The 51,688-nt window shown below is 40.1% G+C and overlaps 2 protein-coding genes and 1 long non-coding RNA gene across 7 annotated transcripts; all 3 read right to left on the bottom strand.

The window, feature by feature from the left end:
• Window positions 1–14,741: 14,741 nt before the first annotated feature.
• On the bottom strand, window positions 14,742–29,714 carry LOC147797269 (uncharacterized). Of its 3 annotated transcripts, XR_015427198.1 has the most exons (5): window positions 23,350–29,714; window positions 20,275–22,890; window positions 18,427–19,047; window positions 15,939–18,210; window positions 14,742–15,349 (listed from the first exon to the last, which is right to left on the bottom strand). It is a non-coding gene; the product is annotated as an uncharacterized LOC147797269 (long non-coding RNA). The 3 variants fall into 3 exon arrangements; XR_015427197.1 differs by having other exon boundaries at window positions 18,409–22,890; XR_015427196.1 differs by having other exon boundaries at window positions 14,743–15,349; window positions 18,427–22,890.
• A 1,192-nt stretch (window positions 29,715–30,906) lies between these two features.
• Window positions 30,907–41,294, bottom strand: LOC110981583 (NLR family CARD domain-containing protein 4-like). 3 transcript variants are annotated; one of them, XM_087143429.1, is made up of 5 exons: window positions 41,166–41,294; window positions 40,542–40,784; window positions 38,888–39,004; window positions 37,464–38,221; window positions 36,540–36,721 (listed from the first exon to the last, which is right to left on the bottom strand). In XM_087143429.1, the coding sequence occupies exons 1-5, from the start codon at window positions 41,272–41,274 to the stop codon at window positions 36,671–36,673; spliced, it is 1,278 nt and encodes a 425-aa protein (XP_086999555.1). In that variant the 5' UTR covers window positions 41,275–41,294; the 3' UTR covers window positions 36,540–36,670. The 3 variants fall into 3 exon arrangements, with proteins under 3 accessions (XP_086999553.1, XP_086999554.1, XP_086999555.1); XM_087143427.1 differs by having other exon boundaries at window positions 30,907–38,221; XM_087143428.1 differs by having other exon boundaries at window positions 30,907–38,221; window positions 41,219–41,293.
• A 3,020-nt stretch (window positions 41,295–44,314) lies between these two features.
• Window positions 44,315–51,393, bottom strand: LOC110981586 (V-type proton ATPase subunit G 2-like). Its single transcript, XM_022239246.2, has 3 exons — window positions 51,236–51,393; window positions 49,731–49,831; window positions 44,315–47,954 (listed from the first exon to the last, which is right to left on the bottom strand). The coding sequence occupies exons 1-3, from the start codon at window positions 51,315–51,317 to the stop codon at window positions 47,787–47,789; spliced, it is 351 nt and encodes a 116-aa protein (XP_022094938.1). The 5' UTR covers window positions 51,318–51,393; the 3' UTR covers window positions 44,315–47,786.
• Between the last annotated feature and the right edge of the window lie 295 nt (window positions 51,394–51,688).

The raw sequence follows: 51,688 nt of genomic DNA, 5'->3' as shown, positions 1-51,688 counted from the left end.
ACACGTGCGTGAACATACTAAAAACTTACAATGGCCCGCATCATGAGATGGTTGTAAAAGGCATGTGGTGAGAATCACTCAGAAATCAACCAAGAACACGCAACGTACGGCATTGTCGCTGCATAACATTTCTAAATTCTCACTACATCCAATCGTGCTCATGTATATTCAGATGTATTATTTTATTTGCCAATCTACGATAGCCACGCCCTTACGTTCCATATTAAGGTAATGACGTTCCATATTAGGCCAATGGTCTCATAAATGGAGTGCAAAACGAATTTTGGTTGGATGCCGATCACAGTCGGACTCGCGTTCGATCCAAGGCATCCCCGGATGAAAATTTTGCCAAGCGGTTCGGTGCATGCTGTGCTTCAGCGCAGCGCGAGGAGATTTTTGTTCGCGCGGTGGCCTTGCCTTTCAGTTGACCATGAAGGGTTTGATCGTAGTGCACATGCGTTGTAATGGAATTTGCCAGATCTCAAATAACAAAATGCTGTTATTCCTTCAAAAGAGGCTGATGAAAAATCGCCCCTTTGGTCACGTGCACGCCGTCCTTGGAAAGGTTCCCCCTCAGATATGCAACGAAAGCCATTTTCGTAGTTTTCAAAAGCCATCTATTTCGCAAAAATAACCAAAACACAATTTGCTCGAAATTTGATTTTAATCTTGTATTCTGTACTGGAGGGAAGTCCTAATTGAGCATGCTGTTTTTTCTATTTGCACAAATCTTACGGTCGTTTTGTTGGTCCGAACACAACCGCTTCTGGTCGGCAAAACACGGTCGGGAACTGTCAAACCCTCAAAATAACTTTATACGGAATGTACTCGAAAACAAACTCTGGGAAAAAGTTTATAAAAAAAGTATTCAAATCAAAGTTGCTCGCGGATCGAGAGAGATGGCAGATTCATAATTTTACACGTAGAAATACTTTATAGGCCTTTGCAGCACGATCATAGTGAGCCTTTCATGTCTCAATGTGCATTGTACTTGTACATGTGTGTACATGTCCGAACCCAACCGATCCGAAGTTCGGCAAAAAATGTCCAAGCCCCGTCTGAACCGAACACATACTTCCAGCACTATTTGATGCGGAGTTTGACATATTTTTATTACCTTCAAAGAATATGGTACACGGGACAGAAGTCCCAAATAAATTCACATTGCGTCTACGTGAATATTTCCTTTCATAGACGATAGATTAGGCGGTAAAATGAGGCAACCGTGTTTGGCATTCCCCGTCACTCCCATATAAACGCATTTATTTTCCAGTCTAAAAAACGCTTAAACACGAACAATTATCTTGGGGCAATGCTTTTTTGTCATGAAATACCCACTCAAAACGTATCTGAAGCTAGATAAATGTCTGTAGCCTGGAATGCAGTTGATTTTGTGTCTTCCTATCACAAGGTGTTAACCACTAATCCTCACGGCCAGCCCAGGAAGGCTGACCAGGGCCAATGAAGTTCTCCCTGAATAGGATCTTTTGTTCACAACCATGGCTGTGCAAGCCACAAACTCCATTGTTTTCAGGGTTGCTCATGAAGCTATACAGTCCAGGGCAGACGGTTCTTTTCAAACCGTTGAACTGTCCAACACCAAAACACGAACGGAATGAAGGGGGATTAACACCAACCGTTCAACTGTTTCTAAACCGTCTGTATTTTGACCTCACGCCTAATGTACGACTTTTATTACAACGAACTAAAATCAACTTTTGGTGAAAAAGTACGCTTACTTTATACGGACACTGATTCTCTATTAGTTCAAATCGAGTGAAGCTCCGACGATTTAACTGGTTACTTAAACGAAAAGCGCCATTTATTTGACTTTAGTAATTACCCGCCAGATCATCCGCTTTACAGCGTCAAAAATAAGAAAGTCATCGGCAAAATGAAAGACGAGTTTGGCGGTAAAACAATTTTAGAAGCCGTTTGTATCAGGCCAAAAATGTATTCGATATTAACTACCGATCACAATTTAAAGAAGGCGACAGGGGTTTCCAAAGTAGTAACTGAGAAAAGCTTGACCAACGAGATGTATAAAAGCTGCCTATTTGACAAAACGCATTATTGCAATAAACAACAATTATTTAGATCGGATAAACATCGGGTGTTCACCATTTCACAAAATAAACTTAGTTTGTCGCCGTTGGATACAAAGCGCTACATATTACCGAGGGAATCGATACGTTGGCTTACGGGCATAAGCGAACGAAGTGAGCTGGCGGGAATTACCTAATTCGGTAATTCTGTATCCTCGGGTACTACCTGAAGTTCCTCTTTGACGAAACTCCTATTCGGGCCGTTTAAAAGGTAGTATAAAGTTGGGCCCGTTTTGACGCGTTTTCCTTTCACCCGTTTAAATTGACTGGTTCGCTTTTCAATTTGGTAGACGTCCACGGACCATATCGGATCTGTTGCCCTTCTGACGGTGCCGCCCTCTTGCTCGCCCGGGTAATAGAGGTACCTAACTAATACACTTGGAGGAAGTTCTCTTTGGGTAGTTCTTACAGGTGCACTCGGTTCTTGTTTCACTCGGTCTGATTTGACGACTTCTGCAGGAACGGCATCTATTAAACGCGTTTTTTCCTCGTTTAACGATTTCACGACCTGGGGCAAACGCACCACCCATTCCACGTTACGCACACCTACATTTAACATTTCTTGAGCGTATTGGTGGCCGAATAACCTTTCAGCTAAAGTGCGGTTAAACCTTTCTACGATTCCTTGAGATCTGTGTACCCCAGGTTCACCCACTTGAATTTGTACTTTATTTTTTGTCATTAATTTGGGCCAGGTTAAAGGTGATCGCTCGTTCTCGCTGCGCTTCGTACTCGCTCGCTCCACTCGCGAATAAATTTTCTTTATTGCCTCGCTCACTTGTTCAGCAGTTTTACTGGTCAACGGTTCTGCCTCTTTATACCGCGAACCCACGTCTACCACGGTCAAAGCGTACTTAAACGTTTTTCTTTTAACTCGGTCCCAGGGTAAATAAAGTATGTCCATTTGATGCGCGTAATTAGGTTCGACCGATTCTGATTGCAACATTGTAGGTCTGGGTACGTAATGTGGTGCGGGTAAATATATTTGCCAAACGGCCTGCTTTTTTAGCCACTTCCTAATAACCGATTTGTCCGCACCGGTCTTTTCGTGTAGACGATCGACAGCACTTTCTCCTCGCCAGTAACCCTGTGGACTGTAAAATAGTTTTTTAAAAGTTTGGTCCATTTTAAAAATACTAGTTTTTAAAGTTAAGCGTACCGATAAGCTAGCAACCCGACTATCGCAGTTCCACCTAAAATCCAAACAAACTCGCGAATTTTTTGATCTTCGGAAGGCTCGTAAAAATCGGATAACTTAGGCTCTGGCGGTAACGGGATAATATTCTTACCGGTCAATTCAGAATAAGCCCGCAACGCTTCGTCCACGTTTACAAATGTCTGCTGGCTTGCGCGTTCTTGTCGCATTCGTTCGTTCAAAAAGTCTAGCATGTGTACGCGTTTTTGTTCCCATTCTTGTTTTGCTTGCGCTAGTTGCTCTAACGCGAGGTCGTGTCGCTTTCGTTCTTCGTCGACTTTACTTTTTGATAAACTGCTAAATAAAAAATTTGAGCCCGTGAATGCCAAGGCGTTTACTATCGCTCCTCCAACCATCATTAAAGCACTAGCCATTTTTAAAATAAGGTTAAATTAAATATGGATAACGAAATTAAAGATAAATTAATCGATATTCAAACCGAACAGGTAGAAACTCAGCTAAAGATCGACGACATGCATGCTGAAATCGCCCATATGTTAGATAATTCCCAAAGTGAAAAATACGAAGATCTGTTTTTTGCAGCGGGTTTAACGTTAGTCGTGTTTTCTTTTCTTTTTAAAATGATAAAATAAGAATCGTAAATAAGAATAGTATTAATAAAACTACTATATATTTAAAGTAAGATGTACACCAAAAAGCTTAACCCGAGTCGCAGACTTAAAGTTCCTCGCGCGATCAAAGGCGAGCGGCGCGAAGTCACCATTACGCACAACCCGAGCACTATAGACGCACGCCACACGTTAAACGTAAAATTCCCCGCTTTAGGCACTGATGACGTCATTGTACCCGGCACGGCAAAGTTGGCTTTTAAACTGGATCTAGACGGCGGTTCGGACGATAACCGAACGGTTTATAACAACGTGGCGAGAAACCTGGTAACGGAAATAAATATATCCCTCCAGGGAAATAAAATCGTAAGTTACCGGGATGCGGACGTATTTCACAATTTCAAGGACAATTGGTTACCCCCGTCGCAGACCAAAAACATGGCGTATTTTGGACTAGAGAAAGAAAACGTAGCCAAGATACGTCTAGGGGCTGACAATGCTAATGACGCTGCAAACGACGGTAAAGACAAGGCAATTGCCGACGCTTTTAAAAACAGGTATGCGATTCCACTGGACACGCCGATGTTGACGGATCATACTCCGTTTTATCCTTCGTGGTTTAAAGAGCCTCTGACGTACCAACTGACTTTTAACGGACACGACAAAGTGGTTAATTCTTCAGATACCGCGGCTGAATATCAAATTTCGGATCTTACCTTGGAATACGAAGTCGTTACTAATCGAGACTTGGCGCAAACCTTGAGAAACAAGAAGACGATGTATTATCTATTCGACCGGATTCACTCGTGGAAGAAGCAAGCGGTAAACAAGTCAGACACGCTGTGGAACATTAGCATAGACCAGACGATCAGGAGCTTGAAAGGAATTTTGATCCTGTTTAAAGACCCGACGACCCGCAACCCGCAAAAATTTTACAACCCGCATATCACAAAAACGATTGTGACAGTTGAAGGTAGACCTAATCAATTGTACTCGCAGGGTCTGTTTGAATATCAACACTGGAACGAAGTTACTAAATATTTCGGAGACTCGGATAAAGAATTGGCTAGAGGAGTCGTCTCGGATTTATCCTTGTTGGGAGTAGACATGGCCGACTACCTAAAGGACAAGTACGGTCTATGGCTCGACTTCAGAAGTTCCGACGACAATTCTGCTCACGGTTCGGGCAGACCTCTAGGCGGAGGAGGAGACATATCTATACAGATGGAACGAACGGCCGAGACCGCAGGACCGCTGACGATGTACGTATTTTTGGTGATGGATTCTCAACTCACGGTAGAAGACGGGAATTTTAAAAGTTTGATTTATTAAAATTAAATGAACGACCGAAGGGCGAACCAGATGTTTAAAAATCCTCATTGTGCTTTGATCGTGGGCAAAACTGGCAGCGGGAAGACCAACTGGATCTTAAATCTTTTAGAGACAGAATATCGTTTTGCGTTTGAAGCTATTGTAATTATATGCCCGACGATCCTTAAGAATAAAACGTATCTGGACAGGTTGTGGGTGTACAGCGATGAAAATGTCTATCTTTGTGACCTAGATCGAGAGAAACTAGAACTAAATGAGGCGATCGAACTTTATCAGAGAGTATTCGATGGGATAAATACTTTGTTTATCGTCGACGACTGTGCCGCGGATCAATTTATTAAGTATCGTAAGAAGTCTAAGAGTGGTTCAGTTTGCGCGTTGTCTAAAATGGCTTTTAGCGGTAGACATTACCTCCACAGCTGCTGGCTTTTAACGCAAAAGTACAACTCGGTGTTAAAAGACTTCAGAGAGAATACCGCCTGGACGGCGATATTCCACTGTAAAGATCGCGGTTCCTTTGACCAATGCCTCGACGAAAACGATGTAGTACCAGACGAAAAGAGAGAAGAAATCAAAAGATATTTACGTAACGTTCGGTTTAGCAAATTGGTGTTAAATACGGAGCCTCCGGCTTGTTATTTCATTAAATAAAAATGAGATCATGTATGAACAAATGTAATCTAATTTAAATGGAAACTAAAATTTGTAAACGATGCCATAAGTTGAAAGCGCTGGAATTTTTTAAAGTTACGGATAGCGGTAAGCTTTGCTCGGGGTGTATTATTTGTAACGCCGCAGCTAAAGTTTCTAATAATAGAAATAAATGTCCTCACGGCAGACAAAAATCTTGTTGCATTGAATGTGGTGGAAACGGCATTTGCGAGCATGGCAGACGAAAAGATCAATGCGCTAAATGTGACGGAGCATCGATTTGCGAGCACGCGAGAATAAGATATTATTGTAAAGAATGTCGAGGAAAAGGCATATGCCCTCACGAGATACAAAGATATCATTGCAAAATATGTTCTGACCCAATTAAAGTAACGATTAAAAATTGGATTCACAACGCTCGGCAAAAGGACAAAAAATACAATCGATTTGACCCCAATAATTTTATTGACACGGATTTTTGCCGCGGGTTAATTGAAGATTATTCCCGCTGTTTCTATCCAGATTGTGAAGTCAAAATGCAATTTATAGATAATAGAGACGATTTATGTACTATTGGACGACTAGATAATAGAATTGGGCATATCAAATCGAATTGCGTACTAGCTTGCCGTAAGTGTAACCTCGCTAGAAAGAGCGATAATCTTGAGATTGAATACTCACACCATTACTATAAAACTAATTAAGTTTTGTTATAATCGGGCTATGTCAGCCCAGTTGTAACAAAGTAATAGCTATGTTACAATACGTTTTAGCTAGTTATTTATTTGTTTTACTTTGTTACAATCGGGTTACGTCAGCCCGGTTGTAACTAAATTTTATTTTTGTTATAATAAAATGGTAGTCCTGTTACAATACGTTCAACTAGTTATTCAATTTGTTATCGCAGTCAACTTGACTTATTATACGATCGAGTACATACGACTAAAGCATACCTACAACAAATTTAAAACGTATATAATAAAATGGACGATATTAAATCTATACTCACCGAATCAAAAAGCGATTCAATTGAATCGACCTCAAACGTCAAAGACCGCCTCTGCGCGATAACTGCCTCGGGTGAGAGCAAAAAATACCTCGGCAAAGAATACACGATAAAAGAAATTGAAGCCATGTCACCAAAAGATCAAGAAAAACTTTTTAACCTCTACGAAGTTAAGTTTGGAAAAGAAATCGTCAGAACCCTTGGTCACTCGATTTTAAGTTTGTACTCTCGCCTACTAGGAATAGCCACCCCGATCGATCTACTCGGATTCAACGTCAACTTAAAGTCTGAAGAAGCGCTTACTAAGGACTTAAACGACGATCCGATTATAAATCAAACTATGGGTAGATTACTTACCGAGGTTTGTTATAAATACGGAGTTTACCTGTCTCCAATTACAGCAGCGTTAATTACAACAAAACATTTAGAATTCAACAAAAGTTCTCTTATTATAAAAGAGGATGTCAACAGAAACGGAAGTGAATCAGCAACAGGAAAACAACGAAGCGAACTCGAGCAACCAAATTCAGAAAGCAGTTAAGTCAGTTACTAAAGCTAAAAATCCGAAGCGCGTAGAGCAAGGTAAAAAATTAGCGGAACATAACAAAAAGATGAAGCAACAACTCGTTAAGATGAAACTAGCGGACGAAGAAAGCAACGAAGAAAAAAATCTAGCTTTACCCAAAACAGCCATCGAGAACAGAAACTTGATACTCGGTGGACTGGGCATCGCTGGTGTTGTGATCTACTTAATTTGGAAAAATAAGTCGACCAGTGTCCAGCCCAGTTCACGACAAATTAGCGTTCAACCAAGCCGGAGGCTAGCAAACCAAGAACCAGATTTGGTTATGGATTAAGAGTTCCTTATTATTAAATATGAGTAACGCTAAATCAATCGACGTAAAAGGAATCGCCAATACGGTTTACCACGGCGCCGTCGTTTCAGGAATCTCACTCGGATACGCCATGCTATCGAGCAAGCTATTTAAAATCAAACCACCAGATCTAAATAGGTTGTCCGCCGAAGACGCATTAAAATTAACCGCGTTGTCCAGTGGTGCATTGGCTACCCAAGGTTGGTTGGTGGCGCAGGGTATTCTACCCGCTAGCCTACCCACCGCTTAAAAAAGTTTATTATAAAAGAAATGGCAGAAGGAGGATTCGATCCCGAGGAAATACCTCTCTTGGACGATCAAAATCAAGAAAACGACCAAGAAACGTCCTTTATGGATGAACAAGAAGATCCTGAGTTGGATTACAATGGCATTCCGACTTCATCACCCGGATTAAAAGTAGAAACGGTGTTTATCGATCCAAAATTAGACCTAAATACCCGACTCGGCTCTGGCCCAGAGGTAACTAAATTAAAAGTCGATGAATTTTATAATAATTACCGTAGCATGGGTAGAACAGACATACCGCATAAACTCAATTACGAATTATTTACATATCGAAGAAATAAAGGACTATTTTTCAAAGGTGGTGAAAAATGGGCAAGAAGGGAAGTAGCATTAACTAGCCAAAGGAAGGGGGAGGTTGGTCGACCCATAAACCTCGATACAATCGCCAGACACGCGAGACAGGTCGGATATTCCGGGACGGGTTTTATTCAAAATATTTTAGGATTTGAAAATTATGGCAAAAAGATATCTCGGGCTAGTCAGAGTCTAGAAGCGATTCAACCAGAACAAATCGAGTTAGAAAAATTACCCGCGACCGCAGATCAAGTAAGTGAAATCGTAGAAGAGCTCACCCTTGACGTAGACGTTCAAACCGAAGGACTAAACTACCGCGAGTTGGTCGCGTTAGATAAATCGTTACAAACGGTAAAAGGAGAATTAATTTTAAATCAAGGTAAATTAGATGAGTTAGACGTAAAAATTCAACAATTCGAAGCCGAGTTGGAAGAAGCGACAACCGAAGAAGAACGTACGGAACTTCAACGACAATTAGACAACTTACGAGTCGAAAGACGGGGTAGATTAGAAGTCATCAATAGAAATACCGATCGATTGAGGAGTCAAATTAATCGAATTAAAGAAACGATTACGGCAGTAATGGATTCGGATTTGACACTACGCGAACGAATTAATATTTTATTTTTTTAGAGAACAAGGCGTTACACTCGTGAGCATCTTAACGGCCTTTGGTTTAGCTGTGAGCACCATCGTTAGTAGTATCGTGGCCAGCGTCAGGGGTGCCGGAGCTGGCGGAGCGAGTGTAACGCCTGAACCCGCACCTAAACCAACGCCTGCTCCTCCCTCAAAAGGTGGAATTACCGATTGGATCAAACGACAATTACAAAATTTAGCCAACGTATTAAAGAAACTCGGGTTGAGTGCCTTAGGAGCTTTGCCTGGGATCATCGGTAGCATTTTGAGTTGGATTTTTAACGTGGCGAGTAAAGCTGTCGGATGGGTGGCAGAACACGTTTGGACCTTGTTCGTGGGCGCGGGTGTTTTGCTTTTGACGTACGTGCAAAAGAATGGGTAAATAGGACAAAAAAGAAAAAATAAATAAAAATTCATCCCGAATTTGGGGTGAATTTTTTTTTTTTGCTTTAATTCAAAACGTTTAAGTGAAAACCTTGTATAATATAAACCCGACAACACCCACTGCAACGGCTCCAACGGTTAATGATAGTTTTTCTTCGTTGTGGGCGTCTAAAGGCTTGCTCGCTTTGTGAGCTGGTTCTGGTTGCTTCTTCGGTAATGGTTCTGGTTTGATTGCTTCTTCATCAGTATTCGTTCCACTCATTCCGTTATTTAAACTTGGTACGTATCCAGTCTTCATATCTGCAGTCGCGACTTGTAAATTATTGTTGTAGCCCTCAAACGTACCGATGCGTAAGTCCATATCCGAGGGTACCAGGTACAAACCTGGGGCAACTACGAAGTTTAAAGGCGTTTTTGCGTACCGTAGCGAATCTTGATATTGGTCAATCGACTGTTCGAGATCGGGGCCCGAATTAATTAAAGATTCCACGATCGTAATAAATTGCCGTCGCGCGTCTAATCCGGTGCCGGTGGCCAAAACGCTGGTCTTGGTCTGCGCCTGTGCCCCTAGTAATGCGTAGACGTAAGCTCGAATTGATTCATTTACCTTGGTGATTCCCACGTCCGTCAACCAAGACTTTTTAGGAACGAAGTCCCACCAGGCCAACGTAACCGCGTCCGACTGTGAAATCCAGGTAACTGTGTAGGTGCTCGCGTGACCGGAGCCTTTAGGTGGCTTCGCCCAACCAAATCCCATGTAAGTAGATCCTGCGTATTTGTCGTTGGTCACGTGTAAGTCGTGTGCGTCGTAGTTTTTACCTGGAACGGGTATATATCCATAGTCGTAGTAGTAAGCTGTGCCTAAACCGTTCGACAAAGTGTCCCTCGTTTGTTTGTACGATTTATTCGGGTCTACTCCGTATAAAAGACACGTGTCCGTAAACTTCCGATGGTCGTTATTATTGTGTAACGCGTCAAATACGTTGTCGCTCGGAATGGGCATCACGCAGTCGTAAAATATTTTTCGTACGGTGTAATACACGTGAAAGTTAAATAAAGCCGAGACGTATGGATTGGGGTCGGACAGCAGATCAAAACCCACACCGCAGGCCGTCGTCGCGCAATAGACCGCGAAATTAAATTGATTTTGGTAAAACGATATCGCCTCAGCAGACCACCTATTAACCGCTTCATCCGTGGTTACTCTCGGTAATTTATACGCGTGCGTTAAATTTGGAAACTCGGCTGTAAATGAATTGTCTTCGTTTACTAAAATATTTAGACTACTAAAATTGCCTCCCATTTATTTTAAAAGAATTTTAAAAATAATCTTTACCAGTCTTTTACAGGTGCCGTTGGAATAGTCGCTTCTCGATAAGTGGGTGGATTCTCTTCGTACTCGCTCCGGTCGTACCCTCTACGCTTGTACTCAACCGACTTTGTAAAACTTATTCGCCAAGTTTTTTCATAAGATCTTTTTTTAAAACCGCTGCTCGTTCGTTGGCAAGCGCTTCTGCTCTTTCGTTGACTTGACGTTCAAATTCTTCTTTGGTGCTCGCTTTAGTTTCTTCCAATTTTGTAGACGTACGCGATCTAATCTTTTCTTTCATCTCGTTAAACTTTTTCAGCTCGGATAAAATAAGGACAAATTCTTCCTGGGATATGTCACCGTCTTCAATCACGTGAGATACGTATTCTTCGATGGTATTTAATTTAGCGTCTGCCAAAATTCGAATTTGATCGTGTTTTTTAGTTTTGTGGGTGAGTCTACGGGAGGCGTACTTTAGAATCGCGTAAGCGCCAAACGCACCGATAGCGATTCCTTCCATCACGAGTCCGACGGGACCGGTGATCACTCCCAAAATGGCAGGAATGCCTACGGCTGCCGATGTGGCACCCAGTGCTTCTACTCCATATTCCACATATCCGAGCGCGGTTAAAAGTCGTTTGATCTTTTTGTAGCTATTTTCCCTCGCATCGCGTTGTCTTTGGATTTGGGATTTCATTTCTTCGATCTTTCTTAGCCTGTAAACCTTTGTCTCCGCTTGTTCAGTCAAATCCGGGTGTTTACTTAAATCAGGGTATATGTTAGTCGTCATCTTATTACTTTTATAATTACGCGTTTTAAAAAATGTCTAACTCGATTAAAAGTTTGCCAATGTTATTCAAGAGCTCGCCTCTGTCGTTTTTAACAGAAAAAGTCAATTCACTGATGTTCCTGTCGATTAACTTTTTAGGCGTTTCACAGTGATTACGGGTGCGAGGCTCGGTAGCTATCACGTACAGCAAGTCTAAAGACTGCCCGTTATAAAAGTTGTCAAATGTATCTAATTGTTCGCAATGAATAAACGCGAGTTTCAAGGGGTTTAAATCGTACTTGCCTTCGTAAATAACGTTGGGTAAAAGTTTTATTTTGGGTAAGTTTAATAGCTTGGACACTTCTTTATTTAGTCGCAACTTGAGATTGGGGTCCGTAATGGCCAAAGTCACCCGTTTAGATTCCGAGTGAACCTTAAAAGAAACGCCCGGTATCGAGTTTAACAAAAAGTGAAACCAGTCTATGCCGTAATAACCGGGGGATACCACGATGCTTCCTCTTTGGCCCTGGGGTAATGGTTCGGATGAGCTTGGCGAATAAAGTCTGTCGTATATAGGCCCAGTTAGCCCCGTCAAAAACAGTCTTTTAGTTAATTCTCTTCTGGGTATTCTGGGGGAGTTGGTGGTGGTGGTAGGTCGAGTTGGTGGATTCCCTTCGTAGATTTCATCTAAAGTTTGTCCTTGCCCCTCGAGCAGTGAAGCTGATTTGATTTTTTTATCGTCGAGATCAAAATGTAAACGAGCTCGCGTTTCTGATGGTTGTCTTTGGTTTAACTGATCTTCTAAAGCTGCGATTTCTTGGTTTAGCTGCTCAATTTCATCAGCGATGATTCTGATTTCTTCCTCTAACTCGCCTCTTTTATTTGCTTCGATCAATCTGTTTTTAGCTGTTTGTACTAATTCTGGATTGGGAGATGAATCCGTTCTTTCCACTGAGGGCATACCGGGCGGTCGTTCGCCAAGTACCCCCGCTGGCCTACCGTCCAAGTTTGTATCCCACTCAATTTCAGTAGCGTTTGTTACGTTAAAATATCCAGCTTCAAACTGAATATTCTTTACTCGGACTACTTTGTCTCCTTTTGTGTTGTTGATCTCGTTTTTCAATCTAAACGTCTGCTCGCTCTCGGTCAAGTAAAACGTACGAGTCTCCATTTTATAATATACGTTTTATACGTCTTGTTTTGCGAGGTTAAACTTCTCCATAGCGTTTTTCCAGTGCTTATCCGAGACTTGAAAAAGTTCTTTAACTTCAGATTCGATTTCCCCAGTGACGTCTTGATAACAGACTGCAATTAAAGCCTCCAACGGTTTACCTCGAGAGATTTTACCGTTTAAAACTTGGTTCAACTTGTATTCTATTTCACCCGCTTCGCCGTTTTCAAAAGACAGATTATACTTCAGCAACGTTTTTCTCGATTTTGGCGGTTTAGGTTTTTTCCAAACGTGATGCTTGTAGTACCGATCTCCCATGTCTGCTGGGGTGTACGAAGAAACCCACCCAAAAATTTGACCGCAATGTTTACACGTGTATCTTTCACCCGTTTCAAGTATTTGGTGATCGCAAGGTGGCCTCGGTTGAACATTTCTCGTTGCCCCAATTATGTGTACTTCCTTTAGATTCAGCAAGTGGCAAAGTTCCGCATCAGTCATTTTATATAAGGGTTTATTTATTTAAAGTAAAAAAATTTAACCTCGGTTGTTACCAACTGAGGTTAAATTGATTTTTCAAATTTAATCGTCTTTTAATTCAAATCCGCTAAACGCTTGCAACAACGACTTACTCGAAATTAGACCGTCATTTCTAATTTTCAACATTGCCGCTGTCACTCTATACCTGACACTGGCTCCGCAAGACAGTGAACCGTGGGTACCGTAGTATACGTCTTTTGCACAAATAAATGATTGCGCGTCGCATCTCTTATTGATAAATTTATCGATATTTGATGAGTCGATAGATCTTTTTTGGTGATCAAATAGCGAAGCATAGGGATCTATTTTAACGTACATTTGGTTTTTAGCCGTATAAGGCGGTTTAACTACATATTCGATTTTGTTCAATTCATCGATATCGTGACTGGCTTTGTAGGCATTTACGGTGTTAGACGGGAGATTAGACCCTTGAGACTCGATAAATTTATAAACGGCCAAATTAATGTGATCGAGTACGCTTGCCGTGGGTAATTGTATCTGGTAACAAATTTGACGGCCCTGGGTGTTTTCGGGCGTTTTATCTCGAGTGCCATATTTGTAAAGTGGGTTTATACTGTAACAGGGTTCCGTCGTCATAATCAACAGGCGTTTGTTTTGGTCGTTGTGATGGTAAAAAATAGGTGAAGTGTAGATCCCTTCTTTAACCACGGGATTTGAAATGATTAATTTACTCGGGTCAAAGGGGCCATAGGTAACATTGGGATCACAGTTGTCGGCATTGAGACGCTCGTGGTCGTCTGAAACGATAAATACTTGAGTTGACATGTTCTATTTATAATTAGGTTTCTAAATTTTTTTCATTTTATTCGGACGGGATTTCGACGTCAGCGTCATATTTAATAATTAATCCAATTTTGTATAAGTCCGCGTCGAGTTTAGTAGCTGAATCGGGCAATGACTCGTTCTCTCGCGCGTGCCTCAGCTTTTTATGCTTGCCGTCTACGAGCACCACGTGATCCATTCCTTCCAACTCGACACAATTTACGCAGCAGGTGCAGTAGGTACAACCAAAACACTCGATACAATTGGCACACTCGTAACAGTCCTCGCAACTGTCCAAGGCATTTGAATTTCTGCAGTCGTATGAATTAAAACAAGCCACGCAATTTATACATCTACCACAATCGTCGCTGGTGGAGCAGTCCTTACATCTGACGCAGTCTTGACATTCGTGACAATTGTGACATTCTTTACAATCGATGCATTTGCGTAAACTTTTGGAATTTAAACAACTAAAGCAATCGTACGAATCTATCAAGTCGATCGAATTTGTCGTGTCTTTCCAAAATAACAATTCACGTTTGTAGTTTTATCTACCATTTATTTTTATGTATTGTTTATTTATTTATTTTTTCGTTTTTTATAACGGGCAAGTCGAGACTTGTTCGCAAGGGAAAATCCCTTTTTGTTTGTGAGTGAGTGCTGGTGCAGGCCGGTGCCAGTCACGAGTTGTTTAGCCAGCCGGGGTCAAAAGTTCAAGGCCAGTGAAGTGGAAATCCCCGGCGCTAGTCACGAGTTGTTTAGCCAGCGAGCGAGCGAGCGAGTGGAACGAGCGAACTACGAACGCAGTGAGAACGAGCGGCGCCGGGGTCAAAAGGTGAGCGAGCGTAGCGAGCGGTGAGTGTGATGTGTGAAAGGGGGTGAAAAGGGCGTGTGGTCCAGAACTCTCAGTTTCCTACTACTACAGCTGTATTGTTTTTTGTGCATATTGTAACAGTGTGTTTCAGTCTTCTCCAAAAAGATTTGAGAAACAATTAAATAACACAAGGAAATAAGCTTTTAATAAGATAAGATAAATAAGATTTATGAATTAACTGGTATAAAAGTTATAGACCACCGTCACCAAAAGACAAATGTTCACACAACAGTAAAAGAATAAAAGATAATGAATATATCTATTGCCCCGACTGTTTGTTAATATTAACTAATTATTCAGATTTTGAAGTAGAAAACGAAGGCGGCAAATATGATCAGCGTTTTGTTTATGAAAAGCCCAAATCAAAAACCGATAAAATATTTAAACAGTATGTGTAACAATGTGTGTCTATAGGAATGGAACAACACAGTACACATTTCTATTAAGCTCGCCACACCTCCATCAGCAATATCTTTTGTTAGGCTGAAATCCAACGCTGAGGACAAATCCATCAAAGTTTCAAAGGATCACTGGATGCTTCTGGATATGTCAGCTGAAAAAACAAACAAACAAAGAAACAAACACCCCAAGAAACAAACAAACAAACAAACAAACAAACAAACAAACAAACAAAGAAAGCAGAACCAGGTTAACAATAAATTGCATCATTTTCTAGTAAGGATGCATCAGAGGTTAATTCTAAGGTTGCTTGAAATCAGGCTTCAAGAGTTCATTCACATATTAATTGTTTCAGGGTTAGGGTAATCTTAATGTTCCTGGCATACTTAAAGACATCTGTGATAAAATACATTAATGTGAGTTTTCCAATTAATCATACAAGTTTAGAAAAACTTGACAAAAAACTGGGGGGTGGCCATAGGTTGGTACGTTACTGGAATATGCACTACCAAGTGCTTGTATTGTGAATAAGCACTCTGAAATCCAAGCTAAATTACCTGCACATAAAAGTGTTTTTATGCAATAAGCGTATACATGTACAGTATATGATTACTATATGAGCGCGAAGGCTGAATTCTGCCTTACGTGATCCAACTTGAATGTTAAACACGGGAATAAGAAAATATGCATGCAAGACCATGTACAAACATATGGAGGATGTACATGTGTGTGCACAAACACACCTGTATACAAAATGCATGCCACATGCTCCTCTGTCCATGGTTTCAAAGAAGCGTCGATCTTGTAGGTGAATGTAGATTCCAACTACGACTGCTGATGCAATCACACATTTCCACTGAAATTAAGATGCGTGAAGTCAGACTAGAGATTTTGTCGAGGAACAATGTAACCGCGGAACGGTTCTATGACTGCACCTATAGTTGCAGTGCACGTATAATGGTATGAGCAATTCGCACAATTACGGACGCAGTACGAATGGCGCGAAAAAAATTACTCAAAAGTAAACTCACCTGTCATGGAAACCTCCTGATGCATTCATATACGGCATTCAGAGCGATTGGAGAAAATCCTTAACTTGCAATACGTCAAGGAAGCTCGATGTGAACGAAATGATATTCATATAAAAATTTCAGGAAATTAACGATTACATCTTTTTGGAGAAACTTAACCAAATCCCCAAAATAGGGGCGTCTCAAATTCCATTTTAAAATCTTCTTCAGATGAAAGGAAAAATATGATACAATAAAGCTAGGTTCTGTTCATATACAGAGAAGATGTCTGTACGGTATTAGTGGATATTCTATCTTCAGATTTCATTAAATTTGCTTAGGAAAAGTTCGTTAACAATTTTTAAATAACTTCGTTGCTATGTGTTACTATCGAATTCAAGCGCATGCGCACTAACTAAATGGCCACCCCATGAATATACGTGCGGAATGAGAAATTCCGCCCGAATTTATTTTCCTTTTTCGTCTACGGGCAATCATGTTTGTATTTTGAGCCTTCAAATTGGAAGACTTCATGTTAACCCTCGGGGCAGCAAGGTCAAAAAACGACTTGGAGACGTCATGTATTCTACGGCTAACCGGCTAAAACCAACTTCATTCTCTATCCGCGCGATAGTTATCCGATGACAACTGATTACAACAAGCAGGGACTTTCCTCAGGAAGACGGGTCAAACTTGAATTTACTCATTTTCGAACGTAGGACACTCTGCATTGCAGAAACAGCCTCTCACCTACCCAATATTAGTTAACGACCATTTCAAAGCAGGTCAGTGCAGGACATGTCAGTCCGCCATTAATTTTATATTTATCTCCATTATTCAGTTTGGTCACACAATATCACTGTTATCGACAAAATATTAATTGCAAATTACATAAGCCTCACAAAGGGAAACAAGGGGCGCTTCCCCTCCCCCGACAAAAAAATGATTAAAAAAGAAGTAAAGAAATTAAAAATTGAAAGGAGTAAAAATCGCATAATTTACTTAAAATAAAAACCCCTTATAATATCAGTTTGATACCAATGAATGCTTCCCCCAGGACCCCCTCCCCGAAAAAATGGCAACGCCCATACATGGATATATTTAAATAATCATCAGTTTCAACAAGAATATTGGAACGGGAATGTAGGTCAGCTGAAGAATCCAGGAATACATCTCAATGCAAGCTGTGGTAAATTACTTGACATTTTATTCTTTAGTATAAAAATTCCCAGCTAAATTATACGATAATACAAAGTAAGCATACAGTGTTGTCCTAATGTAACATTACATTGAGGTGGCGGGAACACTAAAACTCAGACGACGTAGTTCGGCACTTAATGCTTTTACACATCTACTAAAGAATTTCTGCATAGGCCCTATGAATGTTTCATTTGTATTAGGCAATAATTTAGCACTGTGTCCTTGGTGGATGGTGGAGTAATAAGTAATGGCAGTCAGTGTTGGTGTTAGTATTAAGTGGTTGTGTTAGGGTGAATGAAATTTTGAGGATTTTTGCCTATGTCAAATGTAACATTCATCCTTCGATTTCCGACAGTAAGAAATAGCTATGCATGCTTCAGTTTCATCCGAGTTTCATTGTTCCCATCTAAAATCGCTTACACCTATTACTCCTAGAACATTTCTCTACACTTTTAATGTAACAAGTCAGTCGAAATATATCAGGAATACCAACTACCTGTCAATGGGCTCTATAATACAAAACACTAAATAACATTGCTAACTTGCGAAGTCCACCATTAGTGTGGTTGTTTTCCTATTGAGAATATACTCATTTATCAGAAGAATAAAGTGGATTCTGTCTTGTTGGCTGATGGAGACAAACAAATGAGCAGAGCCCTCCTTTCACAAAACACCACATCTCTTGAGTCGGACACCACAGCAAGCACGCACCAAGCTCACTGACCGAGCCTGATGACCATAGACTCCCGATGTACACGAAAATTCCTTTAGAAACAGCTGACGGTGATGGAAAGTCTTGAAAACTCTGTTCAAACAAAAAATGAAAGCAAAATATTTTCATGGTCCATAGTGCGTTTACATTTTAAAAGTGGGTTTCTTTACTTTTGCCACATCACAAAAGACTCTTATTGATAACATTATACCTCATAATGTGTGTAAATCTTACAGTGCATACTTTATGGGAAAAAAAGTTGCCAACCAAATAAAGTAATCTAACTATTACGTGATGAAATTCTCAAACCATAATGCTCCAATAACTCCAAAATGGAAAGTGTAGATCGGTGCTTTTTCTTCGACTGTCTTCATTCTTCGCAAACATATCCTGGACAAATAGAAGGAAAAACAGTACACACAATAAGCATCTTCTGAAACAAATTTAGATTCTTTTAAGGGATCAGAGTCAATAACTGAGATTCGTGAGCATAATGAGCTATTTGGGTATTCATAAAGCCAAGGTCTTTCGGGAACAAGGCGCGCGCGAGTCAGCTTATGGCTGCGCTGATAGGACAGACTATCGTGCGCGCACGTGGCCATATTAATAGCCTTGTGCTGGGCATACGCTGTAGGAATACCGAACTGGCTCATTTACAAAATTTCCGCCGATGTAGACCTATACTTTCCATCACTATATGGAAATTCAGTGAAACAACATCCTTTGCAGAGACATCAAAGACCCACTTCTCACAACAGAATCTAAGGAACCTAGACTACGTTTGTACATCAGTAAGAATCAAGGGACAAGTTGCAAGAATGTGGAAACACTAAAAATACAAAATACTAATTGGAATGGATAGTCGCATTATCTTCGGTGGTCATCCCAAGTTCATCCACTTGGTAAAACCTTGCTTCAAGGATTTAGTCCCTGGAGAGTTAACAGAGAAGAAATGGAAACAAAGTTAACTTCATGTCAACAGCAGAACAAATTTGACATAGAAACAATCTACTGTCCTTTTTAAGGAGTTACTAAATGATATCTACGAATAAGCTTTAGGTATACGTTCTTTGCAATTTAATCTTCAAGTAATCCTGTGGAAAATTGATATGGTTCAAGCTGATCGAGTCAAAAAAATTCTTCCATGTGAGTGTACAAAATGTATTTCCATCAGCGATGGCATCGACTGATGCATGATGTCTCCGAAGTTTGCTTCAGTTATTAAAATGCTTCCATTATCTAGTGCCTAGATATCAAAAGACAAAACTCAAAAGAGAAAAAAATCCACATCAAGTTAATTAACAAAAGTTTTGCTCAAACTGAAAAATTACTAATATTATGCACTTCAGTGAGGCACATCTAAATGCTAAGTGACCAGTCATCTTCAACTTCGCTCAACCATGACCTAAGAATCAAGAGACACCATTTTGAAGAAAAGAAAACAAAATAATAAAACTGAATCCCACAGGTCAAAGAAACAAGAAGACACCAAGAGCCAACGAAACGATGGAACGAACGCGACAAAAACGCATCCACGCGAGTGTACAAAATGTATTTCCATCAGCAATGGCATCGACTGATGCATGATGTATCCGAAGTTTGCTTCAGTTATTAAAATGCTTTCATTATCCAGTACCTAGATATCAAAAGACAAAACTCAAGAGAGAGAAAAATCCACATCAAGTTAATTCACTGTCAATTAAACGGCGATAATCAAAACAAACAAAAACCAAATGCAATGACAAATTGAAGCAAAAAGCCACTTACAACAATGCAAAACTCACTGGCTTGAAAACACAATTTAAAGGTTGTCAAATAAGAATGATTACTCTTCAAAAAGACGCTTTATTTTAATTTAAAAACAAATCAGTCAGAGTCCTATGTCCAGTCATTGTCAGCTTACTCACGGGTTCCAATTTCGGAGCTCAAAAGATAACCAGAAACGAGAAAAACATAAGCACACATCAAAAACTGCGCGAACGACACACGCAGCCACAAAAAATACCATCGAAAACGAACATGGAAAAGAAATAATCAGCTAAAAAAGCGGTATACACGAGCCACGGAATATAGCGTCAAGTATTACCGGAGAAAAAAGGAATGACCAACAAGGGTCAATGAGTTTGAAAAAAATGCTTAAAACAGAAATCTCTTCACCTTATTTGCAGTTTGTGTTAAGTCGTGTACAGTCCGCTTCCTCCATCGTCAGAATTGTACGTCTGCTCATTGGAGTTAATGATGAGAAATAAACTTGTTTCGTTGGTCGAAATAAAGAATACAAAAATACAAAAGACACATAAAAAGAAACAACCTGCGAAACAGAAATGAAGCACAAATAGTGGAAGCCAACAATACACTGTGGTAAAGAATGCATGAAAAGAAAACAGAAACCCAAAGCCTTACCTTTCGTTAATTAAACAGGCTAAAAGTTTTGCTCAAACTGAAAAATTACTAATATTATGCACTTCAGTGAGGCACATCTAAATGCTAAGTGAACAGTCATCTTCAGCTTCGCTCAACCATGACCTAAGAATCAAGAGACACCATTTGGAAGAAAAGAAAACAAAATAATAAAACTGAATCCCACAGGTTAAAGAAACAAGAAGACACCAAGAGCCAACGAAACGACGGAACGAACGCGACAAAAACGCATCCACGCGAGTGTACAAAATGTATTTCCATCAGCGATGGCATCGACTGATGCATATTGTCTCCGAAGTTTGCTTCAGTTATTAAAATGCTTCCATTATCCAGTGCCTAGATATCAAAAGACAAAACTCAAGAGAGAGAAAAATCCACATCAAGTTAATTCACTGTCAATTAAACGGCGATAATCAAAACAAACAAAAACCAAATGCAATGACAAATTGAAGCAAAAAGCCACTTACAACAATGCAAACCTCACTGGCTTGAAAACACAATTTAAAGGTTGTCAAATAAGAATGATTACTCTTCAAAAAGACGCTTTATTTTAATTTAAAAACAAATCAGTCAGAGTCCTATGTCCAGTCATTGTCAGCTTACTCACGGGTTCCAATTTCGGAGCTCAAAAGATAACCAGAAACGAGAAAAACATAAGCACACATCAAAAACTGCGCGAACGACACACGCAGCCACAAAAAATACCATCGAAAACAAACATGGAAAAGAAATAATCAGCTAAAAAAGCGGTATACACGAGCCACGGAATATAGCGTCAAGTATTACCGGAGAAAAAAGGAATGACTAACAAGGGTCAATGAGTTTGAAAAAAATGCTTAAAACAGAAATCTCTTCACCTTATTTGAAGTTTGTGTTAAGTCGTGTACAGTCCGCTTCCTCCATCGTCAGAATTGTACGTCTGCTCATTGGAGTTAATGATGAGAAATAAACTTGTTTCGTTGGTCGAAATAAAGAATACAAAAATACAAAAGACACATAAAAAGAAACAACCTGCGAAACAGAAATGAAGCACAAATAGTGGAAGCCAACAATACACTGTGGTAAAGAATGCATGAAAAGAAAAAAGAAACCCAAAGCCTTACCTTTCGTTAATTAAACAGGCCAAAAGTTTTGCTCAAACTGAAAAATTACTAATATTATGCACTTCAGTGAGGCACATCTAAATGCTAAGTGAACAGTCATCTTCAGCTTCGCTCAACCATGACCTAAGAATCAAGAGACACCATTTGGAAGAAAAGAAAACAAAATAATAAAACTGAATCCCACAGGTTAAAGAAACAAGAAGACACCAAGAGCCAACGAAACGACGGAACGAACGCGACAAAAACGCATCCACGCGAGTGTACAAAATGTATTTCCATCAGCGATGGCATCGACTGATGCATATTGTCTCCGAAGTTTGCTTCAGTTATTAAAATGCTTCCATTATCCAGTGCCTAGATATCAAAAGACAAAACTCAAGAGAGAGAAAAATTCCACATCAAGTTAATTCACTGTCAATTAAACGGCGATAATCAAAACAAACAAAAACCAAATGCAATGACAAATTGAAGCAAAAAGCCACTTACAACAATGCAAAACTCACTGGCTTGAAAACACAATTTAAAGGTTGTCAAATAAGAATGATTACTCTTCAAAAAGACGCTTTATTTTAATTCAAAAACAAATCGGTCAGAGTCCTATGTCCAGTCATTGTCAGCTTACTCACGGGTTCCAATTTCGGAGCTCAAAAGATAAAAAGAAACGAGAAAAACATAAGCACATATCAAAAACTGCGCGAACGACACACGCAGCCACAAAAAATACCATCGAAAACGAACATGGAAAAGAAATAATCAGCTAAAAAAGCGGTATACACGAGCCAGGGAATATAGCGTCGAGTATTACCGGAGAAAAAAGAATGACCAAGGGTCAATGAGTTTGAAAAAAAATGCTTAAAACAAAACTCCCTTCACCTTATTTGCAGTTTGTGTTAAGTCGTGTACAGTCCGCTCCCTCCATCGTCAGAATTGTACGTCTGCTCATTGGAGTTTATGATGAGAAATAAATTTGTTTCGCTGGTTGAAAGAAAGAATACAAAAATACAAAAGACACATAAAAAGAAACAACCTGCAAAACAATAATGAAGCACAAATAGCGGAAGCCAACAATACGCCGTGGTAAAGAAAGCATGAAAAGAAAAAAGAAACTCAAAGCCTTACCTTTCCTTAATCAGGCCAAACGTTTTGCTCAAACTGAAAAATTACTTATATTGTGCACTTCAGTGAGGCACATCTAAATGCTAAGTGACCAGTCATCTTCAGCTCGCTTCCTTCTTCGCACATCCATGACCTAAGAATCAATAGACACCATCTTGAAGAAAAGAGAACAAAATTATAAAACTGAATCCCACAGGTCAACGAAACAGGAAAAAACCGAGGGCTAACGAAACGACGGAACAAACGCGACGGCAAGTACGTATACGCCCGAGGAACAAAGATCTAGCACACGAACTGTTTTTCACGAAAACACCCTCAAGAGCTCGAAAACGACGGTAAAAGTTACAGCGGTTTTAAGTTAAAATCGATTACTTGAACAGTTGTCAAAGAAACCTCAGATAAAAAAGGGACAAGGACAAGAAACGATACAAAATGGAAACTACTAAAGCAGAAAATGTGCAAAAAAACAAAACAAAACAAAACCCCCAAACCCCCAAACAAATACAAAACAGCAACCACCACAACATACAGCAAAACAGAAAGCAAAACAAAATGACAATAAAGAAAGAAATTTAACGAAAGTTGTGTTTACCTATCAGGTTCTGTACGTTTGCTTTTTCCTTTGTCGACCGTTTGCGTCATACAGTCCTGAACATGAAAGAGAAAAAACTAAAAAGAAAGAAACATTACTTGAAATCAAAATCATGAAACGAAATGCTAGCCATTATAAAGGTACAAGCAAGAAACTAAACATTATTTGAAGGATCGAAAGCGAAATCAAAAAAACACCGATCACAAACGCGTCACAAAGACACGAATTAATGAATAGTCATTAAAGGGAAACAAGAAGGGATTAAAAACTCACATTCAAGCAGAATGTCCGTTCCACTTCATCAGAAATACGTCTAAAATATAATTTCTTTATTCGATAATGTACAAAAATACAACTAATTGTCGTTTAGTTCGACACCCCGTGAATCAACAAAGCTTCTACATTGTATTCTCCCTTTCATGGGAATGTTAAAAACATTTGCAAGAGCCATGAAAAACGGAAAAGGATATTTCATGTTGCTTGTCTTTGTTTGATGTTGTGTATGTAATTAAGATGACTTTTAGCAAGAAATGTTTCAAAACTGATATTTGTTATTTTTTCTGACAACCTTTAAAACAACAACACTGAAAGTGAGTTTCAGGTGGTAGCACTGAGTAAATATGCTCTCGGCTGTGGTTATAATAAATGAATAAGTATTGGATTTCTTCGCTTGTATTTTTTAAAGATACTTGTTTACTGGCGATTTCGAATGGCCAAGCTCACGCAGCTGAAAGCTGGACACAGATATGAATGCTTAGATGCACACGTTTAACGCCGAGTGACCATTTTTATTACATTCCATGGCTGAATACTGCAATCGGACACTTCACGTCTGAACTATGTATGAAAACGGTTTTTTACATCCATTGTGGTTTAAGTGCTTTGAAACTGGACCTTTTCTTGAACAATGAAATATTTTAAATCGTTTCTTCACATCTGTTGGTGCCATTTCTGTGACGTCAACGAGGGAGGGGGCTATTTATATTGTGACCCCATTTCTGAATGACAATCAAACTGCATTGACACTGCACTGCAATACTCAGTAGAAATTGATTTAAATTGAACAATGCAGGTACCCAATGTTGCATACAGAATAAGCTTGCGTGTGCACCAACAAACCGCCCGCATGAGGTGACTACAATACGGTAATCTATCTGGATCTACTTCATAATTTTTGAACATTATAAATATTGAAGAAGAAAGCACTGAAAAACCAAGACTATCCCGAATACGTCATCGTTCACAAACGGATAACCTGTAGCACAACTGAAAACAGACTCCAACCAGCCTCAATTAACCGTATAATCTCACCAGCTCGAGACATCAAGATACCATGACACCCCGACATCAAGAATCCAGTTCACCAAGACATTAAGAATCCATTTCACCAAGACATCACGATATCAAAACATCAAGACACAAGGACATGAAGACATCGGGACACCAAGACATCAGGACACCAAGATATCAGGACATCAAGACATCAGGACATCAAGACGACAGGACATCAGAACATCAAGAAATCAGGATATCAGGACATCAGGGGAAAAATGTCAGAGGAAGGAGGTGATTTGGAGGGAAGAACTCTAACCAACCCCAACCACACAATCTCATCATTTACTTCCCAAGACATCAGGATATCCAGACAGCAAGACATCAAGATATGAGGACGTCAGGATATCAAGACATCAGGACACCAAGACGTCAGGACGTCAAGACACCAGGACACCAAGACAATCAGGACATAAAGACACTAAGGTCTCAAGACAATCGGGACATTGTGACACCAAGACATCAGGACACCAAGACACCAGGATATCAAGACAACCAGGACATCGTGACACCAAGACATCAAGACATCAGGACACCAAGACACCAGGATATCAAGACAACCAGGACATCGTGACACCAAGACATCAAGACATCAGGACACCAAGACATCAAGACATCAGGACACCAAGACATCAGGACATCGAGACATCAGGACATCGATAAATTAGGATATCAGGACATCAGGGGAAAAAGTCAGAGGAAGGAAGTGACTAAGAAGGAAGAACTCCAACCAGTCTCATCCAACCGACCTCATCACCCAATTTCCCAAGACACCGGGCTATCCAGACATAAAGACATCGAGACATCAGGACATCGAGATATCAAGACACCAAGACATCATGACATCAAGATATCAGGACATCAAGACACCAGGACGTCAAGACATCAAGATACCAAGACAATCAGGACATAAAGACACTAAGATATCAAGGCAATAGGGACACCAAGGCATCAGGACATCAAGACATCAATATATCAAGACATCAGGACACGAAGACATCCGGACACCAAGACAATCAGGACATCAAGACGATCTGGACATCAAGACACCAGGATATCAAGACAACCAGGACATCGTGACACCAAGACATCGTGACACCAAGACATCAAGACACCAAGACATCAGGACATCGATAAATTAGGATATCAAGACATCAGGGGAAAAGTCAGAGGAAGGAAGTGACTAAGAAGGAAGAACTCCAACCAGTCGCATCCAACCGATCTCATCACCAAATTTCCCAAGACATCGGGCTATCCAGACATAAAGACATCGAGACATCAGGATACCAAGACATCAGGACATCAAGATATCAAGACACCAAGACATCATGACGTTAAGATATCAAGACATCAAGACACCAGGACGTCAAGACATCAAGACACCAAGACATCAAGACACCCAGACATCAAGACAATCAGGACATCAAGACACCAAATTACAAGGACACCAAGACATCAAGATTCAGAACTTTAATAGACCAGGACCTCAAGACACCAAGACGTCAGAACTTCGAGACCTTGAGACATCATGACATAAAGACCTTGGTCATCAATACATAAAGAACTGAGCTTTACAAAATATCAAGACAACCAGGACATCGTGACACCAAGACATCAAGACACCAAGACATCAAGACATCAAGACATCAGGACACCAAGACATCAGGACATCAAGACATCAGGACATCGATAAATTAGGATATCAGGACATCAGGGGATAAAGTCAGAGGAAGGAAGTGACTAAGAAGGAAGAACTCCAACCAGTCTCATCCAACCGATCTCATCACCCAATTTCCCAAGACATCGGGCTATCCAGACATAAAGACATCGAGACATCAGGATACCAAGACATCAGGACATCGAGATATCAAGACACCAAGACATCATGACATCAAGATATCAGGACATCAAGACACCAGGATGTCAAGACATCAAGACACCAAGACATCAAGACAATCAGGACATCAAGACACCAAATCACAAGGACACCAAGACATCAAGATTTAGAATATTAATAGACCAGGACTTCAAGACACCAAGACGTCAGAACTTCGAGACTTTGAGACATCATGACATAAAGAACCTGGTCATCAACACATAAAGAACTGAGCTTTACAAAAACTGAGGACGAATAATCCCAAACCATTTTTAGTAAAGTTGATATTATGTTTTCTATAACACAATTTTTCTTCAACTTTCCATTGTACTTCAATGTATGACAACTCCTTTACTTTTCTAGTTGGTTGAATACATTGAAAAGTGTATGCTTTTCAACAATTAAAATTATCCATACTTTCCCGGATATCTGAGGGCGCTGTTGCTATGAAGTCATCTAGGGAAGACGTGGTTCTGTGCACAAATGTTTCTTTTCAAATAATTGTGAACCCAAAATTTACCAACTGAAAACATTTCTTAGAGAGGGATTGGTGCTTTGTTATTGTTATGCACATAAACAACAATGAATCAGCCAAAAGAAAAATCTACAGCAAATAAAAGACTTTATGTCTGAAAACTAATGTAACATTGGCGCTTTCTCACTGGGATGACAATACAGTTTTGTGGAAATACGTATTAGCATAAAACTACAAAGGTGGTAAAAAACCTTTGAAATAGTGGAACAACACTTGAAAATAAGGTAGTGTCTGAGACACATCAGCACAGAAACAGGCCCAGGGACGAATTTGTACTAGCATTTGAGTATTTCCTTTGGTTGCTGTAAAAGACATAGACCTATTAGATGTCATGAACTATTGACAATCTTGTTGGTCAGGATTTGAGGTGGTTAAGGTTAAAGAACGGAGCAAATAATTTGATAAATTGTGAAATTGATCAGCCACTTTTTGCGCTTGTTCAACATTCCGTTCCAATATTTTCAGTAAAGAGCTTTCAACACCGTAAAATTTGCCGTTCGAATTCGCCAATGGCCAGACATAGAAATGTCAGCAAAAATATGAAAACTGTATCGAAATACTTCCGAATTAACTTTTCTTTTTGTTTGCAATTAGTTTCTTTTCTTGTCATGAATCTTTAACTTAGAAATGGAATAAGGAATGTGTAAGAATGGTGAATCAAGGATTTAAGTATAATATTAAACATGCAAAACTGAATGTTTGTAAAGTTATAGAGTTTGCATTTCTTCTTAGTTTTATTTCTGCATATCTCGTCTTCATTCTTATTTCTTTTGGATGTTATTATAAAGAATTTGAAAACAAGGTTTTATAAACAACATAGTTTACGAATCAAAGAACTTGTAAAAGGGTAAATAAATTTATATCCTATCATCTTGCCCAAGCTTGCATGCCCTTTTCTGATTCAAAAAATAATTATCAGAAAGTGTGAAAATAAGGAACATAAAATAACTTTTCATCGAACGACACAAACAATGAAAAGATACGTATGAATCAAAGTTTTTTAAATGATGCCGTAAAAATGAATTAGAATGCATGAAATTCAATGACGAATCAGCCTATAACGTCCGTACATAAATTCACTTTGATTTGGCCTCGACAAAAGAATTTTTATTTGAAGGGTTTGTTTCCAAAATGAGGTATATGGGTTATTCCATGTCAGACCAATACTCTATTTTTTAAATGGGGCAAAAGGTCACAGATGTGTGTCAAAGGTCATGCAGCCCTTGATTCTCAAAGCCAAATCTTCGCAACATCAATGAAAATAGTATGTTCTGATTATTTTGAGAAAAAATGCATATATTGATGAAAAATGAGACGGTGTTTCAGTTTTACTAAAAGGGTGAATTTCTACGTGAAAACTGCCTACTTTATTGATCTCTACCCTGACCACATGGAAGGACAATTTCTGCTAATAATTGGTATGTATCTATTATTCACTGATGTCTACAAGCACAGCATTTTTTATCAAAATCTCAAGACCTAGGCTTAAAAGTGTGTTGGTCTGCTCGGACATGGGATGACCTATATCCATTTGAAAAACATGCGTTTTTTCACAGTTATGAAAGATTGAAGAATTAAGCAGTGAATAGTTATCTTCAAGCTTCTGTTTCACTATTTTGACTCATTAGAGCTGTGTTTGGCTGTCTAAGAGATGCAGAAACTAGCTGTAGGCAACTGAGAGAAGGTAGGATTCTGAAAGGTGTATCAATTTTGGCGCTTATCGCATTTTGGAAATAAACTCTTCGTTTATTTTATAACGAATTTAACAAGTGAAACGGTTATAAATCATAACAAGTACAGTTACGTTCATCAAAATACCATCAAGTAGTGCCCAAATGATCTACTTTGATGAATTAGCGCAATATTGCTGTGGTATAGGAGCAGTATTGTAGGGCCTGTAAACCGTGACTTTAAATGATTAGGTAGGCCTACATGGTGAAACAGTCAAGTTTTAATATGTCCCTGATGTCCCTGTTACTGCGTACGTACGATTAAATTACGTAAACGCCTCTACGTATTAGCAAATCGTGAACAAAATGTCGCCAGCCACAGTCTGGAGTGTTGTCAGAATTCGTATAGCCTATGGGTGGGTGCACATCCGATGCCGTCGACCAATTTATGACACTCGGCAACATTTTCTTCAGCCAAAACTAACAAAATAATGCACAAAATATCTGAACAGAACTGCCTACTCCTCCCCCACACTCATAGCTGCACAATCATAGGGGATTATTCACCGTCCTGCGAAATGTTAGCGCTACTTACGGGAACACGACACCGTCAGGTTTCCATTTCTTGTGACAGCCACATCTCTGACGCGCAACCTGTCTTCGCGACTCCATCCCCTGTTCTGCTTAGCATAGCATAGCGTATCCCAGCGATCCATGCTACTCATTCACGCAATCACCTGTTCGCTAGCGCAGGCTGCTCAGTTGGCATTCTAGGTGAAAGAGTGTGATTGTCTTCGAAAACGCGCTGCTTCTTCAACGAAAACAATGTGGCTGTTGCCAGGCAAATTTGAGTCCAATCTTCTATACTCGGTCAAGGTTTCATTGTGGAAACTCCGATTCAGACTAGGCCAGTACCCTTGAAAGAATTTTTAAGAAATTCTTATGTCAATGCTACCAGGGCTATTTGCAAAGCGGTTCACCTGAAGAGAATATACTTAATATCTGGGTTGTGTAAAATGATACCTGTGCACGAAACTCGTCTTATCTTGCAACTCATTTTTAAAGTTAAGACGGGTCCCTACTCTGATTTTAGCTTAGACGTGTTCATGGTGTTCCGAGATCACTTCACTAAACCCATCCTAAGAAAGATGCGTTAATTATGACTAGAAATTTGATGGCTGTCATGTTTCTTTTTATGGCTTGACGAAACAGTCTTCAGAATAAGGAAAGCCAATAAACCTTTTGCAAATCAAATTTGAATAAAAAATCCGAAAATGGCATGTTTGGGACTGGTAAATGGCAGAATTGGGACACAACAAAAAGCAAAATGCGACGGACGACGGGCGACGGCAGATATGGAATTCCATATGATCAACATGTTGTCTTTCAATTTTGGTGAGTTGACCGATGACTTTTTAAAGGACTTTTTACCAAAGTCACACCACCCCTAAAACAAAGGATATTTCCCTAACTGAGAGTATCCATTTTGGACAAGTATCCCTCTGCCGCAAAATGGCTAAATAGTGCCAGTTTCAGACCTGCTTGCATTCACATTGCTCAGAATTGGAAGGCTAGAGGTTCAGTGCCATGTTTCTTCAATTCCCTAATTCCATGGCTCTCAGAACCTTTTAGTATAAACTATTTTGAGCTTGGCAGAAAATTTTGGCCTTTTCTGGTGGGTACACCTGGCCTTTAGGTCAATGACTGTCAGTTTCACAATCAAGTAAATGGCTGCTTCGTGCACACATGGACTACCAATGAGGTATAAAACACCTTTACGTGTACATCTATACACCCTGATTGACTGGGAGTTACCAGAAGAAGATCCTATTTCATTAAGCCCAGTGGGTGTTTTTTTTCATTGGGTGTATTTACAGTATCACACCCTGTTATCTTTATTCTTGGTAGTTTTTCTTCATTCTGATTTTAATAATCTTGGGGATAAGTTAATTTTTCTTCACAGTTCATTCCTTCAGACATTCTCAGGCTGCAGAACAATTTCAACCATTGCTCTATTTTTTTGTTTCATTTTGCATGACTTCATTTCCTCCCTTCGCAGTTGGCCACTCCCCCATCTTTATAGAATTCCACATTAACACAAATGCACAGCCAGAAAAACAAAACCATAAATCACAATAAACACATTTCAAAACTCGTTACAACTTCATTAACTTTATTGTCCATGAAGACAGAGATCAAAATAAAAAACTTCTCTTTAATAAATCCAAAATTACGTGCAATTTAAACTCAGGAGAAATCTACAAAGAGTATTCCAGAAGATTTCATTTCATCATTTGTACAACGAACAGGCAAGGAACTGGACTTTCTTTTACTGAAAACTTGTTCAATCCACTAACCACAGATGGAAGAATGATCCACCCCCCTTTTAAGTCTGATTGGAAACAGAGTAAGTTCAACATCCCTCCTTGTCCTCAGACATTTCACTTCAATTCAATCCAGTTTGTTTTAATCCTAAAACACGGCAGTAGTTCAGAGACTAAAATAGCCGTCTTTACATTGTGGTAATCTTGGATTACAGTCAATTTACATTTCATCTTTACATTACATTAAAATTTACAAAAAAGAAATTAATACAAACATCACCATGTTATGTTAAAAGGATAATATAACAGAGTAAAATTTGTTTCGAAGAGTTAAGAAGAATAAGACAAAAATGCTTATAGAAAGACATTCAGGAGAAAAATCTATCAATCCTACAACATTGAGAGCCAAAGTGACGACAAGATACATTCCAAAAATAATTCATAATTTTATTAAAACAAAACTGCACTTGAACATTGCAAAATTACATTCATAAATACCTAAGACAGTCTCCCTATTCAACACTGTGCAACTTGACCATGTATTCACATTTAATATTGTCCGCTGAGAAGTGATAATGCCCGTAAATCTCACACTGGCACCTGGATACAAGACAGTTTAATTGATTCTGATTGGTCAAGAGTCACGCTAGGCATGTGCAAAGTCCATATAAGGAGATTCTTTGTGACAACTATAAATTAAAATGGACAGGGTGTTTGGGAAAATGAGGGTAACATACATTTTAAAACAAAATCGCTTGTGGCTCAGGCATTAGTCACGTCTATTCTCCTTAGCTGGTCTTAAAGGCACTCTCAAGACTGGCCATATTATTCCCTTATAAAAAAAAGTTACACCTCCAAATGGGGCAGTTGGGAAAAAAATCAATCTCATCACATTATTTACATACAGACCCAAAGTAGTGACAAGGTCCCCAATAAAAACATAATGCTTAATACACATCATGGCAAGTTTAAAATTGAATTAGGTACCTGAATAAAATGGAATTAAAAAACAAGCAAACATTCACATGTGAATATGAACTCTAGCCCATGCAGTGCAAAGTACTAGTTAACCAGCCAACTTTGTTACAATGCTAGGTTAGCATTCCACAGCATACTGACTTCAAGTGACTTGGCACAAATGGTAAAAGTCAATTCCCAACCTCCTCAGAGAAAATGAAACTGATGAAAATGAAACTTATAATAAAGACAAACAAAACCGCACATTTCCCCCACATTTGGCCTAAATTAGCTTCACTGGCAATACACCATCATCGCATCAAAAATACAACCCAAAACCTTGTGGAATGAAACCGATGAAACATTAAAACAAATCAACAGAAACAAGGGGGTCTTTTTGCCCTCCCAAACACTTGAAACTGACAGCAAAGCTTCCTGAAATCTCTTTTTGAAACTTAGTTATATACACATGCATGCAACTGATGAACATCATTTACTGCAACGGTTCCACAGAGAACTGTCAATCTCATGCACCCACTTATTTTGCTGTACTTTCCCATGATGAGCATGGATGCTACTGTGTGTCTTGTGGTTTTCCTCGTCTTCAATGATAGATGAGTGCTGACTCTCCAAGATGGTTATGACACATTTGTAATAGTTGATTTAAGCAGTACATGTCAATCACATTTTAATTCAAATTTTACCAAGAATTCATGAGAAGAATATACAACATTTGAACTGTAAAGAATTAAATGCTAGTGAGTTCCATGATTTTGATCACTTGTTACAAAAAGGGAGGAAAACATGGCTGTTAAATAGAAAGCTGTTTACAAATTGATATAAAATGAAAAACAAAACCCTCTTTATATTTCAACTAAATCAATGCATTATTGTTTGCAAATATCATACAAAGACAGAACACCTCTTTGCACATGTATGTAAGACTAGTTGTAAAGGAAGCAAGTCCTTTCACTTGCACTTTACTCAATAAATAAACATACGATGCCAACATCACAATACTGTCAGAACTCCTGGCTTTGTACACATATATTTACAGTGTTGATATTGTGGCGGTTTCTCCTCCGTAGTCAGTGAACCCTTGGCTCGCCGGGCCACTCAGCCCGGTCGCGGCACCGCTCGCGGCACCGATTTGGCCAGGGCCCGGATCCGTTTGGGTGGAAATATACTGCCCGTTACACCAAGGACAAGGGATGCTGAACGAAATGGCACGCCCAGCAAAGATATGTGTGATACCATCTACTTCTAGCTGGTTTATTCACTTTAACTCACTTCCTCAACGTGTGAGGTACCCTAACAAACTAATGCTAAACATTTACAAACGGCAAGGAAAGGGCATGAGGACCCATTGGCATCCCCTCGCCCTGCCAAGATACACTGTCACAAAATTAAATGAAGGTACAGTACCAGTTCATGTATTCATATCAATTAGTTACAAACGCCCTGTCAGTACCCAATCCTTATGCACAATCCAAGATGAACGGTTTAGTCACAATTGTCTACACATTAAGTAAATCCTGGTACCAAAGTTGTGTCAGTCGATCCAATCTGAACTCCTCAGCAGCTCGGCTTAGACTAACTAATTTCCCAATGCTAACATTATTTAATTTCCTCCCCGGGCTCTGTTTTCCACAGTCTTGAAAACACTATCTTAGCACAAAAATGCAAAACAATGGTCCACAATACCCATTTCAACCTTTCTTCCATTTACTTATTTTTATCATACTCCGGATATTGTCAAACTCTCCCCCCTTTTTCCATCATGGCAGTCTTATTAGTTCAGTTTCCCACTTTCCACAACATAATTTACTCACCGAAAACACATTGTCAAATCCCCTGACAGTTACACCAATACCCCTTTGTTCCATACCCCTGACTGGACATACTTGACGGCCCCCCGGTTTCCAAACTTCCATACCTAACCCGAAACCTAATTAAGTGCATCAGTCTGGTCAACCCCACTGCCATTCCTCTGGGGTTTAAAAGGTCACCAGACATTTGTGTTACAATATCTCCAATGACAAACTGTGTAGTAATGATGTGTCACAGTTGGTTCCTCATCATTAACAGATTACATGGAAGCCAATGTAACCACCTCCCTCTTGACTCCTCTGTAAAGATTGTCTTCAATCAAATCAATGCAGAGTTGAACAAAATTAAGCATTGTCTACAGAGCACCGTGGTAAGAAACGATTTGTAAAGCATATTCTTTAAAACTTGCAAGATACAACAATATTGTTCATTCTCAAGTCCACAAACATTTTCAAGGAACATAGCTCAAAGGATTGGATTCCCCAGGTGATTTCATGCAGCTTTTTTAAATACCCTAATCTTTGGCTCACGCATTCTCCTGAGCCCGTTTTAAATGTAATTTAAAACTGGCCAAGCACTTCATCCCTTAAATACAGAAATAAACAAAGATACTGGAATTTAAAGTTTAAATGGTGAATGATTTTTCATAAGCAAAAAAGTACCCATAGCTTTTGCAATGAATGTAAATAATCAGCAAAAACAAAATAGATTGCTCACAACTTGACTCATGACTTGTGACTCGGACTCGAGGTTTGTGACTCAAGACATGGTCTCAGACTCGAGTCTTGAGGCTTGGGACTTGGACTCAACACTGGTGACTCGACTACAACACTGGCTGAAATTATCTGATAATTCACTTTAGTTTAGGCACACTCAGTTTTCATAGCATGTTGGCAGTTACAATGTCCAAGGTAATGTGATTTACTTTAAAGAATAATAACAATTTATCCCAAACTGCATTAAAAATTCACTAAGCGAAATGCAAATTTTCTGAGCACTGATCACAGCAAAACCTCAAATTCCAAAAGCTGTCTCCAGTGGGGACCCCCCCATTAGGCTAGTATTACTAAAAAACTACTTCAGTGGTAGATTTTAACATTTATTGTCTGAGATGCTGACTCATCAATAATGAAAAAATGTAGTAACCTAATCTACTAGTTGTTCCACTTTCTATTTGCACTTGGTTGAGAAAATAAAACACTCCAATTTTTGTCATGACTTTGGAATATGTTCATCAATTAACCTGGTTTACTTTCTAGGATTTTATGCTAAATGTCAACAAGGAAACTCAATAATAATGGTACCCTAAACATTTGAGTTACACATCTGCCAGTCCACTTTTTCAGACATATCTTGGGTTGTTGGTCCACTAAATTTCCTCCATTCATAACTCATACAAAAATATTTCAATATATGGAAACATCTGATTTAGCTGCATGTTTGTACAGCCAAAGACTCTTTGACTAAAGTGGAACTATGATGGGGATCTCCATCAAGCGAGAAAACATTTCTGGTGGGCAATATGGGGTGAAAAATACTCTAACATGGATCCCAGGGTCACTCTGTAACTCACTCATGTGCCATTTATCTTCCTGTGCGATCTTACAACTATTGAGTTCCAGGTCCTTCAGGGCCTTGAACATCTTTATCTCTGCACAAAACGCTGCTGCGGCACCGCTCAGGTCATTATTAGAAAGATTTCATTTAACCAAGTTGGGTAGATCACGAAGTGACTCTGCCACATGTATCATGTCCTGTCCATTTAAAGAGCACAACCTAATGTCCAGGTCTTGCAGTGCCTTGCACTGCCCCACCTGCTTGCACCATAATGATGCTGTGCCACCAAGGTCATTAAAAGAAAGATCCAATGTAACCAAGTTGGGTAGATCCTTTAGTAACTCAGCAACATGTATCATGTCCTCTCCATTCAACGAGCAGCTCTGCAACTGCAGTTTCTGCAGTGCCTTGCACTGACCCACCTGCTTGCACCACAATACTGCTGAGCCACTTAGGTTATTACCTTGAAGGTTCAATGTATGCAAATTAAGTAGACCACTGAGTAACTCAGCAACATGTGCCATGTCCTCTGCATTCAATGAACAGTACATCAAGTGCAGGTGCTGCAGTGGCTTGCATTGCCCCACCTGCTTGCACCATAATACCGCTGTACCACCCACGTCACTCTTATCAAGATTCAATGTAATCAAGTTGGGAAGGCCACAGAGTGATTCACCTACAAGTACCATGTCCTGTCCATTCAATGAACAACAACACAAGTACAGGTGCTGCAGTGCCCTGCAGCCGCCCAAATGTCTGCACCATAATGCTGCTGTACCACCCAGGTCATTAAAAGAAAGATTCAATGTGACCAAGTTGGGCAGATCCCTAAGTGACTCAGCAACATGTACCATGTTCTGTTCATTCAATGAGCATTCACTCAAGTTTAGTACCTGCAGTGCCCTGCAGTTCCCCACCTGCTCACACAATAATGCTGCTGCACCATCCAGTTCAACCTCTGCAAGATTCAATGTAACCAAGTTGGATAGATCCCCGAGTGACACAGCAACATGCACCATGTCCTGTGCATTCAGTGAGCAGTAACTCAAGTTTAGGTGCTGCAGTGCCCTGCACTGCCTCACCTGCTTGCACCATAATGCTGCCGTACCACCCAGGTCAATATAAGAAAGATCAAGTGTAACCAAGTTGGGTAGTTTCCTTAGTGACTCAGCAATGTGTGCTACACCTTCTCCAGTGAACTTTGGAAGACTCAAATCCGCATGCCGCAAATCCACGCTCTTCACTTCAGCGAGGTAGTCACTGCCATCAGCCTTTGACTGCTCAGCAAGACCTTCGAGAAAGAATCTCACTGAGCTGTGACTATCACTAAAAAAATTGTCAATGACAACATGATCAGATACAAATGACTGTATGAATTCTTCAGGAGGCAAGATTTTGCACTGACTTTCAAAGTAACAGTGAAGTGCTAAATGACCTAACCTGTTGTCAAACGACAAATCCTCCAGATGTGTCTTCTGAAATACCTTCAGTATCTCTAAAGTACTTGCCTCATTGTTACCACAACAAAAGCGCAGAAGATACTCAAAGTCAAACACGTTCTTTGACATAATTTCAAGCAGTGTATTCTGAAATTCTTCTTTGTCTACTTTCAACAGGTTTTGCAAGTATGAAGCACTGCAAAATTCCTGGAATGTCTTATGAATGAACCGTACAATGCTGTGAGGGATTAGCCTCTTCATGACACTCTGTCTGGTCACAATACCTGCTTTTAGAGCCATGCCAAAGATACTTGGCTCAAACTCACTTTCTTTAAACGTCAGCTCTTGATTTGGACTGAGAAGACCACGTAAAGCAACCTCGCCAAGTGCAATCGCAACTCTAGACATGTCTTCTTTTGATAGATCTTTTCTTTTGCCAACGTATTCAAACGCACTGTGATAGAGGTCTGACATTGTTTGTGGGAGTGTGGAATCTTGTCTCCACAGTAAACACATCAAAAGAAGCAGCATTGGACTCTCTGCCAAAGTGGAAAGAAGGTTAGAGGAATTCACCCTGCCTAGAAGCCCACTGACCTTGTCAGGTTCACCAGGGAAAAATTTGTTCACATACTCTCTCCTGTCTTCTTTGTTGAATCCCATGACTTGGACATGTGTGAATGGTTCTTGAACTAGGTCCTTTGTTATCAATCTGTCCAGATATGAGGGGCGGGTGCTGACAAGTATAGTACAACCTCTACACATCTTTCTGCTTAGGATCTTCAGTATGGAACCGAAGGAGGATTTACTGAGGGAGGTGGTCTTCAACTCATCAAAGCCATCCAAAAGGATGAGGACTTTGTCGGCATTTTTCTCAATATATGATTGCAGAGCACCTTTCTGCATGTATTTAGCTGTTTCTTCAGCTAAGAGTTGATCAAAAACTGCTTCGACGAGATCCGACACCTGCTCCAAGTAACACATTTTCAAACTGAATACCAGTTCATACTTCTGTAGTACCTGACCAAGGCCAACTGCCCAATCAAACGCAATCTTGTCAAAAAGAGTGGTCTTTCCTCTTCCAGCCAAACCACTCAGTACAGCTACTGGGATCATTTTTCCTGTTTTTTTTTTCATGAAGACTAAAATATCCTCATAACACGCCTGTGTGCCCGGCACTGCTCCCTTAGCATTTAAGAACTGTAACCTACTGTACATGTCCTTGATGCATTTTTGGTCGTTAGCAAGCCATGGGTTCAGCTGTACATAGCTACCTGTGCCTTCATAGAACAACTTCAGTTCAGCTTTACATTTAGTGGCGGCAGCTTTGGATTCGACATCAAAGGCTTGGCATTCTGGGAGAGAAAAATAGAGAGAACGGAGACACAAAACATATCATTTGTATTTCCCAGACACCTTCTTACATGTAAAAATCTCATAAAAAGTTACTTAATTAACACTAAGGTATTTTGCATTTGTGCCACAATCCAGGTAATAAATGTTGCACCACCAACATGACGTCCCCTTTTGGTAAATCTGACTGAAAAGTGAATTTTGGAAATAATTCAATGGCTGCAGACATTGGCTACATAAGCTGTTTGACAAGCACAACGGTTTATCCACTACGAACACAGGGCGAAAGTTCCCCTCGGTTTCTCTGTTTTCTCAGGATGAAGCAATCTACATTCAGCATGTTCAAAATTCGCATCTTGGCATGAACAGAAAAAACCCTTTTTAGCTTGTCGTAGTTGAGCTCTGGAGACAAATGACACTGCGTTTGATACGGGATGCTTCCATATTTTTTTGAACAGATAAAATCAGAGAAAACATGTTTTCCTTTGAGTTGCTCTTTAAAATTTCTCAAACTTTCAATTTGTGAAAAATCAGGAGAAAGTAACACTTACCACAAGCATTAGAAATTCCGTTTCCAGAACAAGAAAAAATTCAATCTTCAAAGTGATGAATTCTGTATACACAATATATTTTGTATTTTCAATATCCGTAATAATCAGTACACATACCTGGTGACAGTGAACATGAGGTGGTAACCTGTGTGATTGGTTGCTGTGATGTTCTTGGTTGATTCTCTGACATGCCAACTGATGGTTGACCAGACTGGAGTGATGCATAGGCACCATCTAGGGTTAAACCAGAAGACAGTTGATCCAAATCAAATTACAACAGCTGACCTTTGAGCCACTGCATGAATGTACACATTTTGCCCTTATCGTGGGTGACCTCTGTTGGCATGTCACCGCCCACTGTCTATTACAACAGGCAACTGTTAATGACAAAGTCCATGTTAAGGCTGAATCATGTCCAATGATTGAATATTCAAATATTAGACCTTCCAATTAATAAAATATATGTATTTGAATATTCAGTTACCCCTCACAAAAGTGAAAACAAACTACATGGATGCATGTTCATGTGGCAATCTGCCTCAATGAGCTTCAAGACAGGGGGTCCATCTCCTAGTTAAAGGACACTATCCAACTGATGCTCACTCAACAGTGGTGATTTAATTATCCCCTCAGTTGCAATGAGACTGCTAACCACAAGTAAAAGAAAAACTTCCAGAAATGCTTGGCCTCACTGATGAGCAGGTGCATCAGCTGCCTTCAAATTTACTCATAACATCTTTTGGAATTTCCGTTTTGTTAATGGTTGGTGTCCTTGTTTTTACCATTCCAAATTGCATTTGAAGGCATTAACGGACAGGACCATTCCGAGGTAATGGAAAGTAACATTCCTTAGATGTCCTGCCTGTGGACAGCTACCCACCAATTGAAATTCTAGTGTATAAAACTGAACAAATGTGAGCATGTGCATCTGCTGCCTTCAAATTTATTCATAACATTTTCTTTTTGTTTGGTTGCTGTCTTTGTTTTTACCCCTCTGAATTGCATTTGGAGGTTATGAGCAGAACCATTCCTCAAACGTTATACCTATGGACAGCTACGCACCTGCTGAAATTCTTGTGTATAAAAATAAACAAATCATTAAAACAGAAATCAACTAATGACACTGAAAGCCCCCCCCCAAAGGAATAGGTGTGTCAATTGACCAACCCAGCCAAGAAAGATTTATGGTGCTGACACAGAGCTAGATTTATCAAGATTTTCATTTCATTTGTTAGCCGGTTGACTTGAAAAGACAGTGTGGTTCTGCTTTGTGTGTTAATACATGTATCTACACTGCAAACTGCCAGCTTTCTAAATTTAGCAAGGAGCTACCTCTGACATTCACTTGGTCCAAAATAATCAATCATCCCACCCAAGTATTTTGGCAAAATACGAAAAGGACTTGACAAACCTACAGAGGTGCAACCCAAGGTGTCTTTTTTTTCTGAAAGATGAAGATACAATTTACACTAACATATGAAACTACTAGCTGTGATACAGCCCTACATCCCTGTCCCCTGTGGCTCAGTCAGGGAAGGGTGGAGCAAGAACTTCGTTAGCTACTGTAGGGGTAAATTTTGCTCTGTCCCCCCCCCTCCCCCACGGCAAATCCTGGTGAGCTACTGTCCGCCTGGTCAGATTACTTTTTCAATGTACATGAAAACATGACAGTGACTCTAGTTGGATGAAAGCAGAAAATGACAACATGGCCGTAGCCCTCTCCTCTTACACTAGGAATAAACAATGAACACACATGGCAAGTTGTTGGTACCTTTTCTGTCTTGAACCTCCTCCAATGCTTTGCAGAGAGCTTCTGTCTGACTGACGTCATCAGGTTGTTTGTTTCTCCACGTGACCAGCATGTGGAAGATTTGATTAACAACACTACGGGGATGGTCTGCCTCAAAGTGTGAGACTTCTGCATGGTTGAAACCAAGTTTTATAGCCAGTTCTTTCCATTCATTGGCATGAATCTGTCTGGCTTTGCTGTAGAGGTCGTTATCATCCAACATTTCTGTGAAGGAGAAATAAAATACAGAGAGTAAAATAGATCGGAATCTTAACACTCCAATCTACTTTGTATAATGAACATGTCCATGTCCATGTATGTGCTGAACGTCAGGACATTTTATACACATATACAATATGTCGTGTGTACAGTGCTGTTATGCAACGTGTCTGTCGTTGTATAATATCATGTACATATACATGTACATACATCTCGACATGCATTTCCTCATTGTCTATAATGTAGAGAGTTTTTTATCACAACCCTTAGATCATTCCCTTGGGGACATCTGTGACAGGGACTAATTTTGAGCTCTCTATTTTGCTGTATTGGGTGAGTTACAGATGTCTGGTATCAAACTTTAGAAAAGTAGCCTATATAAATTACTGTTGTCTGGTCCTGGTTGTCTGGTCTCCTCACAGCCAGGGTTTGTTCCCCACCTGTTGTCTGGTCCTGGTTGTCTGGTCTCCTCACAGCCAGCATTTGTTCCCCACATCTTGTCTGGTCCTGGTTGTCTGGTCATTTGTTCCCCACCTGTTGTCTGGTCCTGGTTGTCTGGTCTCCTCACAACCACTGTTTGTTCCCCACCTGTTGTCTGGTCCTGCTTGTCTGCTCTACTCACAGCCAGCATTTTTGCCCCATCTGTTGTCTGGTCTTTCTTGGTTTCCTTGTCATCACTTTCTTATTTTTCTGGTTCTTTCCCTCAGATCACCTGAATAACATTCAAAGCAGCCAGGTGTGTTCCTCACCTGCTGTCTGGCCCTTGTTGTCTTGTCTGTAACATCCATTGACAAATTCAAGTCATTTGAAAGAACTTTGTATTGTACTTTATAACACGAGTACGCTTTATTACATACACTGCGTATTCCAAGTTGGCACATTAATTTCCCTCTCATTGTTCTGAAATGGAATGTGTTATCGTTACTCCCTAGTTATTGTAATCACTATCATTTTTTTTTGGAAACCATGTTGGCTTTTAAGTGCTTGATTTTCAGAGGATCAAATCAACAAACAACATTCACTGAGGACCAGAGGCGATGTAGACATCAAAAACCAGGAATAGATACACACACATACACTAGCTGTCTAATCCATTCCTTTTCGATATTTCTATCCCTCTTTTCGACGGATGCTATCAGTACAAGTGGATATCAACCATGTTGCACATTCTATCAAAAGAAAGGACAAAGAGAATTCGTGTCAACCACAAACAATGTACACATACATAAAACATTCACACTGCAAGCCTCTGCAAGCCATACAGTGCTTCTGTCAGCTTAAACTTGTGTAAATTCTACATGCTACAGCCACTTAAAACAGATTTAATCAATCAGCTCATCCAGCACACCTCAACTTTCCGTATTTACCATCATTGCTTTAGGATATGTATAATAATAATAATAACACTGAACATTTATAAAGTGCATTTTTCTGAAGGTTACAATGCACTGGGAAAAAAGCAACCACAGGAAAGTAAACCAGGTGCTAAGATAAAGTTAGTGGGAGCAGATGACCAAAACCTACAGTGGAAACAGATGAGATTTACAGTAAGTTTACATTTGAACTGTTGTAGGGAGTCGCAGTTATGAATACTAAGAGGTAATGAGTTCCAGCATCGGGGTCCAGCAACAGTAAAAGCCCTGTCTACTACTTTTTGGAATGTACGTGGTATTCTTAGGTTGTGTGTTGAGAGGAGGTTACTTCGGTTAGGTTTGCTGAGATCAAGAATGTTGATTATGTGTGATGTGTGCCAGTTAGAGCTTCATATACGTTGATGGCTGTTTTGAAGATGATGCGTTTTTGAACAGGTAACCAGTGTAGTTGTAGAAGTGGTGACGAATAGCAGTGTTTGGGTTGTGTGAATATAATCCTGGCAATGTTGTTTTGAAGTTTCTGTAAACGACTAACATCAGAGTGCTTCATTCTATTTAAAAGAGCGTTGCAGTAGTCAATTCGTGACAGGACTATAGGCTCTGGCAGCAGCAGCAAATCTTAGATATGTTTCGTATGTGGTAGTTGATGGATTTGGATATGGTGTTTACATGGGGTGTCATTGACATTGTACTGTCGAATGTGATGCCTAGATTTCTCACAGATGGGGATGGTTTAATTGTACTGTTGTTGACAGTGAGGGTCAGGTGGTTCAAACGCTTCTGATGGTAAGCAGATGAGGCTATTAGGAATTCAGTTTTGTCATTGTTAAGTTGAAGTTTGTTAACAATCATCCAGGACTGAACATGTCTGATGCAATTTGGCAACCTAAACAGAGCGCATTTTGCATCATTGGGAGTCATCGGATCAAATTCAAAATAAACCAGAATGTCGTCAGCATAAATGTGATAATGGACGTCATGTTGACGTGAAATATGTATGTCTTTTACAGGTTAGCAAGGGGTTACTGTACTCATTTCATACATTATTCATGATTCTGTTTTCCTTCCATCGACTTGGGGAATTCCCTCTCAGAATTTCGCAATATCCATTACACACTGTCACTAACGGCCCACGCCTACATCAGTTTTTTTTCCTGGTCACATCTCCACTAGGATGCCACAGACTTCACAACAATCATCCCTCCACACTTGTTAAATAAAACTTTGCAGGCTCTGCTTGATTTTCTAGCTTTTTTCCAACTTAATGTAGGCTAGATACAGACATTAAATGTCAAGATCATTTTCATAGAGGTAGAAATAGAAAGCTTAGGCCTAGGCCTGTCAGAAAAAAAAGAAAATTTAGGGGACCATTCCTTCCAACATGTCCAAGAACCAGAGATCACCAGTTTTTGTCAAACCAACCTCAGCCGAAAAACCCTCGGAATAGTCAACATGCAAGCCTAAGTACAATTCGGGGAAAAGAGCGATAAGACAACAAAACTTAACTAGCATACATGTATGTAAAACCTTTCGGTAGGGTTCCATCACGCCCCTAACATCGCAGCTACAAAATGATTTCCCTGCTTTTTTTTTACTTCGCTGTCAATGAGAAATAGCGCCCTCTCGTGCACAGTAATCCTATCCGACTTGTACCCGAAGCTCCAAACGTCATGATTGTGGCTGCAGAATGCGAACGTTTCAGTTTCTATCGCATAAACACATGTAGATGAGCATTTGGCAACATTTCGGAGGTTTCAACACACACCTTCACTTAGGACTTCTATTATTATCATCATGGGCATAAATCCCAGGGGTGGTGGAGTATATTCCCTACTTCTCATCAAGGGGTGATTCCGCCCCCTCCCTAAGGCAGATGGTGGGATTCTTTCTAACTTCAATACTATGTTCAACAGCCAAAGGGAGACCAATTTTTTTTTAAGCCATAAATATGCTGTTTCGATGTAAGGCTCTGCTGGAGTGTAATACATGCACATCCCCGAGCGTTAAGGTGTCAGAACCACCCAACCCCACTTTTCAAATTTTCATTGCTGGGCAAGTCAATGTCCCACAATCCCACATCCTCCCCAGTTCCTGGCACAAATTTGTGCCACTGAATATCATCATTTCTAAAGAGAAAAAAAAAACAGACTGCAATTTTCTGGCTTTCAAAGTTTCAGTAAGTCTACATCTTTTATTGCATCAGCATTTCACAAGTACATAGGAGGTATACTCGGGAACACGTGACACTGTTCACAGTTAAATGTCCACCTCACCTTATCATTTGACCATGATGAGAAAAGGGAGTTTGCTCTCTTCCAATGTCAGAATTTTTTGATAAATTTTGGGAAGTTCAGGGGAATCATTTTAAAACCTCAATATGAGAAAATGTCATCTTAACAGTATTGATTCTTCCAGTTCCAATGAATTTTCACACAAAAGGCTCAGACTAAGTTCCTCATTTTGTGGGGAAGGGAGCTCTTGAACAAGTAGACTAAATTTAAGGGGCTGCTGGATGAATATGAACACAAGGGCACTGTATGTTAAGCCTCCAGCAACAAGAGCTGGGCTGACTAAAGAGTAGACCTTCCTTTCCTACCGCCGTGCTGTATGGCTGGTCAAGGTTTGTGAAACTGTTCACCCTTGGATGCCAACTACCTTGCCTCAAAATTACCGTTTTTGCTTCTTTGGTGTTGAAATAGTGAATCATTTCCACTTTTACTTACTTCATAAAAGTGTTATTTTATGTAAAATCATGGGAATGGTTATATTGGTTTTGTGCTGAGTGCTGGCCATACTTTTGGTTGCCATAAGGGTTCTGGCAACAGTTCAAAAAGTCTCTACCACAATGCTTGGTATGGTACTGGGCCTATTTGACAGCACGTGACTGGTATGGTCAATGTAGCCTCCTCCCCCATACAATGGCTGCCACAATCTAGGCTGAAATAATCATTTGCATCTAATCCTCATCACAACAGCATTCAAAACTGTTGTACTAAGTCGGTGTACGCACATAGAAGGTTGCTCTTTTCCAAAAGATATCTTTCTTCTCGTCATCTACTATTTCGCTCCAATAGTGGTTTATAAGGAAACACAAGCAAAGCAGGAATTGGCGAAAGAAAATACAACAAACACCCTTCACCACAATTTGGAATAGGAAACTCTAACTCCCACTGTCTGAGACCAAAATTTGTTAAGCTCCGTCAATAACAATTTATAACCTAAGCACAACTGGTATAATAGCTTAAAACACACTAATCAATTACGCACCGATACAATAAAATGTCAATCATATCCCACTAATAATTCTCTCCCTCTAATACGACTTGGTGGTAACACATAACACACACTGTGTTGGGTTCAAATGACACATGCAATGTTTTAACCACTTCCTGCCAGGGTAGTTATCAATGTTGATGATGCTGGGCCGGGATATTTATCATTTTTTTCTGTTTTCAAAATTCTTCATTTACTGGACAATTACAAACACGTGAAGGACTGTCTGGTGTACACTCTAGACTGACAGACAAAATCTATTGACGCCTGAGTATTTAAGCCAGGCCTGTAGCCTTGTAAAAAGAGCCCAGATTTTGTGGGTATAAAGTAATAATCTTTTGTTCACGAACCTGGCTCAGTGCGCTGCTCACCTCTTTTCAATAGGGGCCAGATTGGCATGCAGCGGTGCTGTGTGGCTCATCGCTGCGGTGGTGGGGTACTTTTGTCCCCTGTGGTAATCCGCTCGCTCTAAATGCCCCAAACCCTGGTATACTGTCAAAACAAGGTAGGATTACCTCCACTTTTGAGAGTGAAAAAATGTCCGTAATGTCCAGCAGCCTGGTCTTCTGTTCCAAGAACCGTCTTTTGTTACAAGGCCCTGTTCCCCTTGTCCGAGTTTGGAGACCCTGGCCACGCATATAAAGCATACGTGTCCAGATCCGGAATCCCCGGCAGGGAGTGGTTAATACAGTGCACTTGGACAGACCTTTGGCATTGATTGGGAATGCCCTTGAATAATAATAGAGACTATGAGTGTACATTTGAAATTGATACTGGAAGATCCTTGCCCATTTATGACAACTCTTGCAGGTTATAGGCTAGTGCATGACATTTACCATCAGCATGAACTGGACATGCCCAAAGACACCGTGAGCCTGAGCACTACATTCAAAATATTTGATGGGTTACAGGATCCTCACATGATGAGAACAACTCAAAAACTGACTCCAAGGAATTACAGTTCTGTTATAATTTTACATTTTGGACTGAGGGGTGCTATAAAACCCAAGTGGACTGGCATCATGCAGTCACTTGTGCATGTCCAGGGGCCCCCTCAGGCCTTTGAGTGACCAAAAGGTGGTTCTCCTTCCGTTTGCCTTTGACCTCAGGAAATAGGACCATCTTGCCACTCACAGTCCCATGGGGCGCACAGACATGCACTAGTGACCTCATCGCCAGTTCATGTATTCATAATATGATGCCTGAGCATAACCAACAAATTAATTATGCAAAGACCTCTTCTTGACCTCCAGACTTTGACCAATCCGCAGCCATGTACATTCATTACTAGCCTCTGTAGGGAAAGTCAATTATGTATAATGGAAACAGGTTCAGCAAATAGGTTCAACAGAAAAGAGTATGGGTCAGGGGACACCTGTCAACCAATCAGCAGTTTTTAGCATGTTTCTGTATGAAATGAGGCCATATAAAATTTGCATACTCATATGTATGGCTATTAAAGTTCGATCAACGACCATTTATAGATCACTGGTCAATTCTCCTTGGTAATCAGTACACGAAATGTATCTTTGTTACTATGAAAACTTGACCCATGGGTAACCAGCTATCGCAGATCGAACTTGGTCTGTACCGCTTGTGCAGGACACTTGCATCAAGCAAATCCCATGACTGTGATCAGTACTGTGGAACTGTGACCTGCTGACCATGTGTCTCCTAACTCTTAACACAGGGCTAAAAATTTACCATGGATCACTCTGATATGTTACAACTAAGCATGATTACGGCTACAGATTCTGAATAACATACATATTGCAATTCAGTCTTAGGGAGAGGGTCACCACTGCCTGGCAAATATAGCAAGGCTTACATGTCTTATCTAACAGTCCAAATCTTTCTCACACCTCAGCACAGATGTGTACAAATGTGACACTGCCAATATTACATTCATAACTATTAATGTTACATACATATATATTTGCTTATTATATCTAGTCAAATGTACTGCAGTGGAGGCTACATGAACACTGGAGCTGCCAAGTAAGTTGCACCAATTGGGTAAACTGTGGTCATATGACCTGGTAGCACTGCACAAGGACCACTAAACAGGGCTGTCATAGCCCGCTACATTTGCAACTATCTCAGTTTAAAGCTGGTGTGAAAGACTACTGTTCTATGGTCATTTAGGTCTACCTGCACCAGTTTTCCATGACAAAAGCCTGCTCAATGTAACAGGATCCAGCAGGTCAGCTTGCCCATGGCCTAGCGACCTCAGAGTCCAAGCCTACCAGCCACCAAGCGACCCAACAGCGACACAGTTCAATCATGTTTAACTCCACTGTGACCACAGCTGGCCATTTTCAATAGACTTGACTATATAAACCAGCTACCGCCCTCCCCGCCTCTATAGCCGTACATTCTGGTGAAGCTCTGGCTTGATGTCAAAGATGAGGTCAAACAGCTGGGCCAGGACTTGCTCTTTGTTCTTGGCGACGCGCATCTCCATCTCGCTGATCTTGCGCCGCGTCTGCTCTTCCACCTCCTTGGCCTGATCTCCCTTGGTGCCCAGGTACTGCTCAGATGGGAGGAAAAATGTAACGATAGAGGAGGAATTAATATCTCCAACTCAGTACGAGTTGTTACTTTTACTTTTCAATGATACTTTCCTTTCTAACAGGACTGTGCTTGTACTCTGTGTTTTTTTCTGTGACTGCAAGACAATGGACCTTTCCCATGAAATATGCAAATTAGACAGGCGCATGCGTGCTACTAACACTGGTTGGCAAGTGCATCTGTCAAGACAATCGACAATGTAAAAAAATTGGTTTAACCAGGATTCTGGCTCATTGAAGGCCAATCAACACTGTGTTAAAATCCTTTTCCAATACTTCAGGACACTTTTCTTGAACTGAATGAAGTTTCCAGTGTCCTTGTCTTTGAGTTCCGTACTTAAGTTGAACTATACCAGTACAGAAACGGCATGTATCAGCTAGTCATTGTGCGCGCAGGGAGATTTGTATTGTTACGTCATTAATTTAAGCAACTTTGCCAGTGGTAGTACCAACTAGTGGCAGTGATGCACATGTGCCTGTCTTATTTGCGTTTTTCATGGGAAAGGTCCATTGTATTTAACCCTACCCCCAGGTTTTTTTTGCCAGGGACCCTTCTCAATCCTCCACAATCCTCCGATTGGGGGAGGTCAAAAATTTTGTTTCTCCCTCAATCTGCCCAAATCCTCTAACATTTCTTTCAAATGTTACTTAGAGGTGTGCCTATCACATCAATCCTTGAAAATTCCTGTCAAGATGTTGAGGCAGTGCAAATGGCATTCTTGAGCAGTGCAGTTGATTCAAAAGAAATATCGGGCTGAATTTATGCATGGCTACGCAAAAACAACACAAGGTCTAACCCATGACATTCATGCATGGCATCCTTCATAATCAGCCATGCACTTTTGCCATTCACCTTCAATCCTCCAAAATGCTCCAAAACCGCCGGAAGGATTTTGGAAGTCTGAGGAGAGTTAGGGTTAGTTTCTTTTTTTTCCCCAAGTTTTTACTTGTATTTTCAATTTACATGTATGGTGTAATTCTAAGGTTGTTTGCATCGTTTTCAACAAGTGGGACAAAGAATTTTTTGGTTTATTAATTAACCCTCCTATGCTGAAGTCACTCTTTGGGTCATTTGATAAACACCTCAAAGAAGCACAGCTGTGTCGTGCTGTGCACTGCACCAACATGCAAGAGAGTGACCTTGGGCACTTGTGCATATTTGTGCTGTAAAACCAAAGGAGGGTTAATTATGATGAATAATAAATGAATGAATTTCACATGGGATTGATGGCCCTTGACATTTTTATACACACAATAAGAGTTTCATCAAGGACTGAAAAATCTGCCTGTCCCTTTCAAGCAAAAGTCAAAAAACTGCTTATATTCCCCAGATGAGTTGAGAATTGACACCCCTCAAGTGGGGTTATCTGAGGACATATTCCTAATGCATCCATTTTTTTCAAAGAAGATGTTAAGACTTGTTCACCAGTCTCACAAATTTATAGGAACATAGAAAAAAGGGGCTTGTAAAAGAAACAAAAGCTGGTAGTCCAGATTCAGAACAGATAGATGTTTGATAGGATAGGACACTGCTCCTGGATTTGTGCACAATGGGGGATTTTGGAAGATCCAGGATTCCTTGGATAGATGCCAGAGGATTTAGGATTGAGACCACTACCCTGTCTTAAAATGGGCATTTATAAAATTCTTTTGGGCTATAGCTGGCTGCAGGGCAAGCTTGGATGTGCAATGTGTTATAGATGTACAATGATATCTTCATCCGATCACGGACTCACATTCGCCTGAGTCTCTTGGAACTTCTCTTCCCTCTGGCGTCGGTACTTCTCAATTTCTTCTTGCGCCTCTTCTTTAGCCTGCTTTAACCTCTTGTTTTTCCCTATGAAGATACAAACATGACATGTCAGATTATACTTTTTGGGTATCTACTGGTAGCAGCAATCATGAGCAACAGCCACATCAGTTATTGACTGAAGTACAGGACTGGTTAATACCTCAAAACCAGGAAGGCTTTTTGGTGACTTTTTTCGTAAGAACCCAAAGTTTTTCATTTCATCTCTTATGTATGATCTGATGAAATTTTCCAAGTCATCTGGCTCTTTTTTTTACATTTTCAAACACTGGAGTTATGATTATCAAGATACAGGTCCAAATTGGGAGCCTTTTCTGATCCGCGATTTACCTTTATGTTTGTAGTGACCAATGTTTTGGAAAGAACTTATGGAAAACAAGTAAAACCAATTTGCTGCAAATTATGCATGTAGTTCAAACGTTCAAGACTGAATGGTAAAACTGTCGGACGTTTCTGTCCCCGTTTCATCTACATAAATGTAGGATTTCTAAAACAACCGTTCTCCAACAGAGCAGTTCAAAAGTTCATATCCTTCACTAAAATTTTTCTAGAGTGGGGAAAACGTCCAGCTCCAAGCTTAGGGAGGCAACATCTTTTTCCTTAAAATGAGGGAAAGACAAGTTTTCTGTGATTAGCAACCTAGTGGGAATACTTAGCTGCATAAGTAGTGAACATATTGGTGCAATTTCTGCTCATAAAATGAAGTGGGTATTTCATCATGTCTCCGGGTAAACTTAAACCAAATCGAAAGCCAAATAAAGACAAATCCCTCTGAATCGGGTCAGGGCCAACAATCGACGGAGTAGTTACTTTTAAATAATTACTTTTAAATAACACACCTGTAGGAGCTTACATGTTCTTAGTTGTGTTCAGTGTTGTTACTTTTTGTCCACAGAAAGAGCAATGCAATGAAACATCTTAAATAAATAATTCACAACATTTAACATGTTTAACTTTAGACACCTGCACTGACTAACGTGCGTGATCGTATTGTGGTCAGATCCCTTATTTCACCATTTACTGTGAAAACCAATCACACTTGATAATAGGTGGCAAAATTGGGGACTTTGCGACTAGTAATGGTCAACAGTACAACTCATGAACAGTTAGGCCTACACACGTTCAATCATGTAATGACAAACTGCCGCAACCGCTTAACCCCTACCCTACCAGCCTACCTGCAAATGCAACCTAAGTTGAGTGTTTAATCCTCAGCCATCTCCATATTTACGAGTGAATGTGAGTAATCATGGTAATAAGTGCGCGGAGCTACGACTTTGATCATATGATCATGCTGACAATGGTTGATCATGTTGAAGTTGAACGCGGTTACAATAATTTCAATAACGCATAATCACGACAGTTTATTGTTGTATGAAACACCCTCGACAATTCTCCAGTATTTTAATATGCGAAAGAAAAAATACTCACGTTTTCTCGAGTCCGCGACCCTTTCTGCGGCTTTCTTTTCGGCTTGAAGTAACTGCTGGATGCCCGGGGTTTGCGCTGCCATTTTGCTTAATGATGAAAAGCAAGAAATTTACGTAGGCTACACAAATTGCTATACGGATCCGGTTCGAATGACTCACCACTGAAAATACACACAATCGTGAGAGAGAACCAGACTAATATCACGTGCAGCCATCGACGGCTGTTTACTACTGACTGGCCTCCGATGTCTCTACGACTGTTTTACGGTGATCAAAATGCTCCTACCCGAGAATCAGAGTTGTAAGATTTGATGTACATATCACAGGGATTAATCTTTTCATGAAAGGCATAATGCTACATTTTCCCCAGAGGAAGAGTGTTGACAAAAAACAGGGGTAATTCAGCCTGCACTTTCGGATCTGAGTATGTGCAAAAAATTGACGAAGAAAAATT

This window comes from Acanthaster planci, linkage group LG11, assembly GCF_054643075.1.
Source record: "Acanthaster planci isolate LZ-2023a linkage group LG11, COTS_SCS, whole genome shotgun sequence".
NCBI classification, from domain to species: Eukaryota; Metazoa; Echinodermata; class Asteroidea; order Valvatida; family Acanthasteridae; genus Acanthaster; species Acanthaster planci.
Note: the sequence above shows the minus strand (reverse complement) of the source record. Positions and strands in the feature narration are given on the sequence as shown.

Coding starts and splice junctions, on each gene's coding strand:
- LOC110981583 (XM_087143427.1), bottom strand. CDS start 41,274: ATGTGGGGAACAAATGCTGGCTGTGAGGAGACCAGACAACCAGGACCA. Junction 39,005..40,541: donor GGAGGTTCAAGACAGAAAAG/GTACCAACAACT, acceptor GTTTAACCCTAG/ATGGTGCCTATGCATCACTC. Junction 38,222..38,887: donor CTCATGTTCACTGTCACCAG/GTATGTGTACTG, acceptor TTTCTCTCCCAG/AATGCCAAGCCTTTGATGTC.
- LOC110981586 (XM_022239246.2), bottom strand. CDS start 51,317: ATGGCAGCGCAAACCCCGGGCATCCAGCAGTTACTTCAAGCCGAAAAG. Junction 49,832..51,235: donor GGTCGCGGACTCGAGAAAAC/GTGAGTATTTTT, acceptor GTATCTTCATAG/GGAAAAACAAGAGGTTAAAG. Junction 47,955..49,730: donor TCCAAGAGACTCAGGCGAAT/GTGAGTCCGTGA, acceptor CCATCTGAGCAG/TACCTGGGCACCAAGGGAGA.